The following is a 52,176-nucleotide window of genomic DNA, read 5'->3' as shown; positions in this document are numbered from 1 at the left end:
AAGTTTCATGAAAAACCACTGAATAGTTTTCGAGAAATCGCCTGCACAAAATTTTGTCAAAAAAAAGAATAATAAGAATAATAATAAGAAGAAACAATAGAATCACTATAAGGTCTTCCGTGAAGACGGAAGACCTTAATAATAATAACTAGGGCTAATTGTAACGGGAACCGTTACAGATGTTCCCCAAACGCTCCCCAACTCCCTTTTGGTGCCATACTCCCTTTAAGCTTCATTAAAAAAGACAAACTCTACACATTTTACACTTTAACAACGTTTCCCTAAAGTTTACCGAGTATATTGAAATTTTAGCATTTGCACGCGTGCACATGTAAATGCATGTGCGTAATGACCATATTATCTTGTCTACACTATTTATATACATTAATATAAAAAAATTATAAAGATTTAATCCAGCGTATTAAAAAATACGCTTCATCAAGTGTATTTCTAATTTTACCCATCTCACGTGCATGCACGTGCATGCATGTGCATGATGACCTTACCTTTTTGTAGGAGTCCACTATGTCTATCTATGTTCTGAATCCCATCCTGTTTGGTTGAAAATCAAGGGAGTTATATTCATTTAAAGTTTAAGCCAATCAGATTGCAGCGCACGTGCATGCGCGTGTTTACATGATACCTGCTATATATGATATTGTAGTATACCCTAATGCATGACTACATTCAAAATTTCAAAGCATTTCGTCAAAAAACAAAAGAGATATTGAGATCTTTGTTTAAGCCAATCAGAGCGAAGCGCACGTGCATGCACGTGAGTTCGTGCTAATTTGACCATGTCATATTATCTAGACTATTGATATATCCTTATAGAATAAGTTTCAAAGCATTTCAATAAAAAATGTAAAAGTTATGGCTATAATAAGTATATCAGTCATTTCACTCATTTCACGCGCACGCACGTGCATGCGTATGCGCGCAAAATGACCTTCGTTCCGCACACCTACATTTGACACCTATTAACCCTAAAAAGGTTTTAACTAAGTTGGGTGAACAGTTTCTGAGAACACTCGCGGACAAAAAAAGTACCGGAGAACAAAGAAGAAAAAAAAGAATAATAATAATAACTAGAGCCGAGCTCGTTGCAAAGCAACGAGTAGGTCTTCCGTCCGGTTTGACCGGATGTGCCGGAAGTGACGTGAACAAAAGAAAGCAATGAGCTAAGTAGTCTCCAGTGACTTTATAATTTCAATTTTGCATTAAAACCTTCAAAATAAGCTATTTTCGGCTACTTCCGGTTTGACCGGAAGTGACGTCAACGGACGGAAAATTAAGATTTAAGCTTCCAGTGACATATGTTACCCCAAAACATGTCAAGAACAGCAAAAATATGCAATTTTTGACGACTTCCGGTTTGACCGGAAGTGACGTCGCCGGACATTTTTTGAGGATTCTATTAGATAATGTTTGACATTTCGAGTAACTTTGCTTCTTTGACGTATTACAAAATCTCAATACTTTTTGAGATATAAAGGAAAAACTTTCGGCCCCTTTTGGCCCTTTATTATAGGGGCCAGCCCCTTATCGTTAATATTTTTCGAAAGATCGTGACATTCTCTACAACTTTTGTTCTATATGTCTTTACAAATTGTTAACATGTAAAAAGATATTGCAGAAAAGGTGTCAAAAATTTCTAAATCCTCGACAGGACTTTTTTCGAGCCATAGCGAGCGCCGACGTGCGGCACTTCCGGAGAAAAAGAGTGGTGTGTGACAAAAGAGCATAATTATGTTGCTCTATCATCGCTGAAAATCTCAGGTTTCTGTCTTAAGGCATTTTCGAAAAAAATGATGGACAATGAGACCCCCTGAAAATCACTAAATCGCTGAAATCTCAAAACCGGAAGTGCCGTCATCAAAACAAAAAAATTACTTTCACTTTTGTTTGATGTTCTATCAGTCCTGAAAGTTTCATGAAAATCTATCCAGCCGTTTTCGAGAAATCGCGTGCACAAAATCGGTAAGAAAAAAAACAATAATAATAATAACTAGAGCCGAGCTCGTTGCAAAGCAACGAGTAGGTCTTCAGTCCTGTTTGACCGGAAGTAACTTTCATAAAAAATAAATAGTAATGAAGTCCCAAAATTGTTTAATCCTCCAAATCTATGTTAATTATTGCAAAATTAAGCCATTTTTGGCAACTTCCGGTTTGACCGGAAGTGACGTCGACGGACGGAAAATTAAGATTTAAGCTTAAAGGGACATATGATATCCAAAAACCTGTCAAGAACAGCAAAAATATGCAATTTTTGACTACTTCCGGTTTGACCGGAAGTGACGTCGCCGGACGTATTTTGACGATTGCATTAGATAAAGCTCGATATTTTGAACAACTTTGCTTCTTTGACGTATTACAAATTCTCAATAATTTTTGAGATATAAAGAAAAAAATTTTGGCCCCTTTTGGCCCTTTATTATAGGGGCCAGCCCCTTATCGTTGATATTTTTTGAAAGATCGTGACATTCTTCACAACTTTTGTTCTACATGTCTTTACAAAATATTAACATGTAAAAAGATATTGCCAAAAATGTGTGAAAAATTTCGAAAATCATGATAAGACTTTTTTCGAGCCATAGCGAGCGCCGACGTGCGGCACTTCCGGAGAAAAAGAGAGGTGTGTGTCACATCAGCACATGTTGCTCTATCATCGCTGAAAATCTTACGTTTCTATCTAAAAGCACTTTTGAGAAAAGTGCTGGACAATGTGACCCTCTGAAAATCACTAAATCGCGGAAATCTCGAAACCGGAAGTGACGTAATAAAAATAAAAAATTATATATCAGGTTTGATTGATGTTCCATCAATCCTGAAAGTTACATGAAAATCGATCGAGCCGTTTCCGAGAATTCGCGTGCACAAAATCGGTAAGAAAAAAAACAATAATAACTAGAGCAAAGCTCGTTGCAAAGCAACGAGTAGGTCTTCCGTCCGGTTTTGACCGGAAGTGCCGGAAGTGACATCAAAAAAGAAAGCAATGAGCTTAGTCATCTCCAGTGACTTTATAATTTCAATTTTGCATCAAAAACCTTCAAAATAAGCTATTTTCAGCTACTTCCGGTTTGACCGGAAGTGACGCTGACGTACGAAAAATTAATTTTTATGCTCCCAGAGACATATGTTATCCAAAAACTTGACAAGAACAGCAAAAATACGCGTTTTCCGACTACTTCCGGTTTGGCCGGAAGTGACGCCGACGGACGTTTTTTGACAATTTCAGTAGATAAAGCTTGACATTTTGAACAACTTTGCTTCTTTGACGTGTTACAAATTCTCAATACTTTTTGAGATATTAAGGAAATACTTTCGGCCCTTCTTGGCCCTTTATTATAGGGGCCAGCCCCTGATCGTTGATATTCTTTGAAAGATCGTCACATTCTCTACAACTTTTGTTCTATATGTCTTAACAAAATATTTGTAGATGAAAAGATATCGAAGAAAAAGTGTTAGAAATTTGAAAATTCTCGACATGCCCCTTTTCGGACCATAGCGAGCGTCAGCATGCAGCACTTCCGGTAAAAATGAAATACGTGTGTCACATCTACATATATTGCTCTATCTTTGCTGAAAATCTCAAGTTTCTATCCTAAGCCGTTTTTGAGAAAACTCGCGGACAAAGTGACCCTCTAAAAATCACTAAATCGCGAAAATCTCAAAACCGGAAGTGACGTCATCAAAACAAAAAATTATATATCAGCTTTGTTTGATATTCTATCAGCTCTGAAAGTTTCATGAAAATCCATCGAGCCGTTTCCGAGAACTCGCGTGCACAAAATCGGTAAGAAAAAAAAACAATAATAATAATAACTAGATACGATCTCGTTGCGAGCAACGAGTGGGTCTTCCGTCCAATTTTCGATGAAATGAGGTAAGATTTTGACTGGGATTGTCATTCAGAATAATATTTTTTATGTAATTGATGTAGCTCTGTGTAAATCTGTATTTGGGCAGATGGAAAACATAAAACTATATGTTGCAAAATCTCTCAAAGGTCAAATAAATTATCAATTAAACAAATTTTTTAAAAATCGAGGGCTATATTTGTATTGTGACGAATAGAAATCATCAAACAATGTGTTTTTAAATCGCTCAAATGTTAAATAAAGTGAGATTTAAACGATTTAAATTTTCAAAAAAATTAAATTACTTCCAAATGTAAAATCAAATGCTATATTTGTATTGTGAGATATAGAGAGCATCATACAATATGTTTTGAAACCTCTCAGAGGTCAAATAGAGTGAGATTTAAACGATTTAAATTTTTCAAAAAAATTTAAATTCCTTCCAAATGTAAAATCAAGTATTGTATATGTATTGTAACAGATAGAGAACAACATACAATGTGTTTTGAAACCTCTCAGAGGTCAAATAGAGTGAGATTTAAATGATTTAAATTTTTCAAAAAATTTAAAGTCCTTCCAAATGTAAAATCAAGTACTATATATGTATTGTAACAGATAGAAAACATGATACAATGTGTTTTGAAACCTCTCAGAGGTCAAATAGAGTGAGATTTAAATGATTTAAATTTTTCAAAAAATCTAAAGTCCTTCCAAATGTAAAATCAAGTACTATATATGTATTGTAACAGATAGAGAACATGATACAATGTGTTTTGAAACCTCTCAGACGTCAAATAGAGTGAGATTTAAACGATTTTGATTTTTCAAAAAATTTAAATTGCTTTCAAATGTTAAATCAAGTACTATATATGTATTGTTACAGATAAAGAACATCATACCATGTGTTTTGAAACCTCTCAGAGGTCAAATAGAGTGAGATTGAAACGATTTAAATTTTTCAAAAAAATTAAATTGCTTCCAAATGTTTAATCAAGTACTATATATGTATTGTAACAGATAGAGAACATCATACAATGTGTTTTGAAACCTCTCAGAGGTCAAATAGAGTGAGATTTAAACGATTTAAATTTTTCAAAAAATTTAAATTGCTTTCAAATGTAAAATCAAGTACAATAAATATATTGTTACAGATAGAGAACATCATACCATGTGTTTTGAAACCTCTCAGAGGTCAAATAGAGTGAGATTTAAACGATTTAAATTTTTCAAAAAATTTAAATTGCTTCCAAATGTTTAATCAAGTACTATATATGTATTGTAACAGATAGAGAACATCATACAATATGTTTTGAAACCTCTCAGAGGTCAAATAGAGTGAGATTTAAACGATTTAAATTTTTCAAAAAATTTAAAGTCCTTCCAAATGTAAAATCAAGTATTGTATATGTATTGTAACAGATAGAGAACAACATACAATGTGTTTTGAAACCTCTCAGAGGTCAAATAGAGTGAGATTTAAATGATTTAAATTTTTCAAAAAATTTAAAGTCCTTCCAAATGTAAAATCAAGTACTATATATGTATTGTAACAGATAGAGAACATGATACAATGTGTTTTGAAACCTCTCAGACGTCAAATAGAGTGAGATTTAAACGATTTTAATTTTTCAAAAAATTTAAATTGCTTTCAAATGTTAAATCAAGTACTATATATGTATTGTTACAGATAGAGAACATCATACCATGTGTTTTGAAACCTCTCAGAGGTCAAATAGAGTGAGATTGAAACGATTTAAATTTTTCAAAAAATTTAAATTGCTTCCAAATGTTTAATGAAGTACTATATATGTATTGTAACAGATAGAGAACATGATATAATGTGTTTTGAAACCTCTCAGACGTCAAATAGAGTGAGATTTAAACGATTTTAATTTTTCAAAAAATTTAAATTGCTTTCAAATGTTAAATCAAGTACTATATATGTATTGTTACAGATAGAGAACATCATACCATGTGTTTTGAAACCTTTCAGAGGTCAAATAGAGTGAGATTTAAACGATTTAAATTTTTCAAAAAATTTAAATTCCTTCCAAATGTAAAATCAAGTATTGTATATGTATTGTAACAGATAGAGAACATCATACAATATGATTTGAAACCTCTCAGAGGTCAAATAGAGTGAGATTTAAACGATTTAAATTTTTCAAAAAATTTAAAGTCCTTCCAAATGTAAAATCAAGTACTAAATATGTATTGTAGCAGATAGAGAACATCATACAATGTGTTTTGAAACCTCTCAGAGGTCAAATAGAGTGAGATTTAAACGATTTAAATTTTTCAAAAAATTTAAATTCCTTCCAAATGTAAAATCAAGTATTGTATATGTATTGTAACAGATAGAGAACATCATACATTGTGTTTTGAAACCTCGCAGAGGTCAAATAGAGTGATATTAAAACGATTTAAATTTTTCAAAAAATTTAAATTGCTTCCAAATATAAAATCAAGTACTATATGTTTATGTGACAGATAGAGAACATCATACAATGTGTTTTGAAACCTCTTAGAGGTAAATAGAGTGAGATTAAAGCGATTTAATTTTTTCAAAAAAGTTAAATTGCTTCTAAATGTAAAATCAAGCGCAATATCAAATTTCAAAACACATTGCCTGATGTTGTCTATCTGAAAAAATACACTTGTATACATTTTTTTTTACATTTGGAAGCAATTTAAATTTTTTGAAAAATTTAAATCGTTTAAATCTCACTCTATTTGACCTTTGAAAGGTTTCAAAACATATTGTATGATGTTCTCTTTCTGTCACAATACATATATAATACTTGATTTTACATTTGGAATCAATTTAAATTTTTTGAAAAATTTAAATCGTTTAAATCTCACTCTATTTGACCTCTGAGATGTTTCAAAACACAATGTATGATGTTCTCTATCTGTTACAATACATATACAATACTTGATTTAACATTTGGAAGGAATTTAAATTTTTTGAAAAATTTAAATCGTTTTAATCTCACTCTATTTGACCTCTGAGATGTTTCAAAACACAATGTATGATGTTCTCTATCTGTTACAATACATATACAATACTTGATTTTACATTTGGAAGGAATTTAAATTTTTTGAAAAATTTAAATCGTTTAAATCTCACTCTATTTGACCTCTGAGAGGTTTCAAAACACATTGTATGATGTTCTCTATCTGCTACAATACATATTTAGTACTTGATTTTACATTTAGAAGGAATTTAAATTTTTGAAAAATTTAAATCGTCTAAATCTCACTCTATTTGACCTCTGAGAGGTTTCAAAACACATTGTATGATCTTCTCTATCTGCTACAATACATATTTAGTACTTGATTTTACATTTGGAAGCAATTTAAATTTTTTGAAAAATTTAAATTGTTTAAATCTCACTCTATTTGACCTTTGAGAGGTTTCAAAACACATTGTATGATGTTCTCTATCTGTTACAATACATATACAATACTTGATTTTACATTTGGAAGGAATTTAAATTTTTTGAAAAATTTAAATCGTTTAAATCTCACTCTATTTGACCTCTGAGAGGTTTCAAAACACATTGTATGATGTTCTCTATCTGCTACAATACATATTTAGTACTTGATTTTACATTTGGAAGGACTTTAAATTTTTTGTAAAATTTAAATCGTTTAAATCTCGCTCTAATGGACCTTTGAAATATTTCAAAACACAATATATGATGTTCTTTATCTCTCAAAATATAAATAAAGTATTTGATTTTACATTAGGGAGCAATTTAAATTTTTTTAAAAATTTTAAATCATTTAAATTTCACTTTAATTGTCCTTTGAGACATTTCAAAAAAACGCCATATGTTGTTATCAATCTTTAAAAATGCAGATATAATCCATGTTTAAACAATTTAGGAACAATTTCAATATTTTGAAAAATTTAAATTGATTAAATTTCACAATTTTTGTCTTATGTTTTCAATCCTTAAAAATACAATAATAGTTCTTGTTTTACATTTTGGTTTTACCTTTGTAAGCAATTTAAAATAAAATAGAAAAATTTTAAATTGTTTCAATTTCACTATATTTGACTTTTGAGAATTTCCAATTACACTTTTAATAACTTTTTCTATAAAAGAGGATACACGCCAAAGATCAAAGAGTACAGTCATTCTCACCAACTGCAAGCGTCCTTCACAATGAGTTTGACATGTTCTGTCAAAACAGAATGCTGATATATATGAGCTTTTAGTTTCTGAATTAGTGCATTAAAAATCATAAGAAATATACCGTTGGAAACCTCTCAGAAAGATCTATTTCATAATTTTAAAAGTTTAAAAATCGGTCAAGAAATAAACCATATAGGACGTTTTACATACATCAAAGGATATCCCCCGAAGATCAAAGAGATCTAAAGAGTGCCGTACTAACCGCAAGGATCCTTGATAATGAATTTGACATGTCCTGTCAAAATGAAAGGCTAACTTACCTGAGCTTATATTTCATTCATTATTACACGTACAATAAAAAGAAATATACCGTTGGAAAGGTCTTGAAAAGATCTATTTGATGGTGTAAAAAAATTGGAAATCGGTCAATAAATAAAAAAGATATGAATTTTTAAAAGAAAAGTTCTAAAAGTACATTTGCACTTTATCGTCGAAATACACCTGAGCTTATAAAATGTTCATTATTGTACTCACATACAAAACAAATACATTTTTGGAAAGTGCTCGCCAAGATCTATTTGATGAGATAATAAAAATTAAAATTGGATTAAAATTTTTTTTTTGAAAAATTTAAATTAAAAATTTGAAAAAATCTAACATCTTCTTAAAAATTTAAAAGCCCGTTGCAAAGGTAGAGATCACACTTGATCATTCATGAAAGTCTCAAATCTCTATTTTACGTAGTTTTCTCAATGAACTTCAGACAAAAATTGTAGAAATTACGTCATATTTCACGACCGGAAGTAAAATTAGAAAAAATGAAAAAAAAGGATTGAGCCATAATTGTTCCCTTTCATCTCCGAAAGTTTCATAAAGATTCACCAAACCGTTACTGAGATATCGCTTTAGGAAAAAAAAAAATAATAATAATAAGAAAAAGAAACTTTACAATAATAGAAGGGTCTTCCGCTGAAGACGGAAGACCCTAAAAATAGTGGAAAAGAAACCTAAGAATAACAAGAAGGTCTTCCGCTGAAGACGGAAGACCTTAATAAAAATAGTGGAAAAGAAACCTAAGAATAACAAGAAGGTCTTCCGCTGAAGACGGAAGACCTTAACTAGACATGAAACTCGTTGCGAGCAACGAGAGGTCTTCCGTCCGATTCCGGAGGGAAAACGTTAAATTGAGCAGAAAAATTGAAAAAAAAAATTGCATACAAGGGGGATTGAACCCAAGTCGCCAGCATGAAATTCCAACGCACTAAATACTACGCCATCGCGACCTATACTCTAAATCTACTTGTATATATGTACAAAACAGTGCTTCTGTCTTAAAATTATGAAAGGCAGGTCACTATTCAAAATTCAGCGATAAACGCCACGAGTTAATCTTTGCGCCTTTTCTTTGAAATGTTCTTTTAAATAGGTGTGATAGCTTCTATGAAGTTTAAAAAGAACGTTCTTTTAGTCTATTCACGGTTTAGAAAGTATATTTAACACATTTTACAAATTCCATATTGTATATATGCATTTAACACTAAAGCGGTGAAACAGTTATGAACTTTTAACTTTTTTCAATTTCCTTTGTATCCCCAAAGTGAACTATCCCGATTAGTTACTGTAGATCACTTAATTTTGGCGACACCTTATTTTCGCGAGATAGTCATTGACTCTTGATTAGCGAGACAAAATTTTCACGAATTGCGGTTATTGCTCTATATAATCTTAAGGAATACTATTATACGCGAGAATTAAATTTTCGCGAGCACACTGTCTCGCGTAATTACGCGAAAATAAAGTTCTCGCGAATAAAAAGTGATTTACAGTAGTCGACAAAGGTTGAAATGTTTCGCCGAAAAACATGGCTCCTCCTACAATGGTCATGGAATCAGATATCATTCTTGCTCAATAAATCTGAGACAAGAATGCTAAAATAAACTCCATGAAGCGATCTTTTAAATAAAGACATCCTATTTTTGTCTTATTTATTAGTTTAACTTGACACAAGTGTGCATAGGAAAAACAGTGGTTAAGATTTATACAATGTACTTAAAATATTAATTGATATTAATTTTTGAGAAAGCATTATTTTAAAGCATGACTAAAGATCTGTTTTTCCATGGTACACAAAAGATATTAGGTGTCGAATTTTCTTTGCACACTTAGTCTTTTATCAATTATAGAAGACGTTAGTTTGACACAAAACTGCAACGAAACTACGACGTGACAATCCAAGTATTCCTTTACATTTCATTTAGCCTTATGTTACTTTCGTTCAAGCAAACGCTTGGCTGACTCCGTAAACCCCTATTGCGAAATGTCGGCGTTGACTGAGACATCCGCCATTTTGGACTCGCTTCAGATTTTTGAATGCTAATATCTAGAGTTTAGATTTATCAACATTCAAACAAATTATATAGTAAGCATTATGAGGAGAGTTTCTATTAACATACCAAAAATAAATGAAAAATACTGAAAAACAAAAAAGTTGGAAAATACGATTTTTTAAATTTGCATCTCGTAACAACCGGAAGTACTGACGACGCACGAGAAGGTGATTCTGCAAACCACAAAGTGACAAACTATCGTCTCAAATAAGTCTCCAGGTCATATCTTTAGCCATTTTCGACAAAAAGGGGCGACAAAATTGCATTTTAAAATCAGGAAAGTGTCCATAACTTGGCACCAGAAGCGAATTTTCAAAATTTCTCTTCGGATGTAACAACTTCATATTATGACACATATTTTGTGAAAGTTTCATGAAAAACCGCTGAATAGTTTTCGAGAAATCGCCTGTACAAAATTTTGTCAAAAAAAAGAATAATAATAAGAATAATAACTAGCAACGATCTCGTTGCTCGCAACGAGAGGTCTTCCGTCCGTTTCAGGAAAAGAAGCTAAAATAGAGCTGAAAAAGTAATAAAAAAGATTTGGTCACAAAGGAGATTGAACCCAGGTCGCCAGCGTGAAAATCCAACGCTGTTTTTTTTTCTCTTTATTCCTAACATGCTGAAATTACGCGTTTGAGCTCACTGCTCTAAATGTACTTAAATACACTTCTTCAACAATACATCTGTCTAAGAATCACGAAAGGCGCGCCACAATTTATAATTTCGCGCCAAACGCCACAAGTTAATCTGCGCGCCTTTTCTTTAAAATGTTTCATTAAATAGGTGTGATAGCTTCAATACAATAAAGAAAAAAGGAACTTTCTTTATTCCTAAATTTCGAGGTTTAGAAAATATATTTAATAAATTGTACATATTCTATATCTTATATAGGTAAGTAAGACAAAAGTAGTGAAATGGTAATTATATTTAACTTTTTTTATTTACCCGTTTATCCCCAAAGTGAACTAACCCGATTCTTTACACCTTCATGAAAAGTTAGAAATTAAATATTAAATTAAACATCTTCTTATCGCCTTTATTTTATTTCGACGCTAAGAAAGTAAATATAACACATTGCACACACGTATCTAGCCCAATTACACTAAAGCAGTAAAAAGGGAATTAAGTTTTAAGATTGTCACTATATTTCAGCATACTGATAGGTGAAAGTCAATGTAGTTTTTTTACTTTTCATGTATCATTTAGTCAAACGCTCAGCTGCCTCCATAAACCCCTACTCGCGAAATGGCGGAGTTGACAAAGACAGCCGCCATTTTGGGTCCGCTTCAGATTTTCAAATGTTAATATCTAGAGTTCAGATTAACCAATATTCAAACGAATTATATAGTAAGCTCTATTGAAAGGGTGTCTATTAGCATTACAAAAAGAAATGACAAATATTGAAAATCAAAAAAGTTAGAAAATTCGATATTTTTATCTTCGCATCTCCTTACGACAGGAAGTACTGACGACGAACAAAGTGTCGCGTCCTGAATAGAAAATATCACGATTGATAATCCCTGAAAGTTTCATGTTGATATCTTTAACCGTTTTTGAGTTTAATCGTGGACAAAATGTCATTTTTATTTCAGGAAAAGTCCCATAACTTGGCACCGGAAGCGAGTTTTCAAAAAATCTCTCGGAAAAAATAACTTCAGATAACAACACATTATTCCTGTAAATTTCATGAAAATCCATTCAGTAATCTTTTAGAAATCGCGTGCACAAAATTTGATGTACGGAAAAATAATAATAATAATAATAAGAAACAATAGAATCACTATAAGGTCTTCCGTGAAGACGGAAGACCTTAATAAGAAACAATAGAATCACTATAAGGTCTTCCGTGAAGACGGAAGACCTTAACTAGTGCTAATTGTAACGGGAACCGTTACAGATGTTCCCCAAACGCTCCCCAACTCCCTTTTGGTGCCATATTCCCTGTTAGCCTAATTAAATAAGACAACATCTGTGCATTTTTTACTTTAACAACGTTTTACCAAAAGGATACCAATTATATTCAAATTTTAACATTGCATCCGTGCCCATGTGAATGCAGTGCATAATGATCATATAATCTTGTCTACACTTTCTATATATTTAAATATACTTAATATGAAAGCATTTAGTCCAAAAGTATTAAAAAATCACTCATTCAAGTGTATTTTTAATTTCACTCATTCCAAATGCACGCACGTGCGTGCACGTGCATGATGACCATACCTTCTTGTTAGAGGCCCTTATATCTATCTATGTTCTAAATCCCATCCTGTTTGGTTGAAAACCAAGGGAATTATAGCCATTTCAAGTTTCAGCCAATCAGATTGCAGCACACGTGCATCCGCGTGATTTCAAGAATTTTTTTCTAAATCATATTGTAGAATATCCTAATGCATGACTATGTTTTAAATTTCAAAGCATTTCATCAAAAATCAAAGGAGATATAGCCATTTAAAGTTTCAGCCAATCAGATTGCAGCACACGTGCATGCGCGTGATTTCTTGAATTTTTTTATATATCATATTGCAGGATGTCTTGATGCATGACTATGTTTTAAATTTCAAAGTGTTTCATCAAAAATCAAAGGAGATATAGCCATTTAAAGTTTCAGCCAATCAGATTGCAGCACACATGCATGCGCGTGATTTCGTGAATTTTTTTATATATCATATTGCAGGATGTCTTGATGCATGACTATGTTTTCAATTTCAAAGCGTTTCGTCAAAAAACAAAGGAGATAGAGCCATTTAAAGTTTCAGCCAATCAGATTGCAGCGCACGTGCATGCGTGTTTTTTCATGAAATTTTTTCCATATCATGTTGTAGGATACCCTAATTTATGACAATGTAAAAAATTTCAAAGCATTTCGTCGGAAAACAAAAGAGATATTGAGATTTTTGTTTCAGCCAATCAGAGCAAGGCGCACGTGCATGCGCGTGAGTTCGTGCTAATTTGACAGTGTCATACTATTAACACTATTAATGTATCCTTATGTAATGAGTTTCAAAGCATTTCATCAAAAAATTTTAAAGTTATAGCTATATTAAGTATATCAGTCAATTCACCCATTTCACGCGCACGCCATGCAGGCGTATGCGCGCAAAATGACCTTCGTTCCGCACACCTACACTACACACCTATTAACCCTAAAAAGGTTTTAGGTCAGTTGGGTGAACAGTTTCTGAGAACACTCGCGGACAAAAAAGTACCGGAGAACAAATAAGAAAAAAAATAATAATAACTAGAAAAGAAACTCGTTGCGAGCAACGAGAGGTCTTCCGTCCGATTCTAACCCCCTCCCCCCCAAATCGAGCTGAAAAAGTGATAAAACTTTTTATGGAAACAAAGGAGATTGAACCCGGGTCGCCAGCATGGAAATACAAAGCGCTTACTGTTACGCTATTGGGACCACATCTCTAAATCTACTTGTATATTACTTCTGGAACAATGCATATGTCTTAGAATAATGAAAGGCGGTCACTATTCATAATTTTGCGTTAAACGCCACGAGTAAATCTTCGTGCCAAACTTGCTCAAGATGATCACATCGGAACTTCTTACTTGAGTTTTAACAGTAATTTTTAGGATAGATAATCTATTAGTGATGAACAGATGATACTGTTTTCTTTCCTTTATTCGATATGTATTCAACTTTTTATTCCATGCAAAACCATATACAGGCATGCCAATGTTATATATTTCTGCACTATTGTCGCCATTTGTCTACTACTGAAGTCGGCCATGATAAATTATTTCGTGCCAAACGTCACAAGTAGTTCTTCACGCTACTCCTTTGAAATGTTTGATCTATTTAATAGATCTGATAGCTTCAATAAAAATTAGAAATGTATGTTCTTATAACCGGAATTTCGAGCGTAAGAAAGTATATTTATCACATTATACAAATATAATATCGTATACGGCCAAGTAACACTAAAGCTGTGAATTCGGTGAGATTTTCCACGAATTTTGTATCCTGTTTACCCCCAAAGTGGAGATGAGTTACATGTTCATGAAAAGACTGGAATGTTTCACTGAAAAAAAAATTCACTCGCCCTCCGACGGTCAAGGAATCTGATACTCTTCATGTTCAATAACTTGCATTTATTACAAGAATATTTATATTACCTTTAATAAACAACCTTTTTAAAAAAAAATGTTTTTCTTATCTTTGTCTTTTCTATTCATTTAATATGTCATAAGCCTGCGAGGTAAAATAAACAGAAGTCAAGTAATACTTCAGAAACATAGTGAATATGAAGTCAGGCAAGTTTCTTGAAAAGCTATTACTTATAACCATGGTTTAGGATAAGTTTTCCCTGGTGCAAAACAAAAGACTGTAGTCATGGTATTTCCTCTTGTAGTCATGTTGTATTCTACTTTGAGATGCAGACAAAAGCAATTTCAATAGACGTTTGAGGAAACCTCATATTAAAACTATACTCAATGCAACGTAATTGCGATGTAGCAATCTAAAGAATCCTTTACATTTCATAAATCTTTTAGGTAGAAGTTTCGTTCATCTAAACGCTCAGCTGACCTTCTAGAACTCGACTTGCTTAATGGCGGAGTTTACGGAGACCGCCGCCATCTTGGACACGCTTCAGATTTTTGATTGCGAATATCTAGTGTGTGAATTGATCAATTCTTAAATAAATTATATTTTTGGCCTTTCCAGTAGGATCTTTATTACCATTAATTATGTCAAAGAAAAATATTGAAAAACAAAAAAAGTTGAAAAAGTGCACATTTTGAATTCACTTCCTGTAGCGACCGGAAGTACTGACGACGCAAACGAAGGCAAAATTGCACATCTATAACTCATGGTCTATCATCTCTAACAAGTCTCCAGTTAATATCTTGAGCCGTTTTTGAGAACATTCGAAGACAAAATTGCATTTTAAAATCAGGAAATTGCCCATAACTTGGCACTGGTAGCGAATTTTCCAACAAACGGAATTTTATATAAAATTCATATAATGACCTATAATTCCTGAAATTTTCAATGAAATCCACTGAATAGTTTACGAGAAATCGCCTGCACAAAATTTTGTCTAAAAAAAAAAGAATAATAATAATAAGAAACAATAGAATCACTATAAGGTCTTCCGTGAAGACGGAAGACCTTAATAATAACTAGAAAAGAAACTCGTTGCGAGCAACGAGAGGTCTTCCGTCTGATTCTGAAAAAAAAACCCGCAAAATCGAGCTGAAAAAGGTGATTAAACTTTTTATGGAAACTAAGGGAATTGAACCCGGGTCGCCAGCGTGAATATCCAGCTCGCTTACTATTACGCTATTGGGACCACAACTCTAAATGTATTTGTATATACTTCTGCACATTACATCTGTCTTACAATAATGAAAAACTGGTCACTATTCATAATTTTGCATCAAACGCCACGAGTAAATATTAGCGTCTTTTTTGGAATGTTCCATTAAATGGGTGTGAATGTTTCAATGTAAATTAAAAAAAAAAACGTTCTTATAGCTTAAATTTGAAATTAAAGGTGAAAAAAGTATATTTAACACATTTACACATTCCATGTAGTATAAAGGTAAGTTACACTTAATCAGTGAAACTGTATGATTTTTAACTTTTTTCTTTAGATTTTCTGTTCATCCCCATATTGAACTATCCCGGTTAGTTAAACTTTCATAAAAAAGGTTGAAATGTTCCGCCGAAAAACAAGTGTCGCCCTACAAAGGTCGAGGAATTAAAAACCATTTATGTTCAAAAACTTAAATCAGATATTTGAGACAAGAATGTCAATATAAACTTCATTCAACGACAAAAAAAGGTTTTCTTGTTTTTGTCTTTTCTATTAGTTTAATATGACACAAGTGTGCATGAGCGAAACATTGGTTACGTTTAATACTTACTATATCCATCAATATTGTTTCTTATAAACTATTACTAAAAACTATGATTTAAGATATGTTTTTCCGAGGTGCACAAAAGATATTAAGTATCGGATTTCATTTGCACATTTAGTCTTTTATTTTTCTACTTTGGGAGCCAGCCTAAACCAATTATAGAAGACGAAAGTGTGACACAGAACTGCAACGTAATTACGATGTGACAATCCAAGTATTCCTTTACATTTCATTTATCCATATGCTACCATCGTTCAAGCAAACGCTCGGCTGCCTCCGTAAACCCCTATTGCGAAATGTCGCAGTTCACAGAGACAGCCGCCATTTTGGAACCGCTTCAGATTTTTGAATGCTAATATCTAGAGTTTAGATTTATCAAAATTCAAACAAATTATATAATAAGCCTTATTAAAAGGGTTTCTATAAGCATTCCAAAAATAAATGAAAAATAATGGAAAACAAAAAAGTTAGAAAATACGTTTTTTTTTATTCGCAGCTCGCAACGACCGGAAGTACTGACGACGCATAAAAAGGTGATTCTGCAAACCAGAAAGTCATGAGCTATTGTCTCCAATAAGTCTCCAATTCATATCTTTAGCCATTTTCGAGAAAAAGGGGCGACAAAATTGCAATTTAAAATCAGGAAAATGGACATAACTTGGCACTAGAAGCGAATTTTCAAATTTCCTCCAAAATGTATCAAGTTCATATTGATGCGCATAATTTCTGAAAATTTCATCGAAATCCACCGAGTAGTTGCTGAGAAATCGCGTGCACAAAATTTTGGGAAAAAAAATAAGAATAATAATAATAACTAGATATGAAACTCGTTGCGAGCAACGAGAGGTCTTCCGTCCGATTCTGATATAAAAAACGAAAAATTTAGCAGAAAAAGTGATAAAAAAAGTCGGACATTCGGGGGAGCGAACCCGGGTCGCCCGCGTGAAAATCCAGCGCGCTAACCATTCGGCCATTGAAAACACCGCTTCAAATTTTCAAATGCGAATATCTTGAGATTGCCTTTTTCGATTCTAATAAAAATTACATATTACGCATTTGTAAATGAGTCTCTATTTAGATTAAAAACAACAAAGAAAAATATTGAAAAACAAAAAAATTAAAAAATTGCATTTTTAAAATTTGCTTCCGGCAGAAACCGGAAGTGCTGACGACGCACGAAATGGCGATTCTGCAAACCACAAAGTCATGATCTATCATCTCCAATAAGTCTCCAGTTAATATCCTCAACCATTTTCGATGAAAGTGCGCGACAAAATCGCTTTTTAAAATCAGGAAATTGTCCATAACTTGGCACCAGAAGCGAATTTTCCAAATTTTTCTTCGGATGTAACAACTTCATATTATGACACATATTTTGTGAAAGTTTCATGAAAAACCGCTGAATAGTTTTCGAGAAATCGCCTGCACAAAATTTTGTCTAAAAAAATAATAATAATAATAAGAATAATAAGAAACAGTAGAATCACTATAAGGTCTTCCGTGAAGACGGAAGACCTTAATAATAATAATAAGAAACAATAGAATCACTATAAGGTCTTCCGTGAAGACGGAAGACCTTAATAATAAGAAACCGAGTAAAAACAATATGTTCCCAAACTCCGTTTGGGGAACATAATAATAATAATAATAAGAAACAGAGTAAAAACAATATGTTCCCAAACTTCGTTTGGGGAACATAATAATAATAAGAAACCGAGTAAAAACAATATGTTCCCAAACTCCGTTTGGGGAACATAATAACACAAAATTGATAAAAAAAAAATATTTCTGTCAATACGGAGGTAGGGGTAAAATGCCACGCAGTATTTATGAGAAAAAAAAGAATATTGTCTCATCCCCTCCTTTTATCAAAATATTATAATTATGAATGATGAATAAATTGGATCTAAATCAAAATAAAGATACAAGAAATACTTTCAACACCTTAATTATTAGCCTTTATTATGTTCTTGCAGATCTATAGACATACTGCATTTCATTTTTGATATTCTGTCCCCGAGTGATAGGCCTACGTCACAATAGATCGAAAACTTGAGATGTGCACACTAAAACTGCACCTCTTAGCGGAGATGAAACAAGTGCGCGGATCCTGGATCTTGCAATTTTTAAAGCCTGTTTTATGTACTAAACACTTTTCACTTTCATTTCCTCTTGTGATATTTGGTTGTCCAAGTAAAGGAAAACGTTCAGTAATAAAAATAATGTTTAAATGATGTACCTTAGTGACAGAATACCTTATATTACGCACAATGCCTATATGCCATTTTGATGCAAAGAGAAAGTTCGGGAAAATAGGGTACCTGTGACGTCGTACTTCGAAATATGACGTCGAACAGGAGTTGTTTGCAGTGCATTGGCAGTGTTGACATCGCAGCGTTTCACTGGCTATTTGTTGGATTTAATCGTTATTACGACTATATGTTTTCAGTTATCGTGATGAATATGCATTGGTATGTACTTTCGTTCTCTTGCTCCGTGATTTATTTTCTTCGGGAGATCGGCATGTGCACATGGTGTAGGGACCCGGGTCTAGCCTTCATTCATGGGTACTTGGAATGAAATACTTAGGATTTAAGCGCATCGTGACAGTAAATAACACTTCTACGGTGTTAATTACCGTTTATTACGTACATTGCGTGGACTGATTAACAATGCAGACCGAATACACATATTGGATATGGATTTACTACAAGAGTATTAACTAACGCAAATGGCGCATGCCCAAAGGGGTTAGTCGACACACGGCGGCGACTAACCCCTTTGAGCATGCGCCAACTAACCCAGTAAAAAAATCATCTAACCCCTGCCAGTACATGCAACCTTGTTTACACCAATAAATAAACAAACAAACAAACACAACAATAAATAAACAAACAAATAACAAAGAAATAAACAGATAAGAAGAAACAATTCACAGAAAATAGAATACCTTATTTAATGAGTTTATAAACAAAATATTTACCCAAATACTTACAATTAAAATATGTAGAGATCTAAGGCAACATTTTTTTCTACTGAGCTACAAATACATGTAAGGAGACTTAGTAGCTTATCTTTTTTAATTCTTTAAATTCCGAATGAAATAATTATTCCGAGTTGAAATAATACCCTGTTTAATGCATTATCACTATAATAATCAAAAGAGCCCCGCCCTAACACCAGAACCCCAGATCCTGTGGCCATTAAATTCAATAATTTGGAAGAGGCTCTCTTACCTGTTATATATGTTACCATGTATTTAGTTAGATTATTTTATGCACAGGAGCAGAGAAGATTTTCAAAAACAAGAGGCCCATGGGCCACATCGCTCACCTTTGACCATTCTGTCCATTACCATTTTTCCCCCTTGTAATACATATTGTGACCCCACTCTATCCCACTGATCATAATTTAGACATTTTGAAATCTACACTACCATGGATGCTTTGATTCCCCATTGTAAAACTTTGATTCCCCATTGTGGCCTCGCCCTACCCCCGGGGGTCAAGATTTGAACAATTAAGAATCTAAACAACCACCGGATGCTTCCACATAAGTTTCAGCATTTCTGGCCCAGTGGTTTTTTTAGTAGAAGATTTCAAAAGATTTTTCCTATATATTCCTATGTAAAACTTTGATTCCCCATTAAAGCCCCGCTCTACAGTCCGGGGGGGTCATGATTTAAACAATTAAGAATCTACACTACACCAGAATGCTTCCACATAAGTTTTAGCTTTTCTGGCCCAGTGGTTCTTGAGAAGATTTCAAAAAAATTTTCCTATATATTTCTATGTAAAACTTTGATTCCCCATTGTGTTCCCGCCCTACCCCGGGGGTCATGATTTGAGAAATTTAGAATCTGTACTACCCCAGGATGCTTCCACGCAAGTTTCAGCTTTTTTTTGCCCATGGGTTCTTGAGAAGAAGATTTTTTAATGACCCAGCCTTATTTTTGTCTTTTCTTAATTATCTCCCCTTGTGAGGGGATTTGGCCCTTCATTTTAACAATTTGTATTCCCATTAACCAAAGGATGCTTGTACCAAGATTGGTTAAAATTGGTCCAGTGGTTCATGAGAAGAAGTCGAAAATGAGAAAAGTTTACAGACGGACAGACAAACAGACAGACAAAATATGATCAGAAAAGCTCACTTGAGCCTTCGACTCAGGTGAGCTAAAAATAATGCAATTGCACTATATAATCTATATAGCCCCACCCAAGCACTAGAACCCCTGACCCTGGGGCCATAAATTACACAATTCTGGTAGAGGACTAAATGCTTATTACATTTATGCCATCAGTTTGACTACAAGATGTCCAGGAGTAAAGAAGATTTTTAAAGATGTCATTAATTCTAGTGGTTTTGGTCCCACTCCTCAAGCCTCCTGGGGGGGGGGGGGGGGGGCAGGGACCATAAAATTCACAATTTTTGTTCCCCTTTACCCATAGATGCTGTATACTAAATTTGGTTGAAATTGGTTCAGTGGTTTCAGAGAAGAAGCTGAAAATGCTTAAATGTTAACACACGACACAATACGGACAACGACGGACGAAAACAGATAGCAATAGGTCTCCTGAGTGGCTCAGGTGACCTAAAAATGATATTTTGTTTCTTATATTTATATTTAATGTTTTTATTCATGTCACAAAGAAACTAAGTGGACCAACTGACCAACCAACAGCAGAAAAGCAATATATGCCCTCTCTTGGAATGTCTCTATGGACTGGACAGGGAATATAAAAAAATTTCTTCCAGTGACCTTGAACTTTCCCAAATGACCTTGGGTCAAGGTCATGACACATCCTTGGGTCATGGGCAATCTTTGTGTGAAATGAGAACCTACCAAGTTTATCTGTAAAAGAAATGTATCAAACATGATTTATGAAAATTTTCTTCCAGTGACCTTGAACTTTCCCAAATGACCTTGGGTCAAGGTCATGACACCCCCTTGGGTCATGGGCAATCTCTGTGTGAAATGAGAACCTACCAAGTTTATCCATAAGAAAGATATGGACCAGACACCAATTATGAAATTTTTCTTTCAGCGTCCTTGAACTTCTCCAAATGACCTTGCGTCAAGGTCATGACACACCCTTAGGTCATGAGCAATCTTAGTGTGGAGTAGTAGATTCTAATGTCCCTCTGTAAGAAAGATATGGACCGGACACGATTGCACAGACAGACGGACAGACAGACAGACAGACGGACAAGGTGATTCCTATATACCCCCCCCCCCAAACTTCGTTTGCGGGGGGGTATAACTAAATCAAATTTTGTTGAAATTGACTCAGTGGTTCTGGAGAAGAAGTTAAAATTGTTAAACAAGAGGCCCATGGGCCACATCGCTCACCTGAGAAGCTCTGACCATTTTGTTCTTTACCAGATTTCCCCCTTGTTATACATAATGCACCCCCACCCTACCCCACTGATCATAATTTAGACATTTTGAAATCTACACTACCCCATGATCCTTCCATTGGCACATATGTTTCAGCTTTCTTGGCCCAGTGGTTCCTGAGAAGAAGATTTTTAAAGATTTTTCCTATATATTTCTATGTAAAACTTTGATTCCCTATAATGGCACCGCCCTTCCCCTGGGGGTCATGATTCCTACAATTCCTACAATTTAGAATTTATACTACCCCAGAATGCTTCCACATAAGCTTCACTTTATCTGGCCCAGTGGTTCTTAAGAAGATTTTCAAAGATTTTTTTTCTATATTTTGCTATGTAAATCTTGGTTCGTCAGTTGTGGCCAAGCGCGACCCTCGTTGGTCATGATTTGAACAATTTAGAATCTACATTATACCAGGATGCTTCCACACTTGATTATCTCCCCTTGCGAGGGGATTTGGCCCTTCATTTTAACAATTTAAATTTCCCTTCACCCAAGGATGCTTTGTACAAAGTTTAGTCAAAATTGGCCCAGTGGTTCTTGAGAAGAAGTCGAAAAATGTGAAAAGTTTATCGACGGACAGACAGACGGACGGACAACAGACAAAATGTGATCAGAAAAGCTCACTTGAGCCGAAGGCTCAGGTGAGCTCAAAAGTTTTCAACAACATCATTGACAACAACAGAAAATGGATAAATTTTAATCAGGTAAGTTCATTTGAGCCTCCGGCTCAGGTGAGCTAAAAGTTTACATATACTACACAATGGCCATAACATTGGCTTTTGTGGGCAATTGAATCAGAAGAGCTTAATTCGGTCCATTTGTTTACATAGTATTTAGTCTTTTTTTTCAAAAAGTTCATACTGTATGACTTAATATGACTCTAGTGAAATGATCCATGATCCAATTCCATCATACAATTTAGTAATACATGTATTCATCACAATCAATGAAGACAATGAATAAAGAATACCTTGGATGCTATCCTTCACATCAAAGACATCTGTGTGGATATCGACTCCTCTGGTTGAACTGATATTTTTCTTTATTTCTTCCAGGTCAATGCCCTTCAGTCTCTCTAACAATGTGGTTTTACCACTACCAGCACACCCTATTATCATTCCAGAGGCATGGAACATGGTTGTCTTCCCTTTTTTTAAATTCTCAATGAAATTCTTCACAGATTTATCTCCCCTTAAGATGATCTGCATTGGTATTCCTACTGTATTGACAAAATACAAGTAGAACAGATCTTAGCTGCAGATCTGTAGCATTACGGTTCTATATATTTGTCTTAGACTATAATGCTACAGATCCCCAAATGCAAAAAGGTGCAAACCCTTGGGTCATGGTCAATCTTTGTGTGAAATGAGAACATACCAAGTTTACCATAAGACAGATATGGACCAGAGACAAATCATGAAATTTTACTTCCAGTGACCTTGAACTTTCCCAAATGATTTGGGTCAAGGTCATGACAAACCCTTGGGTCATGGGCAATCTTATTGTGAAATGAGAACCTACCAAGTTTATCCATAAGAAAGATATTGACCAGACACAAATCATGAAATTTTACTTCCAGTGACCTTGAACTTCCCAATTGACCTGGGTCAAGGTCATGACAAACCCTTTCGTCATGGTAAATCTTTGTGTGAAATGAGAACCTACCAAGTTTATCCATAAGAAAGATATGGTCCAGACATGAATCATGCATTTTTTTTTCCAGTGACCTTGAACTTCCCCAAATGACCTTGGGTCAAGATCATGATACACCCTTAGGTCATGGGCAATCTTTGTGTGAAATGAGAACCTACCAAGTTTATACATAAGAAAGATATGGACTGGACAAGAATCATAAAATTTTTCTTCCAGTGACTTTGAAATTTCCCCAAATGACCTTGGGTCAAGGTCATGACAAACCCTTGGGTCAAGGGCAATCTTTGTGTGAAATGAGAACCTACCAAGTTTATCCATAAGAAAGTACTGTAGATCATGGATATGGACCGGACAAGAATCAGGAATTTTTTCTTCCAGTGACCTTGAAGTTCCCCAAATGACCTTGAGTCAAGGTCATGACACACCCTTGGGTCATGGGCAATCTTTGTGTGAAATGGGAACTTACCAAGTTTATCCATAAGAAAGATATGGACCGGACATGAATAATGAAATTTTTCTTTCAGCGTCCTTGAACTTCTCCAAATGACCTTGGGTCAAGGTCATGATACACCCTTAGATCATAAGAAAACGTTTGGTGAAGTAGTAGATTGTAATATTCCTCCGGAAGAAAAATATGGACCGGACATATTTGCACAGACAGACGGACAGCTAGACAGACAGACAAGGTGATTCCTATATACCCCCCCCCCCAACATTGTGTGCGGAGGGGTATAGATAAGATCTAAAAGCTTAAATTTATAGTTATAGATGAAATCACAGACAAATACATGTAATTCATTTACTTCTTTTGTTAAATTTTGTCCGAGTAACCGTCTGAAAATAGACTTACCTTTCTTAAATACAACTTCATGGAATGACTGGTCCTCCATTGTTGGGTGCGTGAAAATGTCTTCTCCAAGACGTTTTAAAAATTCCTCATTTTTATCTGGCAGTAACCAACAGCAAACCTCATCTTCTCTTCTCCGATAATTCCATGATCTACAGTACTCAGCTACGTTTTCTTTCTCTGCCCCAGTCAAGAAAACTTCAGTAAAGCCAGAACTCTCTAAGAACTTCAGGAAACTGATATTTTTGAAGAGCTCATTGGAAAAACTTATCTCTGATTCACTGAGTTTCAGGATTGGTTTGTATTTTTCTAAATCTGTTAGAGCAAATGTCTTTGTGACTTCCTTGGAAAGAAATCTTTCGGCAACAGCATTATATTTGGTCATCCAGTTTACTTCTTTCATGTTTATTTTGTAAGAATTGGAAAGAAGAAGGCACATCAAAAGTGTATCTCCATCTACAAAATAAACAAGAAATATATAAAGGTAATTGACTGATTGATTGTATGTTGTTTAACATCCCATTCGAGAATATTTCACTCATGTAGAGATCACACCATATACCAGTGAAATTTTTTAAATTTTGACCTTAACTCGGCACTCAGGGCCATTGAGCATCTCAATACTGTACATATAATTGATCTCTCTAGTACATTTATTCAATATAACTGAGAAAGGGGTTGTCATGGAAGCCTAATTAACATGTTTATCTGCTAATGTTGTCACAATGATCGATTTATAACCGATAATCAATCGGTAAGGCTGACAATTTTAGACAATCGATTATAATTGATATATTTCAGCACACGTACTTGTCAGATCTTTTTATTGTTTTCTTACTTTTATTTCAAGCCTTTGGCTCAAAAGACCTATTAAAAGCAGCTCTTGTAATCAATGTAAATAATCCATATATCTTCCAAGTGTTGGCAAGATATTCAATACAAGAGGCCCAGGGGCCACAGCGCTCACCTGAGCACATCGGGCTTGAATTTACTCCCCCCCTCCAGGCGTTCATCATTTGAACAAACTAGAATCTACACTACCTGAGGATGATTCCATATAAATATCACTAATCATAGCTTTGAAGTACTTGAAAAGAAGATTTTAAAAGGTTTCCCTATATATCCCTATGTAAAACTTGGGTCAGCCATTTTGGCCCCACCCTAGCCATGGGGGTCATGATTTGAACAAACTTGAATCTACACTACCTGAGGATGATTCCACATGAGTTTCATCTTTCCTGGCCCAGTGGATCTTCAGAAGGATTTTTAAAGATATTTCCTATATATTCCTATGTAAAACTTGGGTCGGCCATTTTGGCCCCACCCTTGCCCCGGGGGTCATGATTTGAACAAACTTGAATCTACACTACCTGAGGATGATTCCACATGAGTTTCATCTTTCCTGGCCCAGTGGTTCTGGAGAAGAAGATTTTTAAAGATTTTTCCTATATATTCCTATGTTAAACTTCGGTCGGCCATTTTGGCCCCACCCTTGCCCCGGGGGTCATGATTTGAACAAATTTGAATCTACACAACCTGAGGATGATTCCACATGAGTTTCATCTTTCCTGGCCGAGTGGTTCTGGAGAAGAAGATTTTTAAAGATTTTTCTTATATGGGTCATTTTCAAAAAATGTCCACTTTTTAAATAACATATTTTTGAAAAATGAAAGTGGTTTTACTATGATTTTTTCAACTTTATTTGAATAATATAGTAATAAACTCCTAAAATCCACTGCATTGCATAAAAGAAAAATATTTCTTTTAAAAAATATTGACATTTTATCTTAGTCATTTAAATTTTAATGTCCTTCCTGTTACTTTCATAAAAAGAGCTGTAAAACTCTATTTCAAAATTTTTTATCTAATAATCTTTTGTATATCGTCAAAAAATGAAAAAAATATCATTGAATGCCAAGATGTTTGACATTCATCTAATATATGAGCGTTTAAAAGCATGTCAAACTACCATATAACAAACAGAAGCAAAATCTATGGGTTTTTCTTCATGAAAAGCCTTATTGCTGAATATTTATATGCTATAGTTGAAAAAAACATTCTTGTACATTATTTTTGTGATAAGAATAAACAGTTACAGAAAGTTATTTGAACAGGTGCTCTTCCAAAGCAATTTAAACTAGGAAAATATACTGGTAGCAGTAAGGACTCAGGTAACAGGAAGGACAAAACAGTAACAGGATGGACAAAACAGTGTAAGAGGATGGACAATGAAATCTACATTTGAAATAAAAATTGACTTTTTTTTTTAACTTTATTGGTTAGGAAAAGAGAAATAAATGTAGAATAAAAACATGATTTTGTCAAATCTGGCAAATTCGAGACAACAAAAGACATTTATGTCCATCCTGTTACGAAATTTAATTGTAAAGTGCTATTAAAATATTTATCACTTCATTTTTTGTTTATTAAAGGTACTCTATGCTGTTGCAAAACTAAGAATTTTTCATAATTTTAAGAAAAAGAAATGATAAAACTTAAATCGGTATATAAATACCAGGATAATTAGTCCCTCCTGTTACAAATTCTGTCCATTCTGTTACAAGAGTGCATGTTTAAGTAATAATGGCACTATTTGAAGCACTAACATATTTCAATATGATTTACGAAGTTTTTTAACATGTGTTATTAAACTTATATTACTTAGAAAAATAAAAGTAATTGTTTTTATTGTTAAAATTTAAGATATGAAGTCCAGTTTTCCTTACTGTTACCATATTAATGGTAACAGAAATGACAGTAACAGGATGGACATTATTCATATAAATCACCCGTTATTTAGTATAACGTACTCTTTTTGCATCATGGAGACATTGAAACAATTTCTCTGTAGCTTAGTATATCTAATTGTTTTAGCAGAATAAACAATTTAAAGAGTACTTGCATATTAAGAAGGTAACAGATAGGACGTATTTTAATTATACTCTACCAATAAGACAAACGTATCGACCTTTGAACCCTTTCTTTACTCACTTTCAAATCATGGCGCGCATAAACTTGAGACAACAGAAAATGATGATATATTGTGGATCATGAAAACAGTTCCTAGGAAAGTGAGATAACTTTTATTTTAACATTTTCTTTTTGGTAACAGGAATGACATAAACTGGAGGGACATGTCACTTCCTGAATGTTAAATGCACAATACTAGTATTTAGTGGGCGGCATAAGTAAAACAATCATATTAAATTAATCTGTAAATAAATCCAGTTAATATGACGTGCAAAATTTGTACATATCTTCACGTGGTAATATTTTCCCTATCATTTAAATAAGCACGTTATAAAATTTTTGTTAATGTGACATGGTTTTGCTGTTAAATTTTACTCGGAATGCATAGAATATTTTTTATAAAACACCTGGGAGATGATCATAAAATAACTTTTAAGCTGTATGACCATGTATATTAACCAACGGGAAAAAAACTTTCACTCTAAAATTTGTTTTTCCTATTTTTCTGATCAAAAGACAAAAAAGTGGACTTTTTTTGAAAATGGCCCATATATCCCTATGTAAAACTTGGGTCAGCCATTTTGGCCCCACCCTTGCCCCAGGGGTCATGATTTGAACAAACTTGAATCTACACTACCTGAGGATGCTTCCACATGAGTTTCATCTTTCCTGTCCTAGTGGTTCTTGAGAAGAAGATTTTTAAAAAAATTTCCTATATATTCCTATGTAAAACTAGGGTCGGCCATTTTAGCCCCACCCTTACCCCTGGGGTCATGATTTGAACAAACTTGAATCTACACTACCTGAGGATGATTCCACATGAGTTTCATCTTTCCTGGCCCAGTGGTTCTGGAGAAGAAGATTTTTAAAGATTTTTCCTATATTTTCCTATGTAAAACTTGGGTCGGCCATTTTGGCCCCACCCTTGCCCCGGGGGTCATGATTTGAACAAATTTGAATCTACACTACCTGAGGATGCTTCCACATGAGTTTCATCTTTCCTGGCCCATCGGTTCTGGAGAAGAAGATTTTTTAAAAATGCCATTAATTTTTAACAAATTTATGATTATCTCCCCTTGGAAAAGGGCGTGGCCCTTCATTTGAACAAACTTGAATCCCCTTTACCCAAGGATACTTTGTGCCAAGTTTGGTTGAAATCGGCCCAGTGGTTCTTGAGAAGAAGATGAAAATGTGAAAAGTTTACGACAACAACGACAACAACGACAACGACGACGACAACGACAGACGACGGACAAATTTTGATCAGAAAAGCTCACTTGAGCCTTCGGCTCAGGTGAGCTAATAAAAAAAGATTATTTCTGGGAAAAAAACTGAAAATTGGAAAAAAAAAAGACGGTATTTTTTTTTTTAGAGGGGAAAGGGCTGATATTCGGACTTAAATTGGATTCAGAAAAAAATAACTGCATTGTTTCAAGTGATCAATTTACACCACTAGATGGTGATCATTTTTTTAGCAATAGTAAAGGACGTAGGACTCTGTAAGCCTCTGTATAAAACTTTAAACACATGTACAATTGTGTACATTTATAAGTTAAAGTAAAGGGCCTTCATCATAATAAATGTAAAAAAAATCATCATTTGCATAATTTATGGGAGGTGACAGGGATTAATCTAGGTTTTTGAGAAAACTACCCTTTCTAGATAAATTGGGAAAAATCAGTCGGGGGTCTGGGGGCCTGGAGCGGGTGCAGGTCAGAGACCTGCTAGGGAAGCCCAATAGGGAAAATTGAATTTCAGCATTTTTAAGACCATTTGGAGTGCATAAAATAGCAAAGAAAAATCATATTTTAAAGATGCATCCTCTTAGAATTTATACTTTAAATTTCTAATTTTTATTGAAAAAATTACTAAGATAGAAAACTGTGACAAATTCTTTTCTTAAAACTCCAAAATGATACTGAATTATGAAATTGATGTACAGTTTCACTACAGTTTTTAAAATATTCAATTCAATTCTATATAAAATAAAAATGTTCATATTCCTCGGCACTTTCGGTTTGATTGAACTCGTCATCATCACGATCGTTTGAACTTTCTGCTTCTGACTCCGCTATGTCTACATCTTCGGAAGAATCCACAGGTTTTGGATGTTTTTTGTAAACTTTGTATCTGATTCATTTTTTAACATGCATTAGCATCTTCTTTACGAAGTTTTTTAAACTTCTCCATTCTCGGTGGTCCGAGACTGTCCGGTGACATGTTGCTTTATGAAGTTAACTTGTTCTAAAATTATTTCGATTGAAGTCTGTATCGTCCAGACGTTTTGCACTTACCTCAACATGCGGGTAAACGCAAACGTCTGGCTGATACAGACATACGAGATCAGAAACACTTTAAGTATAACTTGCCTAGAGATCGCGACGACGAGGAAATCCGCGAAATGCAAATTTGAGAACTCAATAAAAAGAAGAGGGAAACTATCTGAGATTTTTAGGGGAAAATTTTACTTATCAAAGTGGGAAAATTAGGTTTCCAGGGGAAAAATTCTCTAGGGGAAAAATACCGAATATCGGTAGTAAAAATGCCCTAGATTAATCCCTGGGTGATTTATGATGACTTGCTAAAGTGACCATGGGTCAAGGTCAACACACAAAATCATTGTGTCTAGCAGAAGCTTTTAGTGTTTCACAATAATATTTGGTCTGGACATAATTGTACAGACACAGAAATAAACATCTAGACAGACAAACCCACAAGGTGATCTTCATATATATACCTTTAAGTTTGTTGCAGACAAACCTACAGACAATAAGGCAGATAACTAAATGGATGGTCCACAATCGTTGATTTCTCATTTGGTGTTTGGCTAAGGTCATGAAAGGTCACAGTGATAAACATTTTATTTGATAACTAAAGCAGATTGAAAGTCAATTTCTAAAAATATATTTCATTTGTTATATATATATATAAAATTTTTAAGATTTCAAACAATTACCTTCTATTCTGTGAATGTTGTCAAACAATGTCTCTATATCTATAAGGTCATGTCTGCTGTGACCCTCAGACCTGGTACATTTCACACACAAGAGGACACCACACGGGGTACAGAACTGGTCCAGGGGAATTCTGGGATGTTTTCTACATTTGATGTCCTCCACAGGGAGTCCTGTTCGAAATTTACAAAAAGTTTTATTCTGTAAACAATCAGTCAATGCTGATCAATCTTCACTAAACAAAGGCATAATATTTTGGTACTCTTTTTTATAACAAAGTACCAATATTCATGATTTTGGAGTTTTTAGAAACAAATTTAGATATTACAATGTACCGTATATCCATTGTTTGTTTTGTTAGAAATTTCACGAAAAATGGGTAGGTTAGCATGATTAGATTAGTTATTTTTTACGATTGACTTTTTTGATTTAAAATGGTAACGTTTTTATGTCACATTTTAGCTGACATAATTTCTGTGTGTTTATATTTTGCAAATTAAAAATGGTCGCAAAATATGTGAAAAATAGATCATCGTGAAAAAATGGATATACGGTATTTACCTTCATTAGAAAAACTCTATTCAATTATATGCCAAGATGTACAGGGGGAGAATATTTTTTCAATATTGTGGTGATAAAACTTCACTGATCTATGATCTAAAATGATTTTGTAATTGTATGGAAATTTATTGTTTCCAATATATTGACATATGATACATTATAAACAATATAAAACAAGATAAGTTTGTGAAACACTATGCGCCCGGCAACAACAAAGTTGGAAAAAAGCTATTTTTAGCATATAGGTCAATGTCATCATCACAAGGTCACTGACCTTGGTATCATTTGAAAGAACTTGATTAGTGGAGTATGCATACCAAAGAAGAAGTTTCTATCTCTCATGCTTCAAAAGTTGTGGTTTAGGTTCAAAAAACTATTTTTAGCATGAAAGTCACAGTCAAGGTCACATGGTCATTGACCTTGGTGTCATTTGGAAGAATTAAATTAGTGAAATATGCATACCAAATATGAAGTCTCTAACTCCTAAGTTAAAATAGTTATAGTGAAAGTTTGAAAAAAGCTAATTTTGGCATATAGTAAGAGTGCAACGATAAACCGTTTGTCGGTATACCGCAGTTTATTTGTCAACGGTTCGGTTCACGATACGTGAGACTGATACCACGGTTCGGTTCAATCGGTCCGTAATTATCCGATTCGTCCGTTTTGGTTCGTCATTTACAATTTCAAAACGGCTTCCGCACGAAACATAAGGTCAATGAAACTGCAGAAACGGCAAATAAACTAGTTTCCAGTCTCATATTTAACGGGCCGAAGGATGCTATCACTTTCCTAGTGTTAGTGTAATGAGCATTTGATAAAACTTTTGAGTTTACAGTATATGATGACAAACGTCTGACTTTTTAACCCAATATGTCATGTATCGTGATACGTATTGTACCGTGAACTGAATACCGTGATACGTATCGTATCGTGGGGTGGGCGTATCATTGCATATAGGTCACAGTCAAGGTCACAAGGTCATTGACCTTGGTGTCATTTGGAAGACCTTCATTAGTGGAGTATTCCTACCAAATATGAGGTCTCTATCTTTCATGGTTCAAAAGGTATGGCCAAGGTTAAAGTTTCCAGACAAACAGCCATTTACAAGGACACCCCACCTTATGACCCCCCCAAAAAATACAAAACAGTGACACTCACACAATAACTGGAGTGTAAATAAATATTAAAAGTATAAATCCAATCATTTGCTCATAAATAGTGTGTATGCAGTCTAAGTGTTCAGAAGTTTTGAATTCTAACAAACATAACTTGACCTAGAACAATCATACCATGTAACCCAACCCCCCCCCCCCCCCAATCCAACCCCCATACCCCCAGCCTAGTACCTCCAGCCCCCAAAGTATCAACAGAAATTAACCCTACATATTTCTGTCAGTTACCTTCAATGCTTGTATAACATTGTACAATTAAAACACTTTGGTGCATTATCAGCTAAGGGCTTCCAGTCTCTTAAATTCATTTAATTGGGATACATATGGTTACAAATGGTCAGAATAAATCTAATGATAAATATATTAGTATTTCCTCCTTCATCATATCTTGTACTTACATTTAATACAAGTAGTAATACATGTACATGTAATAAAATCATATTTCTTATTTCATGTACAACTATTTTTAAACAAGGCAGGAGGCTAATTTTTTCCAGGAATTATTTTTTCACCTTTATAATGAACAGGGAGGTAACTTAATTTTCTTCTTCAACTTCAAGTACAAAATTGAATTATCTCCCTTTCATTAGCAAGTTACTAAAATTGATCACTGTAGTTGCATTTAGGTTTATTCTTTGGTGTCTAAGAAATAACTTTTTGTTCATAAAGTTGAAGTGAATCTTAAACTTTATTATGGATTTTAAGCTTTAAAACTGATGGTTATCTCTATATTTCATCTAGAAGTTTCTCCTACACAAAATGTCAACCCAGTACACAGTGTGAATTTCCCCCACACCTGCTACAGAAATACACAACAATTGAACATTCTTAGAGACAGCTGTGTTAATATCACTGGTGTCTATATCTACATGTAACTGTCAACATCAACACAAAATCTCATCTGTTTTGAATGTAGAATTTACTTAAACTGAATACATTATAAAAGAATATTGTAATAATTATAAAATATTTTAAAATTTAATCACTAACTACTTCTCAAAAAATTATCATACTACACTAATTGTATTTATCGAACAAAACAACACAATATTTCAAAAGTTGGTAATTATACCCCCATTGACCTGTTGACAGTAATCAGTATATTGTACAAAAATCCATGAACCAAATATCAATGTACATCATATGAATCAGTGACTGAAGAGTTACACACAATACCTGAACACTATACAATTAATTACAAACTGGATGTAAATCTATCATTTCTTTGTAATTGTGTCGTTTTATTGTGTTTATCATCATAAACGTTATCTTTAACATCTAATGTTTGTTGTTAACATGGTGAGTAGAGTTGGGTATTGCGAGGGAAAACCATATTGCGATATATTGCAATATTTTACCTTGAATATTGCAATATATTGCAATATATTGTAGATTAATTATCATTAATAAATTTGAGCAGAATGTTTGAAATGCTGTCAAGTTCGAAGACTATTTGAATTTTATCTTTAAATTTTAAAGGGGGATACACAGCCAATTGTGCCTAACGTTAATTTAACATGAAAATAACGTTAATTTAACGTTAAATATTTAACGTTAAATTAACGTCAATCGAGCTTATACATGAATTTAACGTTAAAAAATTAACATTAAATTAACGTTATTTTCATGTTAAATTAACGTTAAGCATTAAATTAACGTTAATTAGTTCACACTAATTTAACGTTAAAATGCATATAAATTGTGTGCATATTTTTGGAATTTTCCTTCCTATTCTTCCAGAGAAATACATGTTCTTGCATCATAGCAGAAGCTTCACTGATACTACATGTAATCATAATTATTTCTCTAAAGGAACACCAGAAGCTCATCAATTTTGCACTTTTCCTTGTAGCACTGCAGAAAGCTAGGCTTGCATGTTGACTTCATCCCTGGTGTCACTTTCTTTTCAATTTGAATATATCCAAAAGGATAAAGGGACCCATCAGCTCTTTCAACAAAATCTCTAAAATTCTGAGCATTGCCTCCAATTTCAAATTTTCTGAAGAAAAGAGAAAAACACCAATTCATCCATTAATACTTTTAATCAGGCATATTCAATACAATGCTACAAATCTTCTTTCTTTTTCCAATCTGAAAAATAAGAGAGGCAAATACATATATTATATTAATTATATGAAAATAAAATACTTTAGCAATACATTAACAACTCAAATTTGTCTAAAAGGTAATGAATGAAACAAGAGGTCCATTGGCCACATCCCGCAACTGGGCTAGCTAAAAAACACAGATCAGTTAAGTATTGAGAAGCTTACTTCATACTTATTGGGGGAGCGGGATTTGAATTTTCTATTACTTGAAAATGTCACTATTACAATACAGCATACATATATTATTTTGCCATATTTGAAAAGAAGATTTTTAAAGATTTTTCCAACACATTACCTGATCTCCCATTGTGACCCCTCGCTAACCCACAATCCCTGGGGCATTATTTGAATAAATATAAATTTTTACTACTTGCAGATCATGTCAATTCGACAAAACAATTTTTTCTGTTCTGGAGAAGATTCTTTTTCCTATGTATTCTTATGCAAGTCTGTGATCCCTCATTGTGGCCACACCCTAACCCTGGGGGTCATGATTTGAACAAATTGAATCTACATCTGGTACCTATGGATGCTTCCACACCACGTCATGAGATTTATCATTCCTGTCCTAATGGTTCTGAAGAAGATTTTTAAAAGGTTTTTCCGATGCATTCCTATGTAAAATTTTGGTCGGTCATTGTGGCCCCATCCAACCCCCGGGATCATGATTTGATCAAACTTGAATCTACACTACCTGAGGATGATTCCACATAAGTTCGTCTAAGATTAAAAAAGGTTTTTCCTATGCATTTCTATGTAAAACTTGGGAACAAATTTGAATCTACACTACAGGGGTCAAGAGGTTATAGATGTGCGTATCGATAAATGTTCAACGGAATTTATCAGTGACGTCATAAAGGGTCGACACGCATTCAGTGTCTTGTATACATGCCATTGGTTTTGAAAAATAATGCATCTTGCATTTTTTGCATTTTGCATTCCCCCCCCCCCCCCCCCCCGGGTTGAAGAGGCTTTAAAGTACACTATCTGAGGATGCTTCCATTTAAGTTCCATCTTTCCTGGCCCAGTGGTTCTTCAGAAGAAGTTGAAAAGTGAAAAGTTAACAGATGGACAGACAGACACTGAACAAAATGTGATCTAAAAAGTTCACTTGAGGTCTCGGCTCAGGTGAACTAAAAAGCTACTAGTATTTAAAAATAGTGTTGTCACGATGATCGATTTATAATCGATGATCGGTCGGACAGGCTGTCGATTTTAGACAATCAATTGGAGATTTTAACAATCGATTAATCGGTATATTTCAGCACATATCTTTTTACAGTTTTCTCACTTTTATTTCAAGAACAGGCTCTTATTATCAAATTATATATCTTTCAAGAGTTGTCCTTTACTATTTTAAACTGTTTATTAAATAAATCATAAGATAATGATATTTGTATTTCTAAACTGAAGAAACTAAACTACTTGTATAAATGAAATATATTAGTTTTCAGTGTTTGGGGAAATTCACCTGTCATTTCATACGGAACACAGGGATTTGCAATAATAAATGTCTCATAACAGTTTAAAAAAATAATTCCATATACATAATGTACATTTTAGATGATCATGTAAAACCTGATCTGTGAAAGCTTACTTTTCCCAGGCCAAGTTATTTTTAATCATGCAAAAATCTGTATTACTGAAATTGTTAATCAAACTGCATATATACTGTTTTTAGCATTTCAATTTTTACAATGCACTTTTACTTACATTATTTAAAAATAAAATTCTAAATTTTATAAAATCTAACGCCTATTTGATGCAAAGGGTTACCGATTCGATTATTGGCCGATAATCAGTTGGTTAGGGTCAACCGATGCTACCGATTAATCGATTCTGATTTTCAACTGATTTGACAACACTATTTAAAAACTATATACTTCAATATATATTACTATACAGTGAGACTGGCAAACAGACATTGTGTTTCCAGTATACTTTCACAAAAATTTAGGGGTGACATATTAAATGGTTTTAAATATTTGATATGTGTTCAGAATAAATGCACTTTACCTGGTATTTTGAAGATTGCTTAAGGTGATGAAATATATTCACTTTCTGTGATTATCATGTTCATGTCAGCAAGACTTTATACTGAGTTAACCTACAATTATAAAAAAATAATTAAAAATCATTTATTTAAAATGTAATATCTTCAACATATATGATATTCATAGATAGAAACCAAGTTTTATGTGCAGTGTCTGATTCAAAGCAAACTTTTAGTACAGTGAAAGCAACTTGGCTTTAAATTTGTCTCTTTAGCATAAACTCTAGATCAAGTTATTATAATAAAATTTTTTCTAAATGAAAATTATGAATACACTATGTATATACTATTTCATAAATGACCTTTATTCCTGCATGGTTATCCTGAAAAACATCAATTCAAGGAGGCACCAAGGAATGGTATATAGAGGCTGTAGTCTGCTCTTTTCTCCATGTCTTGCATACAAGTATCTTTTCTGTAATATGCAGTAAAAGAAAAAATCTTGATATAATAATGCTTATTAAATGTTTCTGAACAAAATATTGACAAGTGTCAAGTAGTGACAAGTACTTAACTGGTATTTTAAAAAATCAGTTGGGGTGTGTGAATGTAAATTTCACTGTCATTAAATTTACTGTGGGAATTGTTTACATTTTGTTCCACTTTCAATACCTGTTTTGTGTTCCACTGGCATTATAATTTAGGCAGCTGGGTTCCTCCGAGTCTCGATGACAAAGTCCGATTTGATCCATTTCAGAAGTGCGAGTCAGATGTGATACCGAGTTCCAGCTGTTTAAAATACAATAAAAATAAATATCAAATCGGGTTTTTTTCTCTCGATAATGATGAAACAAATTAAGATGAACTGTTAGAATCGGGGAAACACCGCTCACATTGCATGTTTAACTGGTTATTGTTAACTTGTACACGATTTCTACTTTCACTTTCGAATTTTCTCCGTATCGTACGTAGGGCGGCAGTACTACAGCTGTACCGGTAGGCTTCAGTGTTCAAACAAATTTAACCAACTGAACAATAAATAGACCTAATAAAAATAGTAATGCTGATATACAAATATCCAACATAGCAGAGATCTGGCACGTCGTTCACAGCCTACGATACAGTAGCCTGCAAGGACTGTTGAGTAATTATGCGTTATGTTGCTGTACATAAAATTCAAACATTTAGGGACCTCTGAAATTATGAAACTTTCAAAAACGTAATATTACAAAGACTACAAAATACTTACTTTTAACAGAGACTTGATAAATCCTTTTTCCTCTCAATTTCTGTTACAGCTGATGACGTCAAACATGACGTACAGTTTCGTCCGATAAAAACAAAACCGATCCTGATAAAAGCTACGGACCATTTTTAGCCGGAAAAAAATCCAAATCCAAGTTGACATTTTGAAAGATAGACATAAACCTTATAATCTAAGTCTAGATAATTTACTTTTTTAAGAATGTATGAAAAAAATGGATGAGGTGAAGAGGGTGCTAACAGTTAGAGCACCCCCTTTCCCAAACCCACACGTGTAACACAACCTTACACAAACACACACGCACTTGTATCGGAAATACATATGGACATCTTAATAATTAATTAAATGTCACTAAAATGATTGGCAAGTATTGTTTAAAGTTAGGTCTAAAATTTGAATAATAACATAAATCTCTTGTTATTCTAATTATATAACATGAAATTAACATTAAAGAATTAACGTTAAATTCACGTTAACATGAAATTAACATTAACTAATTAACGTTAATCTAATGTTAATATTTTGGTTCTAGTTTTTAAAGACACCCAAGCTCACTTAAAATTTTAATGTTAATTTAATGTTAAAAATTAACATGAAATTAATGTTAAGTTAAATTAACATTAAAAATTAACATGAAATTAATGTTAAGTTAAATTAATGTTAGAAATTAACGTTAATTTAATGTTAACCTTTTTAATGTTAACTTAACATGAAAGTAACATTAAACTAACATCAAGCTAACGTTAATTTAATGTTAATTGAGATTAACACTAAATTAACGTTAGGCACAATTGGCTGTGTATAAGGAATAAGACATTAATTGCACACCTAATAACACTTTACTTTTAATCAAGTACCAGGTAAAATAATAAAACAAAATGAACTCTCTTGGACGATTTTCTTTCTTTCTTTTTTTTTTATAGATATATAATCTTTTTTCTTTTCTTTTTTTTTTTTTTTTTTTGGGGGGGGGGGGGTTGTCTTTATGAAGTAGCATAAAATATTATTAAAGATTAAAACAATACATCCTATATGAGAATAATTTTATTCTGGTTACAGAGTAAAATTAAAACCAGAAAAAAAAATTGTGACCTATTTTCGTGCGTTTTGGTGTTTTAGTCTAACCCGACCTAATTTCACATTATGTATACGATCAGGAAATGACCTACATTTACTCTTTTAATATGTACATGCTTCTGGTATAGCATGATGTGTTTAAAATGGCATGAAAGTTATTAAAAAAATAATTAAATTAACACTGCTACAAGTTAAACATGGATGACTGTTAACTTCTAATATGTACTTGTATATAGAACTTTACATTTCATACGATGTTGATCAGATTCTGTAGATTCCATGCGAGATTTTGAGAACCACGGTAAACATGGTATATACCTTGTAGAAATGTTTTATAAATTTTCTTTCTCATAAATTTTCATTTTAAAGTCTTATTAATTTTTAATTTTGATTTAAAAGTAAGATATTCAAAACCGCAACAGTGAATTAAAAGCTCTCTCTCTCTCTCTCTCCCGAACGAAGCTGACGAAGTATTCTTTCAACGAGAAAGAAAAAGCCTTAAATAGTTTCAAGTATTATTTCAGCAGTTTCTACAATAAAGGAGGTTTTTATATATTTTCATAAATATCGTGAAATACCGGTATTTCATTTTCATATCGCGATATATTATCGTGGTGGATAATACCGCAATATACCGATATACCGGTAATATTGCACACCCCTAATGGTGAGGGATTAAACTTCAACACTGGTAAATGAACACTTGAATACTAGTATATATATGTACATGTACTGGTACAGTAACTAGTTATTCTTAAATAATCCCCCTCACATACTGGAGTTATTAATTAGTATAGATGTTATAATTATACAATACAATAAAACAAACTACAATATTACTTACCAGTCAGAGAGTGTGTATCTACTACTCTGTATAGGTTGACTGTGTTGTTGTTCTCTGCCCCTACCCACAGTAGTTGTGTGTCCTCATCATAACTCAGGCCCCATGGTTTGTCTATCCCGTGTTGTGATGTGTCTATCTCTGTCAGATAGTGACCCTCACTATCTAACATCTGTACTGACTCGGTCCAATCATCACACACCAGGATGTGTGACAGCGCGTCAGTACAGATTCCACCTGGCCATAGTCCAAATACTGATGTATGACCTGTGTAGGAGAATCGGTAATTACCGTCACGATCTGTCACCACTACACAGACTAAGTCAGACACAATAACATCTCCATTGTGGTTCTCTGTGATGTAGGTAGGCCAGCCATACAGTCCCTGACCTGTGTTGTTGTCGTGCTGTATGGTCTGGATGTTTTCTCCTGTGGAATTATACCGCACTACCTTGCCTGTCTTTGTATCACCTCTATACATCCCGACCAGCAGGTCTCCAGTGGAGGGGGAGCTGTAGACACACACTGGTCTCCATGGTGCTGTGTTGTACTTTATTATCGTAGTCTTTTCTTTGTTCTCTGTAGACAGTTTATTGATGTTTGATTCACTGTCTATGTAGATTAGATCACACTCACGGTTTACACTGTGTCCTCCCACATCACTACCTCTATCTGTCACACGATCTAGTTCTTCCCCTTTAGTGTTTGTCAGTATAAGATTGCCTTTATCATCACTGATCCAGACCCGGTCTGATGTAACACGGGAAATGTGAAGACCACGACTAACACCTCTCACTCTGACAGATTTCTGGTACACTCCTCTATACATTATTTACAGCAGACATCTATTTCTTTATCCTGGTGTTTTAAAACAGACTCCGGTGTGGATTTCCTCTGTCAGGGAGATCTCTCTGTAAATTACAACACAGTGTTAGAATTATCTACATCAGTTACACGTCTCTCCTTATACTGTAAGCATTTATCAATGTCTTAGTTTTAATAACATGATGAATTATATTAAGATACAGTTAAACACAAATACCTTTACACTGAGTACTGAATCCTTTACAAATCTCTCTCTCTTGTATGGTCGAACAGTTCACCATTAGTCTGATCTAAATAATCAAAATTTGATAAATTGAAACATTATTGATAGCTGAAGGTTTTGAATTCTTAAAAAAGTATGATATGAACTCATTTGTAATATTACATGTCAACTTTTCCAGTAGGATTCAACAACTTCACAGCACACTCAAACATTATAATTTATGTTTTCTTTCTACAGTGTGTTGTGACATGTTTATAAATAGTAAACAGAGAATTGTATACCATTACCACACTGATTTCTTGTATCTGGTAGAAACTGTATACATGTACAGGTAGCCTCCATTCATCTTGTTACTGTGTTCTGTTTAAAAAAAAATAAAGAATATATTATTGTTCAGCATTGTTACAAAACATTACATCTCTCCAGTTTATTTATTTAAATAAAGAAAATTGTGTCTTCATTTTGATATTACAAAATTCGAATGAGAGCTTTTATAAGGATTGAGTGTTTGGTTTTAGTAATATTTATTTAAAACATGTAAAAATTGCATACTGCATATGTACATCTATAAATATACTGCATGTACATACAGTGCTGTATATGTATATGTAGAACATGTGTAGTATTCTGTATGAGTGTTATAGTTTTTCCCCCACATATACATGGGCATAGGAAGCAAATTGAAAGTGAAGGGGGGAGGGGGGTGGGCGTAACCCAACAAAAAAGGTAAATCCCAACTTTCAATGCCTATATAATGTCTATTTTTGCAAAAAACGTAGGGAGAGGGGAAGACTTCCCCCCACTCCGATTCTGACGCCTATGCATGTTATATATTGTTACAGACCCTAAACCGTCCTACTACACCATGAGAACGGTACGGTTCGGTTCGCTTTGTGCACGGAACGGTACGCTTTGTGGACGGTACGGTACGCTTTGTGCACGGAACGGTTCGCTTTGTGGACGGAACGGTACGCTTTGTGGACGGTACGGTACGCTTTGTGCACGGAACGGTTCGTTTTGTGCACGGAACGGTACGCTTTGTGGACGGTACGTTTCGTTTCTTGCACGGAACGGTTCGTTTTGAGGACGGTACGCTTTGGGAAACGGTATGCAAATGAAGTGGGCGGAGCCTGTTAGCTTTGGTCCTTGATTGGCTGCTAAATATTAATTCATTTTAAATAAAGTACTTAATGAACGTATATAATTATATTTCCGTTATTTAAGAATGTAATTTATTTATTTTTCATATAAACTTAAGTATGAATGAGTTAATTTCTATTTTTTACTGAAGTTTAAATGTTGTATTACATGAATATGTATGTAACTGTGTTTATCATACTCATGTATGTTATGTCTCGGTTTCAATTTTAAAAATGAGATGGAGGAAAAATAAAAAAAAGGAAGAAGAAAGGAACAACATCGTCCCATTGATCTTTTTAGCATCATGTACTGTACATATATAAAATTGATATTGATTATATAGGACGTAAATATTTCCGTACGTATTTTTTTACGTATGCTGGGGCTTCATTTTAAAAAGAATATACCGGTATATATACATGTTTATAATATTTTTTTCTTTTTAAAATAAAGCTGTAATGTAATTAAATGAAGGAATATATTTCTCTATATACATGTATAACACTTAACACGTATATAAATAATTTTTAATTGATTGATCTATAGAAAAACATCACTAATCGTCCTTTTATTTTTAGTGATTAGAAAATTAAAGAAAATCGTTTCTCATTTTTAAAATTGTAGATTTGTCGTTTAGACGTTTGCTTCAGAGGAGAAATATCAGTTAATGAAAAAAACGATAACTTACGAATAGAAGATTTTTTTTTCTTTTATACATGTATATTTTATCGATGTACATATTTTTCTTAATTAGTGTGTACAAACACATTATCGACAGGATTATTACACTGTATTAATAAATTATAATTATATTTATTTATTTATTTATTTGTTTATTTATTTATCTATCATTCGTTCATTCATTCATCTATCTGTCTGTCTAATTATTCTTAAATAAACGGAAAAATGTCATTTATGCACGCGTCGGCACGTGGCATTGTCGCAAACCTTATGAGGGATCTATACAACATAAACTTGCTGACCACCTACAACCCTCTCTCCTCAAACACTCCCCTACACAAAACAATGACAGGGGTAGTGGTATGGCGTCAGAGGAGCACCCGATTTTGTGTACATGTAACACACAAGTCCAGTGACAAGTTATATCCCCCCTCCAAAAAAAGACAATAGATTGGACTAAAGGCTTCAGTTGGTTGACTGACATTAAACCGTCGCGACTTGATTGCAACACTTCAAAACCACTTCAGTTATCAACAGCGGTATCTGAAATAGAAGAATCTTTAAGTATAAAACTATTTATTTTTTTTAGTACAACTGTATTCAAAATGCACCCATAGAGTACTTTATTTTCTTTTCAATAACTTCCGAGCGCTTTCTCGTAATAAAAAAACATTCTTTTCACAGACAAGTATTTATGTTTTCAATAATTCTTTCAGTGTATTAAGTAATTATTTTTAGAAGTTTTTCTTTATTTTATTAAGTTATTCTATTCTTGTAAAGTCTGTAAAAACAATGTCGTGAGAGAGAGAGAGATAGAGAGAGAGAAGGGGGGGTATACAGAGAGATGCAAACCCTTAATACATTATCTGTAAATAAAATTAAACTTGTATTTATTCTCATTCTACGTTTTATTTACATCGCCAAAGTCACAATTAATCAGTCTATGATGTTATTTAATCAACCCAGTTACAACTATTTTGCAATGAATAATCCGTTCTCTGTACATGCATGCTGCAGGCATGAAATCCACGTGCTTCACTTGTCAATCAAAATGGCATCATGATGACGCTAGGTGACCCTGAAAGTCTGTTTACGCAGGAAGAATTTCTCCTGTGATTTGAAACATTCTTATCTTCCTAAATTATCCCTTTTCAGACAAAAAAAAACATGTATCCCTTAATTATATATATATATATATATATATTTTTATACAAAAGCACAATTTCAAGCCACATAAATTCGCATAAGTATCGTCTTCTAGCGTGGGGGGGGGGGGGGGGGGTAACAAACATAATATGGCTTGAAAGAGGACTTATATATAATATATATATATATATATTTAATTTCATTTTATTTAGTAAATTATCTTTTCTTCTGACGCTTATAAAAAAGTGTAGATTATGATTTATTTTATTTAAAATATCGTACCATTTTGCAGACTTTTAAAGAACTTTTAACCAGCTAATTCGTATTGCTTTCTAGAAAGGGGATGGGGGTACAGTGTAACAAACCTTATAATATCTTCATTTTTTCGCAAACTGGTTTTTTTTTTTTTTTTCATTTTTCAAAAGATGTTTTTCAGAATGAAGTAATATTTATACTGCAGTTTGCAGATTTTATTTGCAAGAAATTCGGCTGGCGATTTTTGTATGCAGCGTGAAAGTTGATCACAGTTTTATTAGTAAGATTATATTCTCTGTCTGTTCAGTAGAAATCTTCATGTTTGCCGCATATAATATTTTAATCCATATTTTACATGATTACAGATTTTCAGTGCAAGTATAACTGCGCCAATGATTCGCCTATAGTAAGAATCTTAACAGAATTAATGTGAGAGTCTAATATGGATCTTTTTTTAAATTTGACAGTTTATATATGTTTTAAAATTCTTACAAAATAATTCATTAGTAAACGCATCTGATATGTACTACATATGAATGCATACTTAAGACAAAAACGATCTTGTATCCGATAAGATTTAAATAAAAAATTTAAATGATCAAAATTAAAATCAAAAGTAGTGACAACCAGGGAATTAATTCATGAAAGCGTGTTCTATCTTTGTGGTATTATAGTCTATTGAACTTTTTTTTATGTCAAATACAATTATAGGATAAAATTATGAAACATGAAAATACATATGTACATGTAAGTCGGTTTTTTATTTCCCCGGGCACGAGCACAATTATATTGAATTTTGGGGAATCTTATAATATTAGTTTAAATATCGGTATAGTTAAATTACGAATTTTAAATACAGTTAATATTTCAAAAGGAAATTGATTTAATTTGGTAATAGTATGAAAATGAAAGACTTTAAAGACACCGACATTGTTCAAGGTCCACTGTGCCCCGTACGTGTTTTGCAGGAAAAACTCGTGGCCTGTACTGTACCTTTGACCACAAACACAACCAGTTGTTCTAATTTTTAGCAAATAAGGAATCGTCTCACACTCTGTCTAGTTTTGAAGTTGTAGTTTGCTTCGAGTAGTTTCCTTATTTTTACAGTTGAAGGTCCAGACGCATGATACTTGATAATGGTGTTTCAAACATGCAGACACAACCTCCGTCCTCCTTTCACAGGCGCCGTAGCGAGAAATAAACCAAAATGACTTATTTGGTCATTACACGATTCAAAAATCATTGGGGGCGTGGTTTGCATAATTAACCAAAGAACGGTACGGTTCGTTTCTTGCACGGAACGGTACGCTTTGTGGACGGTACGGTACGCTTTGTTCACGGAACGGTTCGCTTTGTGGACGGTACGGTACGCTTTGTGCACGGAACGGTTCGCTTTGTGGACGGAACGGTACGCTTTGTTCACGGAACGGTTCGCTTTGTGGACGGTACGGTACGCTTTGTGCACGGTACGGTACGCTTTCTGCACGGAACGGTACGGTTCGTTTCTGAGGTGTAGTAGCACGGTTTAGGGTCTGTAGTATCTCCAATCATTAATAAACATTTTACAGCGATTAAAAATTTGACTTCAGTCTAAATCTGTCTCATGAATCTGGAACCAGAACCCCTTACCCAGGGACAAGGAAATTCACAATTTTGGAAGAGCCATATTTTTTTTAATCATTTAAGTATTTTTAAGGGATGGCAATCAAATGCAGAATTCCTAATCGATTAACTGCAAGTTAACAAGTTTCAACTGATAAACCAGTTAATTGTATTGAAATACATATGTATGTAGTAATTAGTTTGTTTGATACCAAGGGGCAGAGAAAAAAGATTTTCAAAGAAGTTAAGCATTTTCACTATATACAACTGTAATAAATATAACAAAACCCTAACACCAGAATCCCTCATTCTGGGACCATGAAATTCAAAATTTTATACATGTTATAAGAGACACCTTTCATCATTGTAAATACATGTATGTACGTAGTTTGTTTAACACCCAGGGACAGAGAAAACAGATTTTGAAAGAATTAATACATTTTCATTATATAATCAAAAGAGCCCTGCCCTAACACCAGAACCCCTGACCCCGGGCAATGAGTTTCAAAATTTTGGAAGAAGACTGAATTTTTATTACAATCATGCAAAAAGTTTGACTGCTTGAGGGCTATGATTAAAGGAGAAGATTTTTTTAGATTGAATTAATATTAGTAGTTTTGGCCCCACCCCTCAGGTTCCGGGGGCGGGGCCATGAAATTCACAATTTTTGTTACCCTTCACTCATAAATTATGCTATATATGCAAAATTTGGCTGAAATTGGTTCAGAGAAGCTAAAAATGTTCATAAGATCATAAGATTACACTCAACAAATGACATACGACAATGGACAAAAACAGATAGCAATAGGTCACCTGAGTTACTCGTGTGAGGAGGGGGGCATAAAACTTAGATGAGCTCACTTCTGGTCTCAGTCTCACTTTTCAACTAAACATTCTTTTAGTAAGAGTGAGATTCACTGAGATCAAAAGAGAAGTTGTCTAAGTTTTATGACCCCCATGGTCTGGTGATAAGACAAGAGGCCCATGGACCACATGGCTCACCTGAGAAGCTTTGACCATGTTATTCTTAACCCGAATTCCCCCTTAGTTCTTGATAAGAAGATTTTGAAAGATTTTTCTTATATATTTCTATGTAAAACTTTGATTCTCTACTGTGGCCCGCCCAACCCCCGGGGGGTCATGATTTGAACAATTTAGAATTTATACTACCCCTGGATGCGACTACATAAGTTTCAGCTTTTCTGGCCCAGTCAGTGGTTCTTGAGAAGAAGATTTTGAAAGATTTTTCCTAGATATCTCTGTGTAAGACATTGATTCCCTATTGTGGCCCTGCCCAACCTCCAGGGGTCATGATTTGAACAATTTCGAATCTACACTTCACCAGGATGCTTCCACATAAGTTTCAGCTTTTCTGGCCCTGTAGTTCTTTAGAAGGAAATTTTGAGAAAGATTTTTTCTATATATTTCTATGTAAAACTTTGATTCTCTATTGTGGCCCGCTCAAACCCTGGGGGTCATGATTTAAAAAATTTAGAGTCTACACTACCCCAGGATGCTTCCCCATAAGTTTCAGCTTTTCTGGACCTGTGGTTCTTGACAAAAAGATTTTGAAAGATTTTTCCTATACATTTCTATGTAAACTTTGATTCCCAATTGTGGCCCCGCCCAAACCCTGGGGGTCATGATTTGAACAATTTACAATCTATACTACCCCAGGATGCTTCCAAATAAGTTTCAACTTTTCTGGCCCAGTGGTTCATGAGAAGATTTTTAATGACCCGAGCCTATCTTTGTCTGTTTTTGATTATCTCCCCTTGGCCCAGCGGTTCTTGAGAAGTTGAAAATGTAAAAGTTTACAGACGGACAGTAGACGGACGGATGGATAACAGACAAAATATGATTAGAACTCACAGAGTTTTAAGCTCAGGTGAGATGAAATGTGTCAAGTTTACAGAAAGGCAGACAGAGAGCATACAGACTATTTTCAGAAAAGTTCATGCTCAGGTGAGCTACAATATGTAAAATTATAGACAGACAGAATACAAAATGTGATCAGAAAATCTCACTTAAAATCAGGTTAGCTAAAAATGTTATGAGCAGAAAAGTTCAATATTTTGTAGTTGCATATTGAGTTCATTTTACTCCTGATATTGAGATAATTTTTTTTCTTTTTTTCCCCTCATACTTCACATTCATAAAAAATATAAAAAAAAGTTCTTCCCACTTGTGAAATATATCTATCTTTTACATTCAACTACAAAACTTTTAATATTTTTTAGGTAAAAGAGATTTTAAAAACCTGCAAGGAGATGATGCTTCCCTTTCCCTGACAATGGTTGGATATTACACACTGGAGAACCTGTCAAAATAAATTAAGACTATTTAATACATACAACCTATGTATCTATATAAATAATGAGTCCCTTAGCTTGTAAAACACCAGAAGTGCTTAAGTTCAAATAATGCTTTCTAAAGATATGTTTATACATACATGTATACAAAACTTGAAGTATATATGTATATGAATACAAGTACAATGTAAATTAATGTTTACAATTGACAAGGGTCAATAAATATACATGTACCCTTGTGAGAGATTTAAAAAGAAACCTGTAAGGAGATGATTCTTTCCTCTTCTAGACAATTGGATAGTAGGATTCTGGGAAATCTGTCAAAATAAATTGAGACAATTAACCTATATATAAATAATGAAGCCTTGAGCTTGTGAAACACTACAAGGCCAAAAGAAAAAATAGTCTTGTTTCCTGCTACCCAACCTATCCATATTTTTTTTTTAACTTTTTGGGGAAAAAATTGAAATTGCAGGAATTCTATGTTAAAGTGAAAAAAATATATATTTGAATTTGTATTTCATGACATATATGTTTAAATATGGACTTTCAGTAAATTCCGTCTTGAGTTGCAGCGATTTTTTTCCACGCATTGGGAAAGGGTCCGTTACCGGTTCAATTGGGAAAAATAGCATAGAAGAAAAACAGAATTTTCTCTTATTTATGCAAATGCAACGTATTTTGCGTTTATTCCAATTTAATTACCTATTACTCTTTGTTTGAAAGAGTAAGCAACAAGTACTAATTGTTTTTCATATCAACGCCCCATGTTTTCACATTTTCATGCTTTCAATTTGTCAAAATGTGTAACACTAATTAACGCTGTCTAAACCACAGGTCCCTCCAAATTACGACTTTCTCTACTTTCGATTTAATTGGTATAGTGAAACAATTAGTCAACTTGTACACTGTTTTATTAAACAAGAAGTACGATGTCATCGTTGTCTTTTGCATTACAGTTGAATTGGGAATTTTTAGTCACAGAATTGGGAAAAATTAACGTTTTTTGGCATTGGGAACGGTGCCATTTATCAGTACCAGTTATATAAGGAAAAAAAACGCTGAGTTGTGCATCTCGACTCAATTGGAACTGCTACAGTGCTACCCAACCTACCCAATATTTTTGCTCTACTACCTTAATTTTTTTTTAGCTTTTGGGGAAAAAAATTAAAATTGGGGGAATTCTTTGTTAAAGTGAAAAAAGATGTATATATTCGAAATTGTATTTCATGCCATACCCAGGGTTTCAGATTGAAATAAGTAACTATAGGACATATGGCATATTTACCAGAAAAGTTATAGGCCATTTTGTCCTAAACTTCCTAAAACTATAGGTCAATAGAAAATTTAAACTTACTCAGATTTATCTGACTTTTACAAAACAATCATTTAATTACAAAAAATATTCAAAAATGTTCATAATTTTTTTTAAAATAAAAAGTGGAAAATAATATTCATTTTGTTTTTTTTTTTAAATAAAATAAATTTATTGAAACAGAATGGAAATTGTTTTGTTTAATTCCATTCAATAGATGTTTTACTGATATTAGTCGTATCCCTTTCATTACAGCCATGAATTTATTTCTTATTATTACAATTTTTTAAAAATAATTATCCAGAAATTAGACCTGTATTTCTCATTATATGTTTGATTACATTTAAAGATTGTCTAGATTAAAAATGTTTTCGTTTGTATAGTAAAACCTTACAATATTGTCCGCTTCCTGCTATTAGTCCGACCTCATGTACAATCATGGCGGTAAAAATAACAACATGACATGGATTCCTTCGATGTTTGAAACATTCATCACTACTTTTATGCTCATTGCACTTGGATTTGGAAATAAAATATAAGTATTTTTTGTCAGAATTTAATACCCAAATGTAATTGGCTGATTGAATCTGCAGTTGCAGAAAGTATTTTAAAAAACAATCGGATCTGAATGGGAGAAGAACTATACAACTGGCCTTTACATAGAGAAAATAATCGGCCATTATGTCTGCTCAATGTAAAACTCATAGGCCATTTTGGCAGGTTAATTTGATTTTTTCCGGCCTTTTTGAATTTTTATCGGCAAATGGCCGATGGCCGACGCCAGTCTGAAACCCTGCATACCGTATATCCATTTTTTCGCGATGATCTATTTTTCGCATTTTTGTGACCATTTTTAATTCGCAAAAAATAAAAAGCGCAGAAATTGCAGGAATTCTATGTTAAAGTGAAAAAAGATGTATATATTCGAAATTGTATTTCATGCCATACCGTATATACATTTTTTTCGCGATGATCTATTTTTAGCATTTTTGTGACCATTTTTAATTTGCAAAAAATAAAAAGCACAGAAATTATATCCATTTCATTAAATTTCGATCATTTCATTAAATTCCTTCTGAGTGCATCAAAAGATTTAATTGGAATATCATTTTAAAAGATAATTTTGACCTAGCTATGACATGTTTATTTTGATTTTCAGAAAGCGAAAGTAACCTAGGCGTTTTACATTCGAATACAGAATTAGAACACATTTTTTTCAAATTTATAATTAGCAGTTGTTTCAAATAGTGGAAAAATCCCGAGGTAACCGAATGTTTTTTCACTTTCTGTCCATGTCAACTGTCTTACAATCTCTCACCAGAGGGCGTTGTTTACGCTCCACTTCAACACCTCTGTTATCGTCTAAATTACAAGAATCTTGTAAAACAAAAATAAATCATAAATTGCTACCAACTTGGTAATTTTTTAAAATGAAATTAGAAATATCAATCTGTCATACTTCTTTTGTTCTTTCAAAATTTGGATATATATATTAATTAAAAATAGATTCAATATATACGGTACTATTTCCTTAAGAATTTTTACACATATTTTCATTTTGAAACCAAGGAGACAAAGTCAGGAAATATTTACTACCAAAGAGCTTAAAACATGTAACATCATTGAAAAATCATACAAAACAATCAAGGTTTATACAATTTTTGTTGACAAATAATTACATGACAATCCACGCTACTTTTTAGACAACAACAGAGGTGTAAGCAGAGCGCCCCCTCTAGTGAGAGATTGAACTGTCCTAACGAGCGAGTCTGGATTATTTTAGTCTGAAATGTGTATTGAAGAGGTTCCAAGGGGGAAATTTCAGCATAAGGTCTTAGAAGAATCATTTCTTGACAGATCCGTGGCGGTGAGTCAGTAAAATACGGCAAAATATAACAAAAACAGAGGTTGAAGCGAGGAAGGGGTCCAAAATGGCGTCCTCCCATGTGTAGTTTTATTATTTCGGTATATGATTTTTTAATGAATAATTATTACACGCCGAGAGCAAGTCCCTGTGGCAAGAGCAATTTATAGTCATAATGTACTTCCTTGTTGACAACTTACATATATACAGGTGTCTCATTATATCGCGGCACTTAATTCTTTTGCATAAAACGTGTCATTTCTAATTTTTATTTTACCTTACATCAAATGATAATTATAATTCTGACTTTGGTCTAACTTTTCAGTGTCCAATTATTTTCCAAGCTTGCATCGTTTAATTTGTGGTCTATTCTTAAAACAGGAAGTCTTATTTACCTCCTAAATTGGAGAGTCTCATTGTATCGCGGTATGGGAATACATGGAAACTTGTAAATGACAAAGACCTCAGTTTTTATTTTTGAAATTTACGATGTAATTCTACATGAAAAAGTGAACAATTGAATAAACTAAAGACTTAAAAAGACGAACTTTATTATAATTTTTACGAGGTTATAATTCTAATGGTCTAAATATAATTAAAACCGGACTGGAAATCTGAAAATTTCGTTTCATTTTTTTTTTCAAACGGATGTTCCGTACTTTTTAATCATCAAAAAATTAAACATTCAGACAACATTCATATTGTCTATCAACAAAAAGAATATAGGCTATGTATCCACATTTTTGCGATATACCGCGATACAATGAAACCCGCGATATAATGAGAATCGAGTATATACACTGTACTCTAGCGTAAACACTGGGTAATGTCTAGGAGATATGACTTTGATTACCAATTATTTCACACTTGTTCCTCCCAAGAATACTGCTTTCAACTGTGACTTTACAAGCTTATAATAATATTAATAAAGGCCTAGGTCATACTCTTTTCGACGCCTGCGTCTTTTTGGTCTTGACCTTTGGAAATGTCGTATGACAGTATTTTTGTATTTCGATCCCGATATATATTTTTTACTTAGCGCTGGTAATGCATAATATGAATGTTTAAAAGAATGGTATAAAAAATAATTTACCCCAAACTTAATTTGACTGTAATGTATATGTAGTAGATGTATATTTTATTAAATAATATAATAAATGATAATGAACATGATGAAATAAAATAAATAATAATATATATATGATATACAGATATATATTAAGAATAATCTTCTTCAGTAAATAACTGCAGTCTGAACCTTTTTAAGCTTGCCATCAACTGATAAATGATTTAGCTTTCAACGACTTTAAAAAAGGACGAGGCTTCTGGAAGTTTAATAATTCTCTTTTAAGGGACAAAGAGTACTTAGATAGCATTAAAGAGGTTATTAGTAATATTAAAAAGCAGTATGCTGTACCAGTGTATGAAAGAAAATGTATAGATTCTCTTCACGACAAAGACATATGTTTTACTATAAATGATCAATTGTTTCTTGAAACTCTCCTAATGGAAATCAGGGGCAAAAGTATTTCATATTCTTCATACCTAAAAAAGAAAAATGAAAATGCAGAAAAAAAATTAAGAGAAGAAATAAATAAACTTGAAGAAAATATTACAGATGAAAATATTTCTGATTTGGAAAACAAAAAACAAGACCTTGAAAATTTAAGAAAACATAAATTACAAGGTATATGTGTAAGAAG

General features: G+C 33.4%; 1 protein-coding gene and 1 long non-coding RNA gene across 3 annotated transcripts; both read right to left on the bottom strand.

Moving 5' to 3' along the window:
- Positions 1-22,539: 22,539 nt before the first annotated feature.
- On the bottom strand, positions 22,540-51,450 carry LOC134279934 (uncharacterized). Its single transcript, XM_062762344.1, has 9 exons — positions 51,273-51,450; positions 47,529-47,611; positions 47,243-47,302; positions 40,446-40,518; positions 40,153-40,225; positions 39,114-40,021; positions 30,097-30,267; positions 24,174-24,626; positions 22,540-22,889 (listed from the first exon to the last, which is right to left on the bottom strand). The coding sequence occupies exons 6-9, from the start codon at positions 39,937-39,939 to the stop codon at positions 22,540-22,542; spliced, it is 1,800 nt and encodes a 599-aa protein (XP_062618328.1). The 5' UTR covers positions 39,940-40,021; positions 40,153-40,225; positions 40,446-40,518; positions 47,243-47,302; positions 47,529-47,611; positions 51,273-51,450.
- LOC134279915 (uncharacterized) lies at positions 33,851-37,504 on the bottom strand. Of its 2 annotated transcripts, XR_009994782.1 has the most exons (5): positions 37,178-37,504; positions 36,601-36,717; positions 36,291-36,403; positions 35,952-36,042; positions 33,851-33,918 (listed from the first exon to the last, which is right to left on the bottom strand). It is a non-coding gene; the product is annotated as an uncharacterized LOC134279915 (long non-coding RNA). The 2 variants fall into 2 exon arrangements; XR_009994783.1 differs by lacking the exon at positions 37,178-37,504 and having other exon boundaries at positions 36,601-36,783.
- Positions 51,451-52,176: the final 726 nt, after the last annotated feature.

The sequence above is a fragment of the Saccostrea cucullata genome, unplaced genomic scaffold (genome assembly GCF_032062105.1).
Source record: "Saccostrea cucullata isolate Sc308-1 unplaced genomic scaffold, CSIRO_AGI_Scuc_v1 ctg2723, whole genome shotgun sequence".
NCBI classification, from domain to species: Eukaryota; Metazoa; Mollusca; class Bivalvia; order Ostreida; family Ostreidae; genus Saccostrea; species Saccostrea cuccullata.
Note: the sequence above shows the minus strand (reverse complement) of the source record. Positions and strands in the feature narration are given on the sequence as shown.

What these genes read in the sequence shown, in the direction of transcription:
- LOC134279934 (XM_062762344.1), bottom strand. Translation starts at nt 39,939, where the DNA reads ATGTATAGAGGAGTGTACCAGAAATCTGTCAGAGTGAGAGGTGTTAGT. An exon ending in AGATACACACTCTCTGACTG is followed by an intron (nt 30,268 to 39,113) that starts GTAAGTAATATT and finishes AATTTCGAACAG; the next exon opens with GACTCCCTGTGGAGGACATC. An exon ending in CAACATTCACAGAATAGAAG is followed by an intron (nt 24,627 to 30,096) that starts GTAATTGTTTGA and finishes TTTATTTTGTAG; the next exon opens with ATGGAGATACACTTTTGATG.